We start from the raw sequence: 71720 nt of genomic DNA, 5'->3' as shown, positions 1-71720 counted from the left end.
TATCCAGCAGTGTCCTAGGTTGGCCTTTGCTGTCCTGACTCGGGAAAGGTTCTAGAGAGGGAGAGACACTCCCCACTGCATGGCAGCTGGAGTCTTCCATGCTGGGAGCCCAGCCCGGCTTGGCATGCACAGGGCCATGGGGACACGTGCTTGCAGACCACCAGGGTTGGCATGCATTTGGTTTTGCTTCCCCCTCTTCTCCTGGCAGACAGGGCTCAAGAAAGCGAGGCCATTCTACCCTGGTAGGTTATTGGAGGCGATTCACAAGAGCCAACAACCAAATGATGCCGTGACCATCTCTTTCATCTGTGGCTTTAATTTCATTTTTTTCCCGGCTATTTAGACACAACACAAAATAGATGAGATGATGGAAATCCACAAACATTTGGTTTAGGAGATTGTAGCATCAATGATCCAAAGAGTGCCTCCCGGGTACCAGCCTCTGTTTACTGCACAGGTGGCTGAGAACAGCATAAAACCCTGCTGGAGCCAAACTCAAATTTCAAAATGGTCTAATCATTTTCAATAAAACTTCAACAGCACATTTTTCATTATGTAGGGTCTTCCTGCTTTTGTGAATGCTGAAAACTGTGCCCAGCTCATCTCATCACAGATGCACCATCTCTAGCCCTCAAAGACCGAAGTGGCTTCAGTCCTCTCTGACTCAGAGATTCTCCCTTGCTGCTGGGATGTCACCTGGGCAGGTGAATCCACCCACTTCCAGAGTTCCCTGGACCTCCCCTCCTTCTGGGTGGAGGCCTCTGTGCCAGAACCTCTGGAGTTTCTCACACAGGGAAGGATCCGTGCATGGAAATCTGTGTAAGCATTTCACAAATGAAGTTTGAATGAGCTACTGTCCCCTCTAATTGCCAATTTCACCTGATTACCCCCAGATCCCTGAACTCCCTGCAGAGGGGGAGGAGAGATGGAGTCAAAGAGTGCAGGTCTTGTTAGGGTCCCTTTGTTGTCCATCTTTCAGGGCATTCATCCTCTGTCCCTTGCCACCCTCTTTCTGTCCATCTTGTGCCTACCTAGACCTCACTGAGCTATATGCTTAACTTCTTACTTAAACATGACCATGGGACAAAGCAGCCTGTGTTGGAGGGGAGTGTTTCAAGCTTGGGTGGTTCTGTGGCCCAGAGAGCTGGACCTCCTTCTATGTTGGTAAAGTGTCAACTCTGCTTCAGCTGAGACTGCTGGGGTCCTCCTGTAGGGCAGCTCACATGCCACAGTGTGCCCTTGCCATGTCCCTTCCTCAAGTGTTTTGCCAACAGGATGTGGCCTAAAAATTGGTAAAAGCATGTTATTTTCTCATTAAATGACATACATCCTCTTCCTCTGGGCCAATCCACTTCCTTCCTGGACAGTACTGCCCTATCCTGTCTTCCATTTGTCTCTACTTGTAGCAGTGAGTTGGGGGTGGGGAGGGGGCAAGCGCAAGGTGGTTTTGAATTTGGGAGCCAGCATTGTCATGTACAGGGGTTCAGGGAAACCCTCAAATTCAGTGAAGAGTGTGAAAATTATTTCAATACAATCCACTCTCTGTGTTTTTCAGAAGATCAGTGTCACCTCTGCCTGCTGCTAGCAGTGAATCCCCTTTGCCCAGTGCAACCTGGCAGCTGACCTCCAGTCTTTGAGGCTGACTTAGAGAATTTGGAGAGGGCTGGGGCAGCTGCAAGAATTATGGGGAGTTTGCCTCATTTTATTTTTTTTTACTGAGTCCAGAATTTCAAGGGTCTCCTTGGCAAAGCCATTCAGAGTTGGGCAAGAGGGAGCAGAATTTAGACTTGGTATAGAAGGGGACATTGTCATTAAGGTTGATTTTGTGACTTCTCTGTAATTGCTTTTACCCAGAAACAAACAAACAAAAAGACCCATCAGGACTAGGAACCCTATCATCCTTCTCTTCCTGGTGTTCAGTACAAAACCTGACATGTACAAGATGTTCATCAGCCACTGCTGAATTAAAAGCTGTTTTTCAGAGTTAAGTGTAGTTTGAGTGTGTTTCAGTGTTTTATGGCTTGCGACACATTCCATCTTTTTTCTGTTGCTGTAATATCTCTTTGTATAAAGTAGTCGATTGGCTTTGAACATGACTCAGAATATATTGCTCATTAAAGCGAGTTCCAGACAAGATGCCAAAGAGATTAGCCCCAATGCTCCAAAGTAGCACTAACTCTCAAGTGCATAGTGTAATTATTCATTTGCTAAATAACACAGACACACAATGGCTTAATTACAGTGTTTTGCTACTACATAGGATTGCAGTGATTTCCACATCAGAGTATCTCATTAATGAGATTTGTTAACTGTTATTGGCAATATTGTGAAATTCTCTCTTCTTTTAAATCATCTTCTAAATTGCTAATGTCATTTGTGGGAGAGGAAAGTTCCCACACACTCTCTGTGGAGGTAAAATGCGTGTGCTTCAGAAAACATTCCATGTTCATTTCTTCCTGGGTGGCAAGATGCAGCATAGGGACAAGTGTTTGCATTTTTTGGTATTTCTCTCTATCTTTACATCATTGACATTCAAGTGATTACCAAGCAGCCAGAACCCAAACCATCAAGTGTCACATGTTTGCCTCCTAGGTCTGCCCCCAGCTGTCTCTGTGGCCAGGTTGAGATAATTAACATTTCTGGGCTCCAGCCCTCAAGTGTAACCTTCAACCAAGGACCCAGAGGCACCTTCTAAGTGTTCTGGGCTCTTTCCCAGGCAGCAGGAATACAGTAGCAGGCAGGGTCATTGCCTTCCAGAAGAAAGACAAAAAATGCTTGTATAGAGCTTTACATGACAACTTTCAGGCTAGGTGTGATTGCATTAGGCTAAAGAAAGTGGGCAATTGAGTGCAGAAATGCTTGAGAGTGGCTGCTGTAGGGAGATTGGCAGGAAAGTACCTCCAGGCTACAGACATATTAGCAGAAATTTGAATAATAATTTAAGAAATTTGGAAGGAGAACACGCCAGGAAGAGGGCAACTATGAACCCTGGAGATCACTGATCTCTTCTCTCCCACCCCACCTCTGTACTAAGGATTAAATCCAGGAGCTACATCCCCAGATCTTTTGAATTTTTATTTTTAGAAAGGGTCTCTCTAGGTTGCTTAGGACCTTGCTAAATTGCTGAGGCTGACCTTGAACTTGCAAGTCTCCTGCCTCAGCCTCCTGAGCCACTGGGATTATAGGCATGCCCCACCATGCCTGGGTACGATCTCATTAACCTCTTGAAGTGCCCCCCCCCAGCAATGGAACTCCATAACTTCCATACGTGGCATCTCAACAGAGTGTCCATGTTTCTCCAGGATAGCCAGTGATGTCCCAGGAAATCCACTCTAGGGGTTTTATTACGAGCTTTGCTCCTAAATGCTTTGCCTTTAACTAAGGGTGCATGTATTTTTAATGGCAGTGTCTTGGTCTCTATTTATAATATTCCTTATCTGGAATTTCCCCACTCTTCTCCCTCATTCAGTGAATCTGGCCAGCTGACCATACATAGGACAACATGAAAATCCTCCCAATCAGAACTTCCATATCCTTGGATTTTTGCTCTTAATAACTAGAGCTCACCAAGGAGGTGGATGAGATTTAGGAAGTATATTGCCCTGTTAAAGTACTCAGGCCTGAGGAGGAAAGGTACCTGAATTTGGACTGTGGTGTTCATCACTTCAGACTCTGCTGCTGACTGAGGAGTCCTTCCTGCTTGTCCATCACTGTTCTGTGAAGTGGTGGTGGACCCACTGGGACAACTGTGGTAGCTCATTCCATTGGTTCATCCTGGACCATGCTGGCCTGGTCTGAGGAAAACCGGAAAGAGCATCAGGAAGGAGGCTCATCCTAGCTGTGCGCCCACTCGCCCCCTCATGGCGGGCAGCTCTGGGTTGACTGGTGGATTCCTTCACTCATTTCTGCATGTATACTTTCATATCTTCATTCTAAGCACCTTGTCCATGAGGGAAAGTGGTGCAAGGTCAACCTCAGGAATGCACGATGCTATCATCACATAATTGCACCCACACTATGCACAGAAGGTTGCACTCATGACTGGTCTGAGATTTCTTCATGCAGAAATGCACAGGATATGTGTTTTTGCACAATTAGCAAAAGCCAAATGTTTCACCTACAGCTACTTGAGCTCTCTTCTCACTTTCCCCGTGGTCACATCTGCTTTCCTGTTGGGAGACACTGAGGTGGCTATAATCACTTTGGAGAACTGATCCAGTGTGGTTAATTGAGAGATCCATTTAACTCTGATTTGGCAGGAGGCAGCTTCGGAGGGCTGATACCGATGTGCACACAGTAGAGTTACAGGTGGCCCTGGGGGTGTGGCTTCCCAGGTACACATGTTGCTGACTCTGCAGGTTTGTCCAGTGTTGGGACATAAATATGTGGGGCAGAGGGCATGTCAAAACATTACTGTGGTTCATGTCACCCTGCTCTGGAGCAGGGCAGGGAGGACAATATTGTAAGATAGAAAATGAGTGGAGCAGAAGCTCATCCATGGAAAATTCTTGAATATCTTCCAAATCTACAAATCTTTCAAGTCTTGAAGAGACTCAAGATAATATAGGACAATCCTAGAATTTGCATGATTGGGAAAATTATGGGTTTTAAGATGAGACTAGTCTAAACTAAAACATTTCCAAAACAAACAAAAACATACGTTTCCATGAGCCACACCAGAGAGTAAAACAAATTATTTTTCTTTACTCTTTATAGGAAATTGCATTACAAACTTGCTTGTGTGGAAGAGACCATCGGAGCAAGCATTGAATAAGGCAGACAATATGGGGAAGCAGGAATATTATGGGGGTGTGTCCGGTAATCAGTTAATAAGAGTATTTGTGCTATTTTTAAAATTTTGTGGCACTTGCAATGTTAATTGAGCTTTTAAATTTTTATACTTTGTTGTGATTTTTTTCTAAATATGAATGTTGTTTCATGCCTAATGTTATATTTTTAATGTTATCATATTTATTCATAGAGAACATCACCTTCCAATAAGTAATTACATGAGTTTCAGTCCCAGTAAGACCTGGGTTTGCCGTGCCTGTGACTGATAGCTCTCTGGGTTGGCCATGCTCAACAGACAACCGATTGATGGGCAGGGAGCATCAGAGGAGGCTGGTGGCGGTCACCCGGGCCTTGTGGTTGTCAGGGTCTGTGAAGCCCAGTGGGGGCTCCCCCTTCCTCGGATCTCAGGAAGGCATTCATCTTCCCTCGCCGTCCAGAAGGAAGAACCACCTCTGCTTCAGCTGTCTCCAGAGGCTAGTGTGGCCATGTGAGAGAAGCAGCAACTGCCTGCCCAAGGGCTCCAGGTCACCTCCAACAGGGACAGCTTCCAGAGAGGAGCCTGATCATGATCCGCTTCTTGTTTAGAGCTCTGCTCTGTCCCTGACAGCAGGGAAGGCCCCAAGCCGAGTCTGGAGCCGTGTGTGTACAGAATGGGGACTCAATGCTTGCAGAATGTGGGAGTCATGTTGTCAAACCCTGTGACATTTCACTGTGACATTGCTGGGGTAGGCCACGTGGCCAGCCTGTGCAGGAAAAGTAATTCAAAGCCATAATTCAGAGTGACATCTCATAGATAATGCTTACATTCAGTTTTTTTAAAAAATAAGAGACTGGTGACATACAAAGTCCTGTCCATTCTGTCTTCATGTTTATCTGCCACCTCTGTCTGATCTAGCTCACCATACTGATGTGTGCAAGTACATATAATATGCACACATGTGCACATACAGACTCACACACTGAAGTGTCCATGCACATACCCACACATACATACTGCCATGGTTAGGATCTGGAATGTCACTCAGAGGCTCATGTGTTGAAGGTGTGGTCCCCAATGCATCCACGTTTTACATGGGGCTTCTGGGAAGTGATTGGCTCCTGAGAGCTCTGACCTCACCAGTGGGTTAACGATCTGATGGCATTATTGAGAGGAAAACATTGTAAACTGTTGGAGGTGGGACCTAGCTGAAGGAGCAGGTCCTTGGCAGCATGCCCTTGGGGACAGTGTCTTGTTCCTGGTCCCTTCTTTTCCTTCTCTGTTCCTGGCTGCCATGAGTGGGGAGCTTCTGCCATGATGGTCAGCTCAGACAGAGTCATGGAGCTGCCAGCCTTGAACTGAATCCTCTGAAGCTGTGGCCCAAACAAATCTTTCTTCCTCTTAAGTTGCTTCTGTCTGGTGTTTGGGCCACAATAACAGAGAGCTAACACATGTGTCCATGTCTGTGTCCACATCCAGAGCCATCGCTTTGCCCGTTCCAGCTGAGGTTGACTGTCACCTCCAAACTCACAGTGCAGTGGGTGTGTGGGCTCATGGTGACCCTCTCCTGTGTCACATGGACCCATCAAGATGTTTGTATCTGGATCCACTGAACGTCCAATGAATAGGACTGGGAGGCAAAGGAAGGAGCAGGTGACCATTTCATTAGCAAGAATTAAGGGTGTGTTAGGGATGTGCTTGTGGAGAGGTGTTGGTCAACACTCTTGTTGTTTGAAAATATGGATTTGCTAAATTCAAAGACAAGCTGGCCAAGAACTTCAGCTTGGAGGTCTCTGTGGCCACTGTCTCTTATAGTGAGCTTGGCTGATGAAGTCGGTCAGATGTGAGACATGGGGTAGTAACTCCTTAGGTTATTTCATGAGTATGATGGACCATTGTACCTTAAGAGAGTCAAATTTCTGATAAATGGGTTTATTAATAACTTCCATAAAAACAAATGAGCTTAATCACTTCAACTTAGGAAGTGGTAATTTGAGGAAGTAAGATCTCACACATCTGTACTAATTTATTTATGCTCTATGAATTAAGAGCAAAAAGCAACTAACCTGATAGTCCCTTGGCAGACTAATAAATGAGAAACAGATTTTTTTAAATGGGAAATTGATATAATTAGAAAGCTATTAACTTTTTCCCCTATTCCAGCATCATGGAATAAGTGAGCCACAGGGGACCTATCCCCTATCCTTCAAAATAATTAAATTCCAAAGATGTTTTCTGGTTTAAGAACTATCTGATTTTTCTAAGTTGTCATATCGAACAGTGTGTATTTGGAGATCTGTGTGTGTGTGTGTGTGTGTGTGTGTGTGTGTGTGTGTGTGTGTTCTTGCCCCTCTGTGTTTGGGGAGCTCCAGCATTGTGCAGCCAGGTCCTGGTACGTGCTGAGCCCAGTGCTACTGCTGTGTGGGGTATCTGGTCTGCCAACCGCAGTGGGGTAGCCAGTGGCCACCACCTTCAACAGTGGGGAAACTGAGGCACCCAGAGTTGAGGCTGACTATAGGCTCAGGGTGTGAAACCGTGCTCTTAGATTCTTTAGTCTTCTGCTCTGATGGATAAAGACCTAATAAATGGTGAGCACACTGAAAGGGAGAATTAGGTTAAATCTCTGGCAGTACAAGCCATGCCTGTTGAGGGAGATTCATCCTTGATTGAATCTCAGGTCACCCACTGAGAAAGCTGGCTTGAGCACCAACTGGGTTCTGGGTGGCTTCTTCTCAAAGCTCATTTTTGGGAAAGCTTCGTATGTGCCTTACCTTGCTCAGCTCAAAGAACAGCTCTGCGAGAGGACTGGTGGCCCCGGCAGAGGAGGCCAGGTAGTGTGCGCTCCAAGCAGAAGGCTTATGTCTCAGTAAATGTATAAATCCATTACAGTATTACTATGAGGTTCTGTTTAGATTCTTATTGTCTACAGCAGGAGACCAGTGAGACTGAACCCACTGACTCTATCATGGCCAAAACAGCAATCCAAATATGTCCACAAACCCTGCCAGGTGATGCTGTCTTATTGTGATGGCATATGTCTCAGGTGATGGTGACAGGGAGCCAATGATAAGGTTTTAACAATAAAAGAAATACAGACAGAAAGATCAAAGATAGGGAGAGAGAGAGGGAGGGAGGGAGGGAGGGAGAGAGAGAGGGAGGGAGGAAGGGAGGTAGGGAGGAAGGGAGGAAGGAAGGAAGGAAAAAAGAAAGGGAGGAAGGAAGAAGGAAGGAAGGAAGGAAGGAAGAAGGAAGGAAGGAAGGGAGGGAGGGAGGAAGGAAGGAAGGCCAATAATTACCCTGGTTGGGGACTAGGTGACTCAGGTGGCTGGGAAATGTTTGTAGGATTTTCACTCCATCTTTTCACCCAACTTCTTTTTATGTTGGCTTCAACTGAGTCTCCTCGTGTGTTGGAAGATGGGAACTTCACCATAGGGGCATCTGGGGGTTATGTTCCACCTACCCAGCAGTCCAGGAGAGAGACATACCAGACTAGTGAATATCCAGTGGATGTCCTTGATTTTGACAGATGGTGTGGGGGCGGTCTGCCTCCTCCTGAGCTGGCCTATAACAGGGCCTGCAGGACAGTTGCTGACCATCCTGCGTCTTTGCTTTTTGGAGTCAGGAGCTGGTGTCATTCAGCATCCCTGCAGCTGGGTGCACCCATCCCTACTTCCCATAGGATTTGGTGGTCGATGTTGCTCTAAGAAACATTTTCCAACAGTAATCCGTAGCAAAGATGGGGATGGCTCTGTAAGTCCCAGCATTAAGTACAATTTACTTCATCTTTCACTCACCATTTCTGTAAGCCACACATTCATTAAACATCCCAATTTGTGGGTTGGAGTTGAGGAGGCCCCATTGTGGAGTGAGACTCCTACGGAACGCATTGTATAAATGGATCCCAAGTGCAAATTTCTTAGTTTTTTCTCTCTTATCTGGACACCAGGGTTCTTCATGATCTGTATCTTCAGAGCATCTTGAATTGTTACTAACATTAGGGGAACAAGAGAGAGCAGAGAGAAGTTGTAAACAAGGGAGACTAATGTCTTTTCAAAAATGCACTAGGAGGGTGGGTCTTATTGGTGGTTTAGTTCCATCTCTAGATGAACTGATTGTTCATAAGATGAAGAAATAAAATGGTTTGCCTCCTGTGACAACTGTCAAGTATATGTTTTACTCTGAGATTTGCTTTTCCCTTTTTGTTTCATAGGTCGATCTCCCCATGGTTGTGGCCATGTCTGGAACTGCTGGTCCTCATGGCGAATACGTGGAGGGAGGACAGGATCCTGCCCAGCTTGCGTGCCAATGCCTGGCAAGTCCCCCTCCATCCACCCCACTGGCTGTCACCCTTACTATTTTCACACAGGTCTGCTTGGACGGAGAAAGCCACAGCTGGTGAGCCTTGGTTGGCTGAGCCATGTTGAAGACTTTGATTCTGTTTGTACATAAAAATGAGGTTTGATTGACATGGAAATGTCTGAGGGTGACAGTCATTGTCACTTCTTCCCTCCCCTTCCTTGGTTCTTTTGAAACTGGGAAACTTTTTCAAATGGAGCCTCTCTCGGAGGCAAATGGATGTCTTCTTTCCATATGGAGTAGACGTGGCTATTGTCATCCCTGGAGAAGGAACTGAGTGTGAAGCCCTCTCTATACTGGACTGAATGTGACATCTAGGGGTGGATTTGAGTCATTCACATGTATAACTGTTTTGAGATCTTTCCCCCAGACAAGTTGTGCCTTTGTCCGCTGGTTCCAGTATATTTTGACTTGAAGCTCCCCCATGCCCTCTCTGCCAACAGAGATGAAGTGAGAGTTGCAATGGTCTCTGCATCTGCTGTTGCTTAGCTGAGCCATGGAGAGTTCTGTAGGCAGAGGACATCAAGTGAGCAGCATCTCCGAGGTCCAACATGGTCTTCTTGGAAAGGCAGCTGAGTGGCTGCGTCCACAGCTCTTCCCTTGAGTGGAGGGTGACCCTGTGGGCCTCCTCGTCTTCTGCTGGGCAACTGAACACCTGCTTCCAGGAGTGTGCCAGGGGAGCCACCCCCTAGACTCCTGGGCTGGTCAGCTCTGGGTCCTCCTGCATGCTCAGTGTGTTGCTGACACCTCTGGCCATTCTGTATCGTGGGAAGCTCAGGGACTCTTGGAGAGGCCCTCCCACTCTCAGGTTGTGTATCTAGACAAAGGTCAAAGGTCAGTTCTCTACCTTCCGCGTGCTCAGCTGGTGAGCACTGGCTATGGCAGCCAGCAGTGCCCACGGCAGGTGGTGGTGCTGCTGTGAGTCTCACAATTCCGAGCCCCCAGATTTCTACTGCCTGGAAGGACCAGCTGGTCTCAGGGGTCCTTGGAGTCTACCTCACCCATCCTCTTCATATTTATAGATGGGAAAACTGAGATCCAAAGGGCGGAAGTGGGTTGTTCAATCTTCTCAGACTCTTCATGGCAGGAAGACCCAAAGTTGAACCCCACTGCAGCCCAGCACCAGGGATTTAGGATGGCTGTTTCTTTCCTCATTCATCCCAACAAAGGATGCCAAATGGGCCTGTTCAGGCTGAGCACCTGAGGAAGGCAGGTTTGCATGATCCAGGTGAGCGCCCACCCCACCCCAACCCTGGGACCTGCAGATCTGTGTCATCCTCACTCTGGGGAGTGTGAACCATAGCCCAGTTCATGTGATATCCCCCTGAATCTGTCCCCAAGCAGCCTAAATTCTTCTCACGCATCTCAATCATTGGAGCAGCTGTGGATGTTTTCATTTTGTGTTTAATAAAGTTTGTTGATTTACAAATGACACATGGAAAAATTTGGTATCCAATTAATTTTGACAAACAGATATAGTCACACAAATAACACCAAAATCAAAGTAACGAAGGTTTCCCATCCTTTAAAATATCCCCTTGTCCCTTCAGACAGTCTCCCCCAACCTGTGACCTCGGACAAACACCCCTCTTCTTTTTTTCCCAGTAGCATGGACTTGACTCGAGAGACACACAGGTGAAGTCATTCAGCTTGAAGCCTTTCATCGCTGGCTTTTCCACTTGGCACAATGCCTTTTCTCCAACATTTTTATTAAGGTATAATTAAAAGTACAATTTGGTAATATATATATATATGTATCTCCGTATCTGTGAAACCACAGTCAATGTAGTGATCATATCTTCACGCCCCCCAAACTCCCCACATTCCTTTGTAAATCTGACCCTCACCCATCGGCCCATTTCTCACTATCCCAAACAGCCCCATATATGCTTCCTGTCTATAGATAAGTTTTCACTTTACAGAATTTTCAGTCAAGAAGTGAATCACCAAGCATAGACTACTTTCTTGCAGTACAACTTATCCATGCGGAGAACTGCCATTTAAAGAGCAAAACTTTTAATTTTAATAAAATCATTATTACCCAGATTTTGTTAAGTATTTTTTATACTGTATCTAAGACAGGATCTAAACTGTATCTAGAGTGTATCTAATTAAGGATTACAAAGATTCTCATACATTTTTTTTTTCATGAAGTGTTATTGTTTGTAGTTTTACACTAGTGTTTCAGATTCATTTTGAGTTAGTATTTGTCTACGGCACAGAACATGGAACAAAGCTCATTTTTCTGGATGTGAATATTAAGTCACCCTGTGCCTATTTGTGGGAAGGGATATCGTCCACTGACCTGCCATTGCAGCTGTTCACAGGCCAGCTGTGAAGGGCCGATGGTTTTAAATTATAGCCTAAGTCAAATATTGCAGAAAATATCCACTAATGACTTGAAGAAAACACTGGCATGATGGGTTTGTACCCCCCCAGAGCCCACCACCAACCAAAGGCCTCGACGTAGTTTTCCCCGCTCCATTCTCTCCACCAGCCATCCCTTAGGGAGGTCTTGGTAGCAATACTCCTAAAACAGAAGCAAAGGGGGAAGTCCAAGTCTGGAAAAGATCTAGAAATAACATAAGTGACTTGTGTCCAGAGTGCCTGAAAAACTCTCCCAAGTTCAACTAAACATGGGGAAATTATGTGAAGAGACATTTCACTGAAGGAGATAAACAGATGGCAAATAAGCACAGAGCCAAGACACTCAGCACCGCAAGTTCTGGGAAATGTGGGCCAGAGCCAAGTGTGAGGCTCCGAGCACTCTCAGAAGGCCTGATATTTGAGACAGGCTTCCCCAGCACTGGCCATGGTGCAGGCACTGCCCACCCTGCACTGCTGGTGGGAAGAGGAGGCGGCACCACACTTTGGGCCAGTGTCTGGCAGGGTGCAAGGCAGCTTCTTCCCTGCTGTGACAAAAAGATCTGACAAGAACAACATACGGGAAGAAAAGTTCACTTTGGCTCATTGTTTCAGAGGTCAGTCCGTGGTTGGCCAACTCCATTGCCCTGGGCCGGGATGAAGCAGAACATCAGGGCAGAGGTGCCCAGAGGAAGGACGCCCAGGCATGAGACCCGGAGACAGAGCTCCATTCATCAGGAACACCCCATCAGCCACCCCCTCCAGTCCCACCCTACCCACCCACACTCATCACCCCAAGAAAGCACGTCAGCGGGTGATCCACCCATTAGGCTACAGCGCTTACAATCCAGTCTGGCACTTCTGAACATTCTCACATTGTCTCACATGTGATCTTTTGGGGACACCTCTCTGCTAAACCATAACGAGTAGATTGTTAGAGCCAAACATAATGGCACCCAGTAACATCGAGGACAGGCTTCTTATTACAAAGATCTGTGGGAGAAAATTTAAAGCTAAGTAACTATTTTAAGGAACTTCAATTGAAAGAATAAAGGAACCAAAGAATAGGAATGTGTCCACACAGAAGAGAAACAGGCACAGAGGGAGGAGTGCTTGAGGGAACGCAGCAGGTGTGAAGAGGAATCTGAATGCACCAAGAGGGAGTTACTGTCTCCAGGGCTTGTTCAGTAGCTCAGAGAACCAAGGGGCCCTGAGAACCAATCTGCCTCCTAACCTGATTTGAGGGGGTCTCTGGCCCATAGGTCCCACCTCTGTGTGTGACTCTTGTGGGAGAATCTGTTACAAAGCCCTGTGTTAATATTGCAATCCATCCAGGCACAGACTGTGACCCAGGTCTAGCAACAGAGTTTCAAGCGGCTTGACCCATCCTTCCAGCCCCTCCAGGGTCCTCAGAAGGCCACAATTCCATCCAAAGGTAGGAGACAGGGGAAAAGTCACTCTTATTGCACCAGACTGCAGGTGCATGAGGTTCCCTGTCTGCAAGGTGTGGAATGAAATTCAGAGGGCACCATAAGATGCTCACGAAGGTTTAAGAAGCAGCCATGGATCAACACAATGCAGCTGTCATTCATTTCAACTGTCCAGTAAGCATGTCATAGAAAACCACCCTGTTCCCAGTTCTCTGGTGGAAGGAGGAGGAGGTGCAGAGACCAGAGACACCAGGAGGCTGCTTTCCTTTAAAGCACCATCACTCCTCCGAGAGGCACAGTCACCCTCCTGCAACCTCCTCGTGCTGGGAAGAGTTGGCCTGGCTCACTGTCCCTCCAAGGTCTGCTTTTAAACTTTTCCTTTAGTTCAATGGTTTCCCTGGGAAAGAACCTTGCTGTTTAGGAGCCTAAAAGTGCTCTATTTCAGATATTTGCTTTATCTGAAATGGCCTTGTGGGGGGAAGTCTCTTTCCAGACTTTGATGAGGGGCGTTCAGGCTGTAGTGAGAACCAGACACTGAGTCAGAAAGAGCAGTTTCCACTTTGGCCCCAGCAATTCCTCCCCTTGGGCTCTGGGGCCAGACGTGGGGCCTCATTTCTACCACTGGGTCTTCACCCATGGATCTGTGTGTTACAGTAGCCCCTGTAGTTGGGACTGGGGGCTCTCCTCCTCAAGATCCCAGCTCCCACCTAGGTCAGAGAGGAAACCACACTCAGACCCACAATCCGCATACCATACAGTAGGTTGTGTTTAAGTTTTACCAAACGCCTCCAGAGCTGTTTGATCTTAACAAAAATAATTTACGTTTTTCCAAAGTCAAGTGAAAATCAAATCCAGAAGGAACTATAATTAGCCCCCACCAAAATGAAATGTTTTACTAAAAAAGAAAAGGGGGAATGAGAGGTGATCTCCCCCAGCTGAGGAACCGGGTCCTTGTCTCTCTCCTGAGGCAGAGGAGGGTTAAAGAAGACAGATATCTATCCCATAAGTCAGGATCATTTCACCACTCTGCAGCTGGAAGGCTCTGCTTTTTTTTTTTGTCTGATAAACTTTAAAAATTAAGATATGATTGCTTTTGAGCTTGAGACACTTTATAATTCACACAGCCACCTCTAAGTGAAAGTGAAACATATAGTATTCTAAAAAGAGGGATATGGGCTTGAATGTGATTTAAAAAACAGTGGGAGGTAAAGTGTTCATGCCATTAAGACATAAATTATCTTTTGCATGGAGAAGATGAGAGCTTGATTCTGACAGAGCTGACATTAAATCAGAATTACAGCAATGTTCCCCGAGTCTGGATTTAAGTACCCAGGCGTCCTCTCCTCTTGCTCCCTCCACCCTCCATATACGGCATGTTCCCATCAACCCACAAATAAAAATGCGAGTGGCGAGGGAGATGGTTTTATGATGTTGCACACAAATTTTTTCTCCCTATTTTGACCAAGTCTCAACACGACATTTAAAATCAGAGTAAGTTTGCAGACTTGGTTCTATGGAGTCACCTGCCTTAGAAAACCATGCTGCACAGAGTCCTGGAGGAAGACGTCCCAGCCTGCTCCCAGCCTTCTGTATGAAGCCTTTTCCTCACTATTTTAAAAAGCTATTTCTTTCGTACTTTCACATGACACATTGTTTTTTCTCATTTTTGGACACCTCTGGTTTTCATGATCTCTCCCCACATATTGACTTAAACCTCAGCATTCGAACCGCACTACCAGGTTACGTTAGCATCTGATGCCAACATGCCAACCCCAAACCAGCACTGCGTGTTATGACAACCTGTGTCCCCACAGGGCACAGAGGTGACATAAGGAAGCTCCCTGTTGCAGATTGGAGCTGTCCAACAAAGAGCCTCCTGGGTGGCCAGACCTTCCTCTGTGTTGTTTTCCTCGGCAGCCGCGTGGGGCTGTCCAGCAAGGGAAATGTGGCTGGAGCCGCCAGGGAGCTGGATTTTTATTTTACTTTATTTCATAATTTCAATTTCAGTGTCTACAAGTCACTTGTGGGTGCCAGTTGGACAGCAGGGCTCTGGAGTCATTTACATCTACCCACTCGCCTGGTGCAGAAGGAAAAAAATGGAAAATTCTTACCATCCCAAGAACGGCGTACACAGCACACCTCCATGTCTCTTCTGGGAATGCCCACCATAGGGTGGGAACATGTTACCCTGGGTGACGTTACCTCTCTATAATGGTACAAATGACAGTGGCCACATTGTGGTGGGAACTTTGAGCTCATTCCTCAATATTCCCTTTCTTTCTCATGGAAGAGTAGTTTTTCCTCTTTTTTGGGGAGCTACCAGGGGTTGAACTCAGGGGCACTGGACCACTGAGCCACACCCCCATCCCTATTTTGTATTTTATTTAGAGACAGAAAATCACTGAGTTGCCTAGTGTATCACTTTTGCTGAGGCTGGCTTTGAACTCACGATCCTCCTTTCTCAGTGTCCCAAGCCACTGGAATTACAGGAGTGTGCCACTGCACCTTGCTGACCTTTCTTTCTAAATCAGACTTTCCTATATGCATATACTGTAGGGGTCCACCCATTGTCTGTCCACCTATCTAAGCCTGGTGGTTTGATTTCAGAACTGTGGTAGAGGGAGGTGTTGATTCCCTTGTCCTCTGACTCATCTGCTTCTCCGTGAAAAGCCAGGTGTACATCCAAGCCCCTTGTCTCCAGGGACACCTCTGCTCCTTGCTTTGCCAACAGAACAGGAACGGGTGTTGCTTTGCCTGCGTGGAGCCCAGGTTGGGAAGTCCTGCATGTTCTGAACTGCCATCCACTCTCTTAGAGGCACAATGGACCACTCCTGTGATGGCCCATTAGAAGCCTAAGAGCCGCACTGAGCAGAATGGCCCCAGGGTCCGCCCAGCCCAAGGCAGCTCAGCTTCATCAGCATCTGCCCCCCAGACACATGACCACAGTGGTTTTTGTCACTGATAGTCTTAAGCAGTCCAAATTAGGCAACACCCAAACAAATAACAAAATAGTAATCCTAAATGTGACCTTGTCAACATGTGGGATCTAATGGTCTCACTCATCCCTCAGAACACAGAGCTCACAGGATGCATTAACAACTTTGCATCTTCTGTAAGAAACCACTTTAAAATAAGGACAAACTCCATGACTCCAACTCTGTGTTGTCCTGAAGAAGCCAGAGAGACAGGGACATCGAAAAGACCTGTGGGATTTATGGGGGCGCAGGGAGGAGTGAGGAGATGCAGGATTTTGAGGGTCTTAGGACCCTGTGAGTGATGCCACCTGTCCTCATGCATTTGGCAAGACCTGCAAAGCACTCAGTGCTGAGAAGCCCCCTGTAAACCCTGGAGTCTGTGAGGGCTGCATCTGAGCAGGCTCCCTGTTTACCCAAAGTGCCACAGGTGCCATCGCTGCTGTGGGGTTGCACTGCACCTAAAGGTGGGTGAGCAGGGCACAGCGAGGGAACTCGGTTCCTTCCATGCAGCTCTTCTGTGAGCCACAAGGTGTCCCGAGAGGTCCTGTGTGAGAAGATGCAAGAGGGTTCAGAAGTGGAGGAATGGGTTAGAGATTCATTAGTCCCTGCAGGGATTAGCTGGGCACCACTGTAGGCAGGTGGGGTGTGGCTGGAGGAGGTGGTCATTTGATACGTGGCTTTGGGGTTCATATTTTGTCCATGGTGAGGGGAGCTCAATACTCCTTCTCTCTCTCTCTCTCTCTCTCTCTCTCTCTCTCTCTCTCTCTCTCTCTCTCTCTCTCTCTCACCTGGTTCCATGTCCTGAGATGCTCTCCTCCTCTGATGTTCTGCTTCATTAAGGCCCAGAGCAATGGAGCTGGCCCTCTACGGACTGAGACCTCTGAAACTATGAGCCCCAGATAGACTCTTCCTGCTCTAATTGTTCTCATCAGGTCTTTTGTTACAGCAACGAAAAATCTGACTAAAACATACTCTACAAAATAAAGTCTGTGTTAAAATGAACAAACAGCTAATGTAACTGAATCCAGAGGCTGCGGTGTCTGTGTCTGGGCCAGCCTCTCACTCTCCACTCTGCCTGCCCCTGGCTGGGCTTTCCTCCCAGGCAGACTCTCTTCTCATACAAACTCTGGCCCTTCTAGCACCCCTAACGCTCTAAATCCCAGGAGAGAGAGGTATACTGTTTTTGCATCAGGGGTTGAACCTGGGGGTGCTTACTCACTGAACCACATCCCCAGCCCTTTTTATTATTATTATTTTTTTTTACTTTGAGACAAGGTCTTCCTAAGGTGCTTAATGCCTGGCTAAGTGGCTGAGGCTGGCTTTGAACTTGGGATCTTCATACACAAGCCTCCTGAGCCACTGGGATTATAGGCATGGGCCACTGACCCTGGCTGAGAGTTGTACTTGTAACCTGTGGTTCCTAAAGGAGATATTCTACCCCTGAGAATCTCCTAGGCATGTCTGTCCAGGTGGGTGAAATGCTCCAAAGAGACCCTGGGCCCCTGCTGTCCCTGAGTGTGCACAGAGGGCGGCGTTGGCTTAGGAGTTAGCTCATGTGGCCATCCTAACTGCCGTGCCTGGCCAGTTTATAAATGGACAGGCTTCTAGCATAGGGCATATTTGTGCAAAGTACCTGACTCCAGGCTGGGAAATCTGTCTCCAGGTGCCCAGGGACCGCTTGCTGAATGTGAATGAGCTAATCAGAGTGTCTTCAAGCTCTCTGCATACCTCACAGCATGGAGCGCTTACATGAGTCAGGACTGACATGTAGCGGGAGACCTCCTCCATGCCACCCATTGGAGACTGTTCTTATGATAGCAAATGTAGTCTGAGGGTCTGGCCTTAAATTTCTACAATATTTTCCAGATGAGATTTTAGAAAGAAAGACCAGAGGCTTCAGCTACAAGTCTTTTTCAGATTCACTTTAGCAGGCCTTTCAACTTCTCCAGAATTGGTGCATCTTACAGAGCCCTGGGGCAGGGAAAGGACTTCCACCACAGTGGAGGAAAGTGCCCTGGTTGGAGGCTGGGAAAAATAATTAGAAGGACAATCAATACAAATTTAATTTAAATGAGGCTATTAAGATTTGAATCTTGACATTCTACTCTTTAGCATTATTAGTTATGTGTGTTCCCAGCCATTTCACTAACAACAAAATGCAGACAGACCAACAGTGTCATTTAGAAGATCCATTTACCCTGTGCACCATGTGCGCCAGCCTCCCTTGCTAATCAGCTGCAAAGCATAACAGCCTTCCTTGGCTGGTGGTGTTTAATCACATTTTGAATGTGATTCTCAGCGTGTATTAGGAATAAGTGGCATGACTTTCCAACATAGAGACGCGTGAGGTTAGGCCATCTGTATGCAATGCCTTCTTACCCTATGATTTAGAAGGCAGCCTGTCTGTTCCCAGGTGAAGGAGGGCCGTGGCTATCGCTCAGGGTTCGGCTGAGTTCAGATGGATGCCAGTGTCTCAGGGGTGATTTCCTCAGGAGAGAGGTCCCAGGCAGTCCCTTGCCACTGCTGCCAGGGGCCAGTTGACTGTGAGGTCCAGTCCTGGTGCTGTGCGTCCTTCTTGCTGAGAAGATATTTCAGCAACATGGGCCTGCCGGCCAAGGTCCTGGGAAGGTGAATTGTCCCTGGCTTGGAGCTCAGCAAAATGTGTTGTTAATTTCTAGAGACAAGAACACGTACCTCTCCACCCACCGGCTATTTGGGGATGTGATTTTTTGTGGTTGCATGAGCGAAGGCAAATAAGCACATTAAGCCTGGAGTTAGGTCACTGGGCCCCTCCATCTGTCTGTGTCCATCCATCCACAAGAGGATCAGGGATCGATCATGAGAATATGGGTTGCCACCAAGACTGCTGGTCACAGAGACTCGGATTTTGTTTCACTCAATCTAAAACATTCTGTTTCAGGACCATGGCAGAATCATAAAGCAAACCCGATGGGGAAGCCTACACATCACTCTCTCTTGACTTCTGCTTTCCAACAAGTTAAGCCATAAAGTGCATTTTTATTTTAATACAGGCTAATGGTGAGTCAGATGGGGTTAAATTTCTGCAGATTTCTCTCTGGAAAATGCTCCCCAGTGGACCTCAGAAGCTCTGCAGCACCTCATGAACCCAGCATGGATGCAGTCACACCAGCTCAGCTACCAGAAGAAACATCACCTTCCATTCTGAACCCATCTGTTGTCTCCATCCTTTAGGCACCAACTCCCACGCAAACCTCAACATTACTGGGAACCCCCATCATGCCAAAAACTGCAGTGTGGCACACACTGCTCTGCTGTGTCCTGAACATGGTAAACTCACTTCCCCTCCAGAAATACAGCTACTCAGGCATTGAGTAACTTCCCTTCCCTATCCTGAGCAGCCTTTCCCAACTCTCCAAACTGAGCAAGTCTTAGGAATGATGGGAAGCAACTTTCTTATTATTTGCTACCATGTCATATAAGCATCTCAGCTTGTAATTGCTCAGAAGAAATCAACCTTTCCTAACCAAACCCCTGCAGGTGCGGGCATGGGCAGAGCCTCACACTGTGATTCAGGACTTTCAAACTGGGCAGCATCAGCCAGCAGTGGGGAAGTTAGAAACTACATCCACACAAATACACATGCAGCTAGAGCAAGTTACCTTAGACTAATTATCCTGCAATGATAGTTTCAACTGGGAGCATCCTGTCTCCAAGGGGACATGGAGCAGTGTCACCCTGGGATGTTACCGGTATCTAGCAGGGAAGCCAGAAAAGGTGCTTCAACATCAGATATGCATCCATCAGCCCTTGACAAAAAGAACAAGCTGATCTACAATGTCAGTGCCCAGACTGACAGCCCTGGTCCTATAAGAAGGAGTTGGAGGCTTTTGTAATTAACATGATGAACCAACCAGGTGATAGGACCAAATTATTGGATTCCCATTAGTGGGAGATGGAGCATTTAATTTCTGTGGCAGAAGAGTGCCTCACTCCAAGATATTTACACACTTCAGGTTTATGAGAGTCCACAAATCCCCTCCATTGAACTGTTGCCCAGATGAAAAGTGTTGGAGAGACCTTGGGTTAATTGAACATTATAAGAATTCTGATTTGGTTTTTGACCTAAATGGCATACAGGGTAGCCTTCTACTCGGGAGCTAATTGTTGGTTCCACACTGGATTCTCCAGCTTCTGGGGCTGGAGTTTTGTCTGTGTGTCTGTGCAACCCAGTGCCCTTGCATTTGGAGGATGCTGGGAATATATACCATTAACCTCGGTTTCTGTTTCCTTCGTTGTATCCTCTCAGACACACCCAGGCACATGTGCAAGTGTGTGTGTGTGTGTGTGTGTGTGTGTGTGTGTGTGTGTGTCTGTGTGTGTGTGGTATGTAATTTTGGACTAGCTTTAACTTCTTTGTTGTACTGGCATTTAAATAATCACTGGTGATTACCAGAGTCCCCAGGTCACTGGGAGCTGTGATTTTGCTTGGAGAGAGATGGTAATCCCTGTCACTATCCACACTCCGTGGGGAAGGTCACCTTGACTGTCCCTGTCAGTACTGAGTCAGTTGTAACAAGAGCTCCTTTAGAAATCTCAGCATTTCTTTGCCTGCCTTGCTGAGGGACATTGCCCTGAGCCATTTTCCCTCAGCCGTGATCATCTTTCCCTTGTTATCTGAATGGATTGCTCCCATTTTGAAATTAACAAATATTTATTAAGCTCTGGTTCCCTCACAAAGCACTGGGGGATTCAGCAATAAACTAGATGTGGTTTTCGTATCCAAGAAGTGGAACACACAGTCTCCAAAGACTTGGGTCTCACCATGGTTCAGACCTCGGGACGGGGGAAGCTGATGCAAGGGCAGGGACGATAGCTGCGCACTCTGAGGCGCTCACCCAGCGCCCCAGAAGATACGTGGGGACTGCCCAAGTGCAGAGCCCAACCTACACTCAAGGGTCCAGGTTGGCCTGGATTTGCTAATTTCCTCTGAGGCAAAGGAAGATCTGCCTCTGTTGTGGAGGGAGTGGGATTTGAAAGGGATGTACTTGGCTGCCAAGATCCTAAAATTCAAACAGCAAAATATTGGAAGGCAGTTGATGGGCAATGAGAGCAAGAGAGAGGAGTGTGAAGTTGGGGTTTGTAGAATAGAACCCGAAATATGTCTCCTGGAAGACGAAAGTACCCAAGTGATTTTAGTCTGCTGCAGACTTACAGTGGTGCTATCTGTCAATCCTTCCATCCATCCATCTGTCAACCTGTCTAACCATCCATCCGTCATTCTCTCCTCCACGTGTCCATCTGTCCGTCCACCCATCAGTGCATCCTTCCATGGCATATTTGCAGAATGCCTACCACGTGCCAATCACTACTAGAACAGCAGTGCTGAACATGGACAATGTCCCGGCCCTCGTGAAACTGTCCCCACAGCGGGGAGGCACACGCTAAAATGAGTGGAATACCTAGCGTGTTAGGTGCTTGGTTCTCTGGTGAAAAACAAGGCACGGCGGAGGACAGTGAGACCAGGCTGGGTGGAGGAGTCTTAGTAGAGCCATCAGCAAGTCCTGACCCAGGAAGGGGGGTTGGCCAGGAGACCTGGAGGAGGGAAGGCAGTCCGTGGGCACAAGTGAGCTTGGGCCAAGGCCTGGCACAGAAACCAGTGGGTGCTGGTAGTGGGGGACACAGTAAGGAGGCCAGAGTGGCTGGGGCAGTGTGAACAGAGGAAGGCCCACAGCAAACTGCAGATAGGCTTGGGCAGTGCAGGCAAGGGGGCTCAGGGTGTCAAGGCTGGACAGGCAGGAGGGGCCTCAATTCAGCTGGGCCAGGTGTGAGTGGGTGGAGGGTTCTGGGTTGAGGAGCAGCAGGCAGACGGTAACAGGGTCACTAGGCTCTGCACAGGGAGAAGGGGGTGGTGGAGGCAAAGGCAGAAGCAGGAGACCTTTTGGAAAGATGTGTCAATAACCCAGGTGGACAGTGACAGTGCTTGGGCCAGAGAAGAAGGTGGACAGATGAGTGACCCCAGGCTCTTCCTAGAAGCAGACAGTTGATGTCTGGGTCACATCCCGTAAGAGTCATACCTGGGTCTTCTCAGATCCCGGTGGCTATTAGAACTCTTGCCACCCCAGTCTACCTAAGGCTAGGAACATTCTAGAACACACTGCTGACTTGATTGCCATCCAGGAAGCAGGCCAGGCTGGGTGCTCGTTTGCTTTACTGTGCTTCTTGGTTTACCTTGGAAACTAACTGGCTCTGAAGCTATTTTCAGGCACTGATTACGGGAGATGAAGGTTGACAGGTGACAATGTTGTTTTGTGAGTTTTTTTTTTAATCAATTCTTTCATCTCCCTCTAAACCCCACACACTGCCCTGTTTCTTTCTGAAGGAAAAAAAAAGTCTGTTCTCAAAGGAAGATGTCACATGTCCTACACTCACATAGGGCTTCCAAGGCACCTCTTTCTTATAAATCAAGAACCAGGAGATCAGTAGTTGAGCCACATATTTTTTTGTCTTTAAACAGAGTTATTCATTCAGAACAGGGCAGCACACATCATCCTCTGGAATATCCCTGTTCTCCATCAATGCACTAGTGGCATCTTTTGTAATATCTCTATTTTCAAATCTCAAAATTAGTGGATTGTGATCATACACACAGTAGGTGGGACCACTCTGCCAAATCTGCACATGCACAGAACATAGTTTTCCAATCTTATTCCCCCACACCTTCCCTTCCTGTCCCCCGCTCTTGCCTCCAACTGATCTGCTTGCTCTACTCTGTTGATTTCCTATTACTATTATTATTACTATTATTATTATTATTATTGTTATTATTATTGCATTATAATAAATAAACACGCAGGTGTGCTCATTGCAAGCTGACTTGCAGGTGGACATGGCATAATTTGGCAGATTCCATTCCCTGCTGCTTCCCCATGGCCCTCCTTCTTTCCTCCCTCTCAGTCCCCTGCTCTACTCCATTTCCCTCCTATTTTTCATGAGCTCTCCCTTTCATGTTCCATTCTCTCTCTCGAACTTTCACAGATGAGAGAAAACACTCGACCTTTGACTTTCTGAGTCTGGCTTATTTCACTTACCAGGTTGTTCTTCTGTCCCATCCATTTAGCCACAAATGATGGGACTCTGCTGCTCCAGAGAGCCAACTCCATCAGGGACATGGCCCACAATTTCTTTACCCCCTCATCTGCTGATGGGCACCTACCTGGACTGGCTCCATAAGTGAGCAATTGTGAATTGTGCTGGGATATCTTTTTAAAAATCTTGCAGATTTACTCACGTCCTGAATTAAAAGCACAGCACAGAGAACAGCAGCTGGAGATTGGGCTAGTCCCTGTGTCCCCAGACTGCCCTTCTGTATTTGGGGGCCAGCACTGTTGGGGGCAGAGTTGAGAAGGGAATGCTGGGAATAGGAACCAGGAGGAAACTGCTGTCCCCCAACCCCCATGTGGAGAGGAGCAGGAGAGAAGCTGGCACCCTCTCCTGGCACCCACCATCCTCAGGGCATTTTCCCTTGACCTCACACTTAACACCTCATGATACAAGATGGTGGTCAGCAGTCCAGGTACCATGACTGCACTCAGGTGTGGCCGGCAACCGGAAGGGAAGAGGTGGTGGTGGTCCTCAGCATGTGTCCCTCACTCAGGTGACAGAGGACCTTCTGGGGGCTGCCAGGGAGTGGCCCTGGCATCTCATTGGCCAGCACTGGGTGACATCATGGTAATCTGCCAGGCTCTTTGCTCTCATCTGGTGTCTCTGCTCCCAGGAGGCTGCGAGGTGAGCTCTTGGAGAAGAAAGAGAGGGAGAGAATCGCAGCAGAGGGTCAGCCAGCTCTGCCTAAAATTGTTTACTCTCCTCTTTCAGAGCTGACAGCATCTCCTGAATTCGCACACTATGGCTTCCCATGGGGATGCTGGGGCACAGGGAGCTGCAGAGCTTGGCCAGGTCCATGCAGCCCGGGTGTGGTCAAGCTGACTGGAAACGTGGCTTTGGTGACCTCAGGAGCCCAGACGCCCCACTCTGCTGCCAGAGCAGGGGACCTCCGGCCTTGCTGGACACTGACCACAGCACTGGGGCAAGGTGGCAATTCCCGTCTTGGGAACACGTGCACCATCATGGAGCTGAAGGGTGGGCGTGAGGAGATCCACAGCCAGCAGCCAGGGGTGGCTGTGGGTCGGGGCTAGCCCCAGCTGTCCACACGGCACTGGTCTCGCTGAGCGGAAGCAGCGGGACAGTCAGTCCACAGAGGGAGAGTGGCTGGGCCACTGCCAGGGAGCAGGGCAGCGGGGAGTGAGGACCCCAGGTACGGGGTTTCCTTTGGGGCAATGAAACTCTTCTGGAACTAGATGGTTGGGTGTCTTCCATGATACCTCGTTACCCCTGTAAACGGTTAAGAGGGTGAATTTTGTGTTATGTGTATTTTAGCCCAATTAAAAAAATAAATAAGACAAAAGAGGAAAGCCCTCAAGTACTCACCAGTCAGTCCTTGAGTGGTTCTTCCTTCATGTCCAGGTGTGGCATCTATTTAGTGTCCATGGGTACCAGCCCCTGCTCTGAGGTAAATGGAGAGTGATAAATTGATTTAATGGCGACAGGAGGGGTGAAATAACCAGCACTTCTGTAACCCACGGGGCCTGGTATTTCTGTTCTGTGCATCACTATAACTAGCTGTGAGCCCCAAAATCCTGCGCAGCTAATCCAGGGTAAAAGTGTGTTTTTCTCTAGAACCTGTAAACCCCTGCAGGCGTCTTTCTGTGACTCTGCCCACTGTTGGCAAGTTATCAGATGCTGTCCTCATATCTAACTCCTCCTCCTCCTCCTTCCCTCTCTACTTGGCTTTTCTTCAATTATTCGAGGTTACCCAGAACACAGAACCATGGGACCTTCCAAGTAGCCAAGCCTCTTTATGTAGGCTCTAGGGAAATCTGCCAATCAACCTAAACCTAGGTGCTGTTTGTACCCTGATGTTATAGCTTGGGAACCTGAGGTACAGAGAGGATGGGCAGCGTGCCCAAAGTTATGCCTGAAATTCCATGTGGGGACCTAAGTCCGTGCCAGAGAGTCCACATCAGTTCCCTCAGCCTGACCAGCATCTCTGAGCATGAGTGCCATGGCAGTCTGGGGAGGCCTGTAGAAACTTCTCTGAGTAAAGTAAAATTATAGCCTTGCTAAAATTATAGTCTTGCCAAGAAAACCAATTATAATGACATCAGAATATTCCATAAAAGCAGCCTGTGGTACAGTAGTGCTTGCAGCTTTAAAGGGCAAGACTCAGTGCAGATCTGGTGCCCCCACCACTGCCCCAGGCTCGGGACCTGTGGTGCCTGCAAATGGCTTTCCAGGGTGTCTGCATCACCAGGAATGGGCATGGGGACTATTATTACTCTGTGTGTGTTTGTGTGTGTGCTTGTCTCTATTCATTACTAAAGAACAATGCTAAATCACAGTTAGAGGTTAGTAAAATCAAGATACAAATGTTCTCACTGGGCGTGGTGGCACATTCCTGTCATCCCAGTGGCTCAGGAGGCTGAGGCAAGAAGATTCAGAGTTCAAAGCCAGCCTCAGCAACAGCAAGGTCCTAAGCAACTCAGTGAGACTCTGTCTCTAAATAAAATACAAAATAGGGCTTGAGATGTGGCTCAGTGGTTGAGTGCCTCTGAACTCAATCCCAGGTACGAAAAAATAAATAAATAAATAAATACAGATGTTCTTCTTGACCAGGTTCACAGAATCCTCAGACTCCATGATGCTCACCTTCTGCAGACCCAAGGTAGGAGCATCTGGATGCTCGGTACCTGGGGCTCGAGGGTTTTAATTAAGGAGAAAATGGATCAAATTCACCTCAAAACACAGTTGAAGTTCACACTTAGCTCAGACCCATGGCATCCCCTTCAGTAATTGTTCCCTGGTTACCAACTCTTTCCAAGCTTCAGGGTCTACAGTGACAGGGCTGGAACCACCGGGGTCTATACTCTCACAGGACCAAGGTCCAGAGGGAGACAGAGGCCTGAGGGAGTGGAGGCCTGAGAGAGTGGAGGCCTGAGGGAGTGGAGGCCTGAGGGAGTGAAGGCCTGAGAGAGTGGATGCCTGAGGGAGTGGAGGCCAGAGGGAGAGGGAGGCCTGAGGGAGTGAAAGCCTGAGGGAGTGGAGGCCTGAGGGAGTGGAGGCCTGAGGGAGTGGAGGCAGGTGCAGACTGTTTAAATATAATGCAGGGAGAGCAGTGCTTGAGCTCTGCAGAACCAGGCCAGGCCAGCTCTCCGGTCCCGGGAGGCTGCAGTTGTCTCTGGCTTCCTCCCTGGACAGCCTAAAGCATACTCTCTGAGGAACAGAAGGGGTGCTCTTCTTCAAACACACATCAGATGGTGTCCTCGCCTGCTTGAACTTTCTAGTGGCTTCTTTTATCTCTTGGAAGTTTCCCTCTTCTTAATAATGGCCAAAAAGTTACCTGAGGGTTCACCCCCATCCCTCCCCATCCCTCCTCCCACCTCCTCCACCCCCTGCCTCTGCCACCGAGCTTTCCCCGCCCTAGGACCATTGCACCCCCTTGACAGTCCACCCTGGGTCCCCATCCTTGGGAAGTAAGCTCAGGCTGCCTGCCCAGCATGAACTTAAGGACAGTGCTGGCTCAGGTGGCATTACCACAGTGATCAGGGGGTCAAGGAGAGTTTCATTGTTACTTAACATCTCTGTGCCTCAGTTTCCCCATTTATACAATTGAGTCAATAAGTCACCTTTTCAGGATTGCAGTGAATGGAAAATGTGTATAAGTCAGCTTTCCCGGTCTCTACTCAGCATTAGACTCCCAAAAAACATCAGTGACCATCATGGTGAGGGGGGTTTAGAGTGTAACACTTATAGGACAAAACACAGGGCAGTGCACAGAGACAGCCTCACACACCTGGTGCTTGCAGAGCTCAGGTGGACATTGAAAGGGAGACCTCCCGTGTTTGGATTCTGGGTGAGATTTCCTGCACACAGCACAGATTGCTGAGGGTCAAGGTTCCTTTTTCTGCTATCCAGCTAGTGGAGGAGAGGGAGCACGTGAACCCAGCAAGGTGCTCAGCACAAGATTCAGGAGCGAGAACCAGGTGTGTAGACCAGTGGACAGGGTCAGGTGGAAGGGAACTCAGGACAACTGCAGAACCCATCCTGCATGGTGGATGCAGGCTCCAGCCCTGGCTCCAGCTCTGTTTCCCTGTGGGACTGAGCATCTGAATGGCCAGAACCCCCAATTATTTCAAAACAACCTCAGATCTATTGGGTATGTTTTGTGATATTTTAGAAATTCATTCATGTGGATCCAACCAAGCATCAGTGACAATGTGGATAAAGGGAAGTAAGCCTGGCATGGAGGGGAAATCATGCCTCGTCCCATTACGTGAGGGACCTGGAAGAGTCAACCTCATAGAAATAGAAGGGAAAGGTGGCCGCCAGTAGCTGCGGGCAGGTGTGATGGGGGAATGGCGCTATAGAGGCTCAGTCCCACAAGGAGGAGGGAATCTGGAGTCGCCCAGTGGCTGTGGTGGACAACATGCAGTATACAATGGAGATGCCTGGAGACTGGGTTATTCTGCCTGGAGACTGGGCATCTGTCTCACAGGTACACTCCATGCTGTTTGCACATTGAAAAAAAAAAAAACACCTAATAGTGCATTTTTCGAAAAGTTTTCTGTAGCTAAGCACCACTGGGATGCACTAGAAAAAGTGGTAAGAGGGTCCAGCATATGTCCTCATCACAATAGATACAGAAGTCTGGCAGGAAAGGGATTTTGGGGGCGGTGGGTATGCTCCGGACATTGCTGTGCTGGTAGTGTTGTAACCAGTGAAGCTAAACTACAGGTTCCAGCAAGGAACGATGGGAGATTGGAAGAAATAAAGAGTCAACACACGCAGGTCTTGAAGACAAAACAGCTGAGGTCCAGTGGAGCACTGCTCTCTAGTGGAGAAGCAGGTCTGAAGAATTACACCAGCAATCTTTATTATATATGTTCCTCAATCAGATTAAAGATTGTGCAAGCATTATTCTTTGTATTCATGACAGTTTCAGAGTTAGCCACAGTATGCAGCTATTTTCCCAGTTACATCCTAGAGTTGCACTGTGCAGTGTTAGAAGCCTTGTGCAGCTCATGAAAGTCCATTGTTTAAAGTTACTAATTCACAGGTAGATTCAGGAGCAGCAGAGCTGGTCAAAATTATGGCTATCTTAGCAAGAAAGTTCCTTCAGTCCCAGGAGCTGCCCTGCCTGAGAATAAATAAGGTCGAGGCTGATAAGACTCTATCATGGAGGACATCTCCATAGCAACTGGGCATCCTGTGCCTTTGCACAGAAACTTTCCCAGCACCAAGCATGCCACAGCCATAAAGTCATCAGGGACCCCAATCTCAGACTCTTGTCTCCCAGTCACTGTCACGGATCTCCACACTGTAGCAGCAGTTTTATGGGTGTGCACCTCATTTCCACAGCCACCAATGTGTACATTCTATATTACAGTTTTTATATGCCAATCATATGTCAGTGACATGGTCTCAAAAATAACATAAAACTAGTTCAAAGGAGCAAGCAAACAAAAATGAAGATCTGCAGCCTTCATGGGGGGGCCTTGGTCAATGGTGACCCCCATGTCAAGATCAGAGCAGGCTCCAATGCAGTCATAGTAACACCTAGGTGAGGGGTCAGGTGAGAGGTGGTGAAGTGTCCCCACAGGAGGAGGCAGAGCTCTTGCAGCGTTACTGTTTGGGTTGCCTGATCCTGTCATTTTGATTTGGGAATCTAATGCTGGTGGGACCCGAATCCATCTTCCTCACCAACTGAGACATTAAACAGGACAGCTGGGCTGACCCACATTCTCCTGGCAGGAAGTATAAACCAATTTCTGAATCTAAGGAATGGACAGGCGTGAATTCCAGAATGTCCTTCAGGAGATACTGACAAGGTTGGTGGACGGGGCTGCCTCTTTCCTGCCCATCAGTCGTGTGGCTCGGCATTGCTGGTTATGGAAAATCACAAGAGGGACCCAAGGTGTGGAGAGGGGTCCCTGGTTTCAGATTTTAACAATTCCTTCAGTTGTAAATCTTCAGTTTGATAAACTTAGATAACCTTAATCAGTGATTCTCAATAGGGTGACAGGCACCCAGGAGACACAAGGCAATGACTGGAGACATTTTTGCTTTCTCAATTGAGGGTGGAGGTGTTGCTACTGGTTTTCAGTGAAGACACCAGGCTGCATGACATCCTGCAGTGCAGAGGATGACCTCCACAGAGACAGTGTGGAGAGAGCCTGCTTCGTGTGACTCATGGCCACAGGATATTGTGGACACTCTGGATTACTCCTGTTCTCCAGGAAGGTGGCCCAGGTGTCTGGTGGTGGCCTCAGTGGTTCTGCTGGATTTCATCTGCCAACACCATCACCACACGTCCTTCATCCACCTGGTGAAGATCAAACCTTTTCTTTTTTGAGCAGAAGTTTCATACAAACCCTGAAATCAGACTCAGAGACCAGCTCTTCCACTGTTCAATGTGAATGGCATGCTGTAGAATCCCGTGTACCATATGGCACCGCTATGTAAAAGGGTGGGTTGACAAGTGTGTTCTGTGGCATCTCCTCATCTGTGAGCAGACAAAGAAGCCCGAGAAATGGGTTCAAGTGTGAAAATGGAATTCAAAGCAGGAGTGCTTCACATTTGTGTTTTGCTTCCGAATCTATGTTGAAGGGACACAGATGGTCTGTTATTATCCCTCCCGCACACATGAGCTTAATCATGCTTGATATTTTTAAGTACACTTTGAACTTATTTATCATGTGCATGGTTTACTGGAAAAAAAACTGAAGTTTAAAAGAAATCTGCAGGTGGAAATTTAGCAGTCAAATCCCTTAAATCAAAACAAAAGCAGGAATCTAAATCCATATGATTAAACCCCCCAAATCACATCATGGCAGAAATGTCATCGGGACCTGCACCTCTGTCTCAGAATCCATTCCATCTCCACTGCTTATCCTGCCTCTCTGAAGATCCTAGTGCCCCAGTGCAGCCCTGGCTACCACCCAGACATCATGCCTTTGTCATGAGCTTGGGAATGGAGACCTGCATTGGGGACCTTGAGTCTTATGATGCTCATGATCACAGATTGTGTTGGAATCTCGATGAAGGACAGAGAAGGGGAGGTGGTGCCCTGGTACCTTCCAAATTTAACCGCATCTTTGGATGAGCTGAGTACGATCTTCCCCAGAAAGCACTTTCCTGGTAAGTTCCCACAGGAGGACAGGAGATGATGAGGACTGTCACACCACATCTCCTGGGAGGCTTGCAGCCAGCTCACTGGGTACTTACAGGTGAGCCCTTTAGGCCACACGTGGATGTCTACAAACCCAGATGTCCTGGGAGGACCAGTGGCTTCTCCTGGTTGCTGAGTGAGTGCATGGCCAGCGCCAGTAGTTGCAGGGTCAGTGGTTTCTTCCCTGGCTTTCCTCATGCTGAAGGCCGAGGGAGGCATGTTGGGGAGCCCTCACTCCTGCCTGGAGATGGGCAGAACTGGATGGAGGCATCTGGTCTAGTTGCCGCAGTGGCCAGCCACTGCCTTTGAGAAGGAGAAGGTTGGAAATGTGTGATGGAGGAGAGCAGAAGTCAGGGGAACAGCAGCTCAGAACACTGTCTGTGGATCCTGGGGACACTAGCCTTGGGTCCCTGATGTGCCTCTGACAGGCTGTGAGGACCAGGCAAGTCCATCTTTCCCCCGGAGCCTCTGTGTCCTCTTCTGTGATGAGGCAGGGCACTGTCTCTGGGGGTCTGTCACAGTGCCTGGTGTTCAGTTAGCACAGTGGTAGGAGAAGGACACATCTGCTGCCTCCCTGAGCTCTGAGACCACATGCCTGCCCCACCCAGGTGAAGTGGTGCAGGTGCAGCCTGCAGGATGTGCCCAGCAGAGGTGCTTATTTGGTTCGCCCAACATCTCTGGATCCAGCCAATTCATTCTCAAGATTAAAACTTGCGGATTTCACTTGACCTGAAAATTTCCAACTTGAGGGTTTAGAAGCTGTGCAGCCTCATCAGGTAGAGCCTCTGCCACAGCCAACTGGAGCAGAGATGCTGCTCTGTGTGCCCTTTGCTCTCAGTGACAGTGACGCCAACAAGGACACATGTTGAACATTAATTATGGACCACAGCAACCTCCTGAGCAGAGGGAGGCAGGTTAGGGAGCAGGAGCCTCTTAGGACAGGATGGTGGCATCTGGGCCTCTGAGGGTACCCCCCTTTAAGGCTCAGGCCATCTGTTCTCCAGCACCTCTTGGAAGCCACAAGGAGACCTGATGTCCTCACGAGGTGGCTTGGCTCTTGCTGGCACTGTGCCTTGGCCTCTGGCTGCAGCAGTTGTGCCTTGCATACTGCCATCTTGCAGACTGTGCTCATTTTGGTGGCATCTGGAGCTCCTCTTTCTGGAAATGCTTGGCTGTGGGGAGCCATGTTTCTGGGGTCACTTAGCCTGCTCCGTCTCCCCTGGTTCAGGAAGAGAGAGATTTCTTGGATGGAGCTGACCTGAGTGCCCGCATCTTCCGAGTTTTGCTCTTGCCTGGGTATTGTCTTCTCCGAGCGGAGGACATGAACTTGGTTCAGAAGGCCTTGCTGGCTTCAAATGGCCGATGGCTGCCCAGGCTCAGGCAGGACCCGCAGCCCATCCTTAGTGAAGGACCAGGAAGTCAATTGCAATTGATTAACAATTAGGGAGTCATTTCCATGGAACCTGCTTTGTCGCCACCAGGGCTCGTTCTCATTTCACTGCCAATTGATTCAGCCCTTCTGCCCCCAAACTGCAGTGATGACCCCGTCCTTGTCTGTTACTGTAAGAATGAACCTCTGTGCAACGAGACTCCAGCCACCTGACCCCGGGGAAGTGCAGGGAATAGTTTATCTTGTAGTGGGGGCCACGCTTCACCTTAGCGGGTCTGCTTTGTGGCCTCCAGAGGACGTCCAGGAGGTCCCCTCCCTGGGTGGACAGGGCTCCTCCTTCATCTCCCCCATGATTGCAAATGGCACCACCATTCATGCAAATGCCTTGGAAACACAGACCAGGGCTTCTCTCAGGCTCTCCTCTCACCTCCCACCATGTTTGGCCCATCCACAGGTCCTGGAGTCTTCACTCCATGTAGTACAGGCAGGACTCAGCTCCTTTGCCTTCCCTAGCCACCTCACCTCCCCAGGTGGCCCGTCTCAACTCCAGGACCTTTCAACTCCTGCCACCTTCCAGCTTCCTGATGATCTGGTCCCCAGAGGTGGCCACAGTCACTCTTTTAAGCCAGACGCCAGATGTTTTGAGTCTCCTGCTGAAGATTCTCCTTTGACTTCCCCAGCAGTTAGAAGTAAGCAACATTTGTTTTCTGTTCCTCTAGATCTCTACTGATGTGCCGCTGCTACCTGCTGCCCTCATTTTTCACTGCTCTCTCTCTACCTTGAGGTGCTCCAGCCTCCTTTTTGTTTTTTTTTTTTTTTCCAGGAACAGCCCAGTTTTGCTCCCACCTCAGGGCCTTTGTACTTTCCAGAAAAGCCCTTCTCCCCAGGCCTGGCTTCGGCTTGCAGTCATCCTGGGGTCAAAACACATCATTAATTCCTCACCAATAGCCTGTTAGCTATTCTGCCTTTTAGTTATTCTCTGTTTCTCGGAACCCTATTCTGTCTTTTACTCAACAGTTTAAAAATGATCCTATTACCTGTTTATTTGCTTACATACATCTGTCTTTCTCCAGCTGTATCCTCCATTAAGTTGTGGATCTTGCATGAATTTAACACTGTCTCTTCACAGACTCTGGGTGCAAATTTGTCCGATGGTAGACATTCTGCGTTTGGGGGGAAACATCTGTGCACAGAGGGAGGAAGCCACCTTAGAGCATCTTGGGTCTCCCTTGACTCTTGAGGCTCTCAGCTTTGGCAAGTCTTTGGCTTGCTGGGTTCTAGGGGAGGTGGCCTTGGTGTCCTGACATCATGCTTCTCTGAGGGGACCAGTGCTCTCCCTGGGGAGGTCCTTGTGTCTCCTGGAAAAGGCTGTAATCCCCTGGGGGCAGGTGGCCATGGTGACCAGGTACAGGTGCCTCCCTTGAGGCGAGGCCATTCAGGAAAGCAAGCTGGACAGGTTGTTCCTGGCTAGAGTCTCCAGGGCAGTTGCAGGCAGGAGCTTAAAAAGTGACGGTTTCAATCCAGGATTAGAAACGCTGGCACGAAGGAGGAGTCAAGCTCTGTGGGAAGAACACAGAGAAGTCTTGGTGACTGTGCAAGGAGGAGTCCTTATGGGGTCTTAGGAGAGGAGCAGGGGGGTGGCAAGTGGAAGAACAAGGAGGAGATGAGCACACAGAGAAGTCAGGTGTGGTGCTCAGGACCCACCTGAGCGTCCAGGCAATGAAGTTTGTGCAAGTGTGTGTGTGTGTATCTGTGTGTGTGTGCACGTGTGTGTGTGTGCATGCACATGTGTTTGTGTACAAGTGTGTGTCTTTGTGTGTGCACGTGTATGTGTGTGTGCACATGTGTTTGTTTACAAGTGTGTGTGTCTGTATGTATGCACGTTTCTGTGTGCGTGTGTGCGTGCGTGGGTGTGTATGCCCATGCAATGATGCTGTACCCACTGTTTAATTTTCAGGTGCAGGTGTGGGCAAGTATTTGGAGATATGATATATCAGGAAGAAGGGGAGAAATTGTATCTCAGATTGTCTTACAGATTTAGTTTCAATTCATAGCTTTCTAAATAAGGGTGATCTTTCTTTCCTTATTTTTTCTTCCCTGCTACACACACATGCACACACACACACACACACACACACGCACACACACACTGTGTTTTGAATTTTGTGGTTGTTTAATTGCCCATCTCCTCTTCCTCTAACTATGGCACACACATTGGGGGTTGCTGGTTTAGGGACAGGGAATGGAGATCAGCCCTGTGCCAAGAGTCCTTCAAGCAGAATATTAGAGATCACAGAAGGTTAAGCTGAACAGAATTGGGTTCAAATTCTGGCTCCGCTGTGTGACCTGGACAGGCTCACTGTATATGCACTGGTTTTCTCTTCTGAAAATTTCAGCAAACTGCAGTCCTACGCAAGGTGTTGGTGAGGACTCGGTGGATCATGGACGTGGTGATTTTCAAACAGAACCATGGACAGGGGTTGGGTTTATGTGATGAAAGGAGTGATGATAAGGACTCTGACAAAGACAATGTTGTGATGTGACAATGGTGATGACGGTCACAAGGTGATGATGGTGAGGGTGGTTCGGTTGTGATGACCATAGCGTTGGTGATGGTGGGGTTGGTGCTGATGATGGTGGTGATGGGACTCCTATGGACTTTTCCCAGTGATTCCTTTTAAGGTCAGCTGCTCATTTCTTTTTTCCAGCCTGTGATAATGGCACATGTTGAAGGTCCCCTGATATTGCTTCATGTGAACCAGCAGCCCATCCATTACCCTGGTAGGTGGCAATCTCTGTGCCCTTTTTAGTTTGTCCAACATAGCTGGCTCCTGTAGTTCTGACCAATGTCTTTGCCTTCCACTTTAGATTCATCTGCCTGATTGTTAGGAAGTTATTTAACCTCACCTCGTTACTCTTTTTTTGTTTGTTTTTCTTTTGGAACCAGAGACTGAACCCAGAGGTGCTTAACCACTGTGCTACTGAGCCACATTTCTAGCCCTTTGTATTTTTTCTTTTTGAGACAGGGTCTTTTAAGTTGCTGAGGCTGGTCACAAACTTGTGATCCTTCTGCCTCAACCTCCTGAGAAGCTGGAATTAGAAGCCTGCACCACCACACCTGGCTCACCTCATTAGTTTAAAATGCGCAAAGTTAGATTCATAGCATTACAAAGGTGACAAGGTGTGCTGAGATGTAATCACCACAATCTGTAAAATAACAACATGCAAAGTTCTTTATTACTGCATTGGTGAGGAGATGTCCTGACAGTCAGATGCTCCTATGTTATGGACTGGAGGAGCCCTTGAGATTCACTTTAGCCTTCAGATATCAGCATAAATTCCAATCCTATTATGATTTATTTATTTATGACCTTGCAAAGGACATTTTACTTCCTTGACATTTACATCCTTAATGGTAAAAATGAGAGAGAGAAAGAGGCCAAGAAAAGTCTGAATCAGAGACTCGGTATTTAGAAAGAACCTGTTCAAGGAATCTAAAGGTCAGTGAGTCATCCAATGTGGGTGACTCCTTTTGCTTTTGCAAATGGAACCAGAGCTCAGCCAGCTGCAAGCTGAGTTTTCCTTTCAACAATAATAGTGATGTGACATCTTTTTGTGCTTTCCTAAAGAAGTCAAGTCCAGTGTTGTTCTGAATAGCCTAGGGGATGAACTCCTCACGTGAAGCTGGACTGTGCAAGGACATCATTGCTGGCCACAAGTGGGACTTCAGATGTTCACAATTTAAATTTCTTCCCCTCACTTATACTGGCAAAGTGTCAAGTCCTCACCAGCCCAGGTGGGCTGAGTGGATCAGCACAGATTCCAGAATGTTCCCGTCATTGCAGAAAGTTCCAGTGCACAGTGCTGCTCTAACACCCAGGTGGATAAATTACGGAGCTGGGCTTGATGTAATGCAGGAAAACAAGAAGAGTTTTGCAGCAAGTGGTTCCATTAATACATATTCATGGCCTGAAATATTATGCATAAATGCTAAAAAGGCCCATCAAGACTGCTTTGGATTATAATAATTTAGCAAAGCATCAGATTTATACATTTTACTAGGCTAATACATTAATATTGCTTTATAATTTTTTCTATCTGAACATAAAAATGGTGAATAATTTGTCAAATGAAAAAGTAATCTTGTCCTAATGGCCTCATAATTTTTATTTTGTAAGTGAGACCTTGGAAGAATTCACTCAGTTCCTTCTGATGTAAACTCTACCAAATTTCTCTGGATATCATGCTTCTTTTTGATGAATCTAATGTGGAATAAATAGACATAAAATCTATAATATAGAAATACATGTAATTGTATATGCAAATACACTTTTAAAAAATTCTGATGCTTATTATTTTCTCATCCAAAATAAATTAAAATTGATTTGGGAGGTTTGGAGGCGGGGGTCATAGGTCTCTGGGAATTTTGCCTGGACATTTTTTCTTTTCCTTTCTTAACTGTAGGAAATTTCTTCAATATGTCTTAACTAGATGTGCTCCGTAAGATGCATCTCAGACCACAGGGTTAAAGAAGGGGTTCCAGCCTGCACTGTCCTTCCCTATGTCATCTTCTCCTCGCACCACATGGGCTGATTCTGTGAGAGAGGAGAGCTCACTGTATTATTTCAGGTTTTGTTTTGACAAACACTCTGTTTCAGGCTCTGTTGCAGTTTGGATCTAGGGAATTATTCTAGACCAGCTCAGTGCCTTGAAGGAACTCCCAGGCCAGTCAAGAGGCAGGCAGAATCAGGACCTGTGTGAGGGACAGAAGATTCAACCCAAGACTGCAGCTCTTGGATCCTGTGTGGCTGGAACGGCTGGGACTGCAGTTTCTGTAACTGAGGTTCACTTGATGTTTTGACTATGTCCCTTGTGGCTTTGAAACTTGCATGTTTCTTTTTTTCCTTTTCCCAACCTTCTTCTCCTCCCTGATCCTCTCCTTCCAGCTCTCTTCTCCCCAATCTCATCTTCTCTGAATCACCTCTATAAAAGCCCCCTGTTCCTGCTGGTGGGCAGAATCCCAGCTTCTGGGACAGGAGTCTCAATGTCTCTCCTTTGCTAGCAAAGCAATAGACCGTCTTTTTCCTTCCTCTCAAAACCCTGTCCTCGTTATTGGACTGGCATCAGGAACAAGGACTGAGCTTTGGGCAGCATTTCCATTGTGCAGGAGGGTTTGCTACTCTTCACGAGAAGCCTTTCCAGCAGGCTGGATGGTTAACAGCTCCACGACTTCCTCTGAAGTCTCTCAGGAGTGCCATCGGGCCAAGTCTGAGTCTTAGTGGAACAGCTGCCACTTGCTTGTTGATCTAGTGGAAACCCGAGGTTTCATTAGACCTTCATCTAGTCCAAATTGCAGGAGATTTCTCCAGAAAATAAAGGGGAGCTGTTGATGAGGTTCCAGGAAGACAGGTACAGTGCTGAGTGGGAGCTGAGAGCACCCCGTCATGGTCATCAAGCAAGGAGCTGCGAGGAGCACAGACAGGCCATCACAGGGTCCCAGCCAGGTCTGAGCCTGCAGCACCCACCTCTGCCGCAGCCCCACACTGGGCCTCCGCCTTGAGCCTTCTGGCCCCTCACTCCTGTTTCCTTCTCTCCATCCCTTCGTCTCCTCCCTCCTGCTCCCCGGGAGCTGTCTGCCTGTTTATGAGGATCTTGTCTTTCTCTCTTTCTGCCTGTTTTTATCAAATCCTGCATGTTCCTTGGCTTGCTCAGTGCCTCTGTCTCTCCTTCCCATTCCTGTCTCTGCTCCCATCCCTGTCCTGAGCTGTGCTTCCTTGACCTCCAGCTCCCTGAACGTCTCTGGGGAAGATGATCTTCTTTCCTCTCTTTCCCACTCTGCTGCCTAACTCTGCCCACTGGCTCTGTGTCATGAGGTCTGTGTGTCCTCTCCTGTGCTCATGGGTCTTTCTGACTTACCTCAGTCTCTCCCTCTCCTTTTTATCTCCCTTTCTAACTCAGCCAAGGGACCCTTATCTATCCCTCTTAATCTTGAACAAAGCTGCCATTTCTATCTCTAATGGGTGGACAGGAACTTCAGATAGTGTGTTTCAATCAGATTTTTTTTTTTATCACCATGACCAAAATAGCTGACAAGAACAACTTAGAGAAGGAAAAGTTTATTTCAACTCATGGTTTAATAGATGGAAAAATTCATTTCGAGGGCCCAACACGAGGCAGAACATCATGGTGGAAAGTTGTGGCAGAGAAAAGTAGCTCAAAATACAATTATCAGAGAGGAGAGAGAGAAAGAGAGAGAGAGAGAGAGAGAGAGAGAGAGAGAGAGAGAGAGAGAGAGAGAGAGAGAGCTCTGCTCACTAAGGAAAATTCCTCAACACACTAGGAATGGAACCACCATTAGACCTGGTTATCCTGCTCCTCAGCATATATTCAAAGGATTTAAAACAGCATGCTACAATGACATAATCACATCAATGTTTACAGCAGCACCAGACTGCAGCTCTCATCATCTAATCCTTTCACCTCTGAAATTTCTTGCACCTTTGCACACATGAGCTTTGGGAGACACCCCACACCTAAACAGCTTCTACTCAAGATCCTCGACTCGGTCTCAAAAGATGGAGACCAGAGTGCTGAGACCATTGCTGGTCCTTCCCCTGGTCCTCGACTTTATCAAAGACTGAGATGGGGCCATGAATGTGGTTTGTGTGTTTCCTTGTCTTCTCTCTCCACCTGCAAACAAGAAGGTTCTGTTCAGAGGCCACACATCAAGAGATCTCAGTTCACACCTGAGCTCATGGCTGTAGCTCACGTCCCCTCTGAAAACATCCCCCCCCAACCCAGGTTTTATGGTCATCCCCTGGGAAAGTTTTCTTCAGATCTGGCATCTGTGACTGTGCGGGTGTCTTGCTCAGGGAGTGATCTTGGGCATATGACTGTTCCTTGGTGCCCTCCTCTTAAAATATGGCTTCCCCAATGTCAGTTCTACCTCAAGGTCTCCACTCTGGCTTCTTCCACCTGTCTCATCCTTTTCTCCACCTGCTTGGCTCATGTGAAAACTATATTAGTGGCCGTTCTTCCTCGAACCTTCAAACTGGCCTTCCCCTCCCTTGAGCACAGAATGGACGCCGTGTTTTTTCTATTAATCACGGTATTTCCACGATATCATTTTGAGGAGCTGGTGGACTTCGTGTTACTGTTTCTACTTTAATGGATGAGAAATAGAACTAATGGTTTGTTGGTCCCTTGTCACCAGAAAGTTGATGGCATAACTAGGACTCGAGCCTCCCGACTGCCTTCACAGCCAGTCCTTGTATCCTGCAGGTGGTGGGGTAAGGGCCAAAAGCTGTCTGTCACCAAAAGAGTGAAGGCTGTGTGTAGGTTAGGACCCGCTGGCATTTGGGGTGACTGTGAAGAACATACTACCTTTGGGCCAGTAAATCTCTCAGCTCAGATTGCAAAAGACTTTTTTTTTTTTTTTTAGTCCTTTGGTTAGTACTTTTACTGGCTACAAATAAGTGGAACTGACTGGCCAGCTGGAGCACAGGGAGTTGGTATGATAAACCCAAGGCCTCATGGAACTGAGGACAGAGAAGCAGCTGCTGCAGGTCCTCAGGTGTTGTGTCCACCTCTCATGCTGTTTCTGCATGCCCAACTGCATCTCTTTCCCTGCCGTCCAGACTTCCCTGCCCATGTGGGAGACAAAGGCCATCCACCATTCCTGAGTGACTTCTCTTTCTGTCAATAGCAGAGCCATGGCTGGAATCCATTGCTTTCCTTCCAAACTCTCCAAGAAAAGGGCTCATAGGCCTGCCTCCTGTAAGGGCTCAGCTATGAGCAGGTCACTAGCATCAAGGTGAGCAGGGCCCTTAGCTCACTATGGCTGCCAGGCAACCATTGGGCATTTCCATGAGAGCAAGTGGATTACCTCACAGGGCAACACTGAATTCTTCACTACAGCCACTTCATTACCTTCACCCTCAGTGTTGCTGGAGGTCACATCTCAGGACCCTGGTGTTCATAAAGGAGGATATCGATTGCTTCCTTGGTAAAATTTGAGTGGGTCATAGATGTCGCTCAAGTCATTCTGCCAAATAGCTCTGATCATTTTAATTCTGAAAAATCCCTTCATTTTATCCCATTGCCATGTTGTTTGCTCCCTGTCTGCTCTGTACAGACCTGAACTCATGGTTTAAACCAAGGAGTCGCTTTCCTGCTACCCTCTGCCTGGGGCTGCACAGGCCGTGGAGAACCAAAGGTGCATCTGGTGCCACTTTGAAAAGAAAGCTTGGTGGCAACTGGTCTCCATAAATAAACATAAACATGTTTGAGAGCATCAAACTCAGACTGGTGCAAATAAAGTCTTGCATGAACAACATCCGTGGATGCAGGACAGGTCTCAGGCACAACAGCTGATGTAGATGGAAACCAATTTGGAGAAATGACTCTGTTGGTGCCCAAGGTACACATGAACTGTCCTTGGGATCTGGGGGAGGTTTGGGTGGAAGATGCAAAAAGGCAGGTGGACATAGAGTGCAGAAGATCAAGATCACTGTCTCGGTGGGAAAGAAAAACGTCAGGAAAGAACAACTTGGACCAGATTTTTTAATATTCACAACATAAAGTCTCCCTCCTTCTAGTCTACATTTGATACTGGGGTGAACCTTAGTGTCAGGGTGATTGCCTGCATGCCAGAGGCCCTGGGTTCAACACCAGCACAGGAGGAAAACGAATCCTTTGGGGAAATCAACCCAGGGTTTCCATCACAGCACTTGAGGGTCTTCAGTGTATTGCTGTCTGTGGCCTGTTCTCTGGGTGACCTCATCCCTGGACTATGCTGGTGCAGGGTCTAGAAATCTTATTTGGGACTTTTCCACACCTTCGTTATTTCCCAGGGCCTATCCCCATAAAATAGGAGTCTATTCAACATTTTTAAATTGACCGATTTTAATGAGGTTTGCCATGTGGACATGGTCTCATTCTTACTTAAATAATGATGTCAAAGTGTTCTTTTCCCCAGCAAATACTAATGAGCCCAGCACCAGCAGTAATAAGGTATCCTCAGTGATATTTTAAGTCTATTGCTGGGAGTTGCCAGAGCTAAAACTTTGGTAAATTGACTCTTGCATTTTCTATTCAATCTTGCTTTTTCCAATTTAATCAAGGAGATTAAATTTAGAAATATTTTTAACCAGAAAAAAAAGAACTCCCAAAGTTAATTAAAACCCAGTGAATTGTGCTTGAAATATAGATGGATAGGGAGAGATAGTTAGGGATATTTAGCTGGAAGGCAAAATGTTAAAAAGAACATTTCCTAGGTCAATAACTTTCTGCTGAAATACAAAGCAAGGAGCCTGGGTGTTACTGGGATGAGTGAGGTCCAAGGACCACTGTTGCAGAGGTGAGTCACACCTGAGCAGAACAGCTCACCCACCGATGACATCAAGAACAGTGCTACATACCTTACAGAGGGGCAAGCTGGTGGGAAACTGGGTGCTAGAGAGGCCTGGCATTGTTTGGTGACAAATTCTGGCATCAGTTAACATTTTGATGTTAGTCTATCCTAGGCAAATGAGAGCCATCATGTTTAAACTTTCATAAGATTACTCTGGAATTCTTTTGGTTGTGTGTAAAACCTTAAAATTGTACAACACAGGACGGAGTAGGCATAGTGCCCACTTAGATATACAGAATTTTAGTCTGAAAGCTGTCTGGAACCAGTGGTCTGATCATTAAGAGACTTTGTAATTGTTGCTTTTACAGTTAGAGCAGGCCATGTCCTGTCTGAGCATCTAACACTGCAAAGGGGTGGCACTGCACTAGGGAGGCCATGACAGAGCAGGGTCACCTGGAGCAGCCAGGGTCTGAGCAGGTGATGCCAATTCCCTCTCCTTAGAGGAGGCATCTTGCTGCTAATCTTCAGCAAAAATAACCTGTTCATGGGGCATTTTCTAACATTTACACACTCACACCCCTTTGGCATTTTTTAGCAAAAGGAACATAAAAATTGTGCCTTTATAAATTTTTTTATTTTTCTTTTAATTAATTCATCTCTCAGACTTAAAAAAATAAAATTTCACTCTGTTTGGTTATAGTCTTTACACTCAAAGTCTATAATCCAGGAAATTTAGAGTTTCATGTGTATTACATTTCTTAATATGCATCAAAACATTTTCGTTTATAAAAATAAAACCCATCTGTATACCAACAGCAATCACCTATTGCTGGTGCTACATATTGCACATTTGGAAAAACCTTTTAAAGCGTTTTTTGGTTATTTTTCTTGTTTTTTTTTTTGATTTTTGTTTATTTCCTCTAATTCTATTTGAGTCTATAAGCTCAGCAGAACCTGTCCCCCTCTGTCGCCTTCTCTGTGGGGCTCCAAGTCCTCTAGTTCTGCATGATTGTCACCCTCTCTGTGGGGCTCCAATTCCTCTAGTTCTGCATGTTTAACTAATAATTTGAGCTGTGTTTTGTTGCAGAACTCTTGAGCGACGTGGGAGACAGAGCTCAATCTCGAACATCCTCTGTCCTCCTCTGAGTCACTCAGAGAATCTCAAAAGTGCAATTATCAATTCATTTTAGGGAAAGGAGTGATGGGGCTCGTTCAGTCACCACAGCTGTTTCCCCAGCAACAAGGCCAAGCTGAGGTCTGTGTCAGTCACAGGGTCTTTAAGGTGGAAGCCAAAGTCCCTGTTTCTCCGGTGGCAGATGAAGCTAGGCAGAGTACTCCCTTCTTGTTTCAGCCTACTGTTCAAGGTGGAGATTTTTGACTATAGTCATAATCCCAAGATGGCTTTGATATAAAGGAAATTACAGTTTTGTGAAGCCTCACTTTAAAATAGAAAAGTTTTTGAGAAAACCCAAATTGATGAGGGTTTATTGTCTAGGCTTTGGAAATTAAATTTTGCTAAAGACCAAAGGATAGTTAGCATGTAACCTGCATAGCATCAAGGTGTGGAGGCAGCTTCCTACCAACTAAGATCTCCAGGAAAAGCACAGGGCACCGGGGGCCAGGTTAAGTTTGAATTTCAAGAAACAATGTTGTTGTCGGTGGTGGTGTTTATTTCTTGTTTTATTCATTTTTTTCCTTTTCATTACCAATACTGCATGAGATATACTTACACTAAAATACCATTTGTTGTTTTTTTTTGCAAGTCACATTTAACCGGGACCTTCTGTGTTTTCTTTCCTATCTCAGGCCAACCTACTTGAAATTCATATATTCTTTAAATAAATCAATCAAATTTTAAATAAATCAAAATTTAAATAAATCAAGTTCTTTAAATAAATCAAAATTTCTTAAGTATTCACTCTTCAGAAAGATGTGAACCCAAATGTGGAAGCTCATTTGCAAAGAAACCAGAACCTGTGACAATATCTTGTAGGGCCTGGCTGTCTGGCAATTGATGTAACTTGTCACTCCCATGTCATGGGTATGGATGGGTACCCATGGTTTCTACTGCTGGAGCCGCAGTGCCCCAAGGAACCACTCACCTCTGCGGTGCCCTGTGCCCTTTGTTTCCCTTCCCCGCAACTGGAGTGGAGCCCAACTGACCGGAACCGCCCACCATGTGCCCTGGAGAAGCCACCGGTACAAGCAGGTGCATACCCACAGAGGGACGCAATCCATGACAGAAATGTGCTGAAGCTCTCCTGGGCCCATCTCCAGAGCTAGATCACTCTACGAGGTGACACTTAGATGTGCCCTGGTTACTCTTGTGAGTGAAGGTAGAGCATTTTCTCTAGGAAAGCCAAGGTCAGGTGCAGGCAAACCCAGCTCACCAAGCTTACAGCAGTTATAACCCTTTTCTAGGGAGAGCCGGACTGCGCAGCCAGCCCAGGGACCTGTGTCAAGTGAGAGCCATCACCAAGGTCACAGTTCAGTTTCCACATTAGTGTCCCACATCCTGACAGCCTGAGATGAGTGGTTCTCTGCATGACTGTTCTCACCCCTTACCACAAGGAGTGTCACCTTGGATCTCCAAAGGTGCAAAAGTCTCATGAGTGCCCAGCAGACAGACCACAGCCTGTGAAGACCCTGCTCCCACAGGGACACGGAAAGCCATGTGATCCATAGAGAGGGATGTGCATGGGGGCAGTCAAGACTCTCACAGGGCCTCTGCGAAGTGGGTATCCCATGAGGATACTTGTGTGTCAGGGACCCTCACTTACCTGGGAAGGTGTGAACTGGAGGAAACTGTGAACTATGATCATCCCACCATAACACGGGCTCCCTTCTTTGTGTCCTGGGTTTGCGCGCACTGTGGGGGATGACCATGGCATCTGGAGGGGGAAAGTGAGTTAGTGGGCTGGAACTTTGGAGCTCATCCAACAAAAGTAGAAGAAATAAGTGCAAAATTCTATATTTCGTTCTCAACGAATAAAAAATGCAGTCACAGGAATAAACAAGTAAACAGACAAATCCCCTTTACAAAGGCAAGGCCTGGTAAACACAAGTGTGTCGCTACCCCTTGCCCGCAAGGAAGACGCAACTCGGGAATCTTCTTTCAGCGGTTTATTCAGGCCCTTGATATTTCTTCTACCACTCTCTCGGATGCCCCTCCCAGCCTTAATAAAGCATCTCAAGCCCCAATGCGAAGCTGCCACTTGGAACTTTCTCATAGGGTGCTGAAAAACCATGCGCCAACTCTCGCAAATAAGGAGTTGTTTGTCACAAACCACAGCGGAGCCAGCGCCATCTTGTAATGGCGACCATAGTCTGCATAAGCGGCAGATGCGGCTCACCATAGTTCCCCCTTTCTGTTTTCTTAAAACAATACAGGCGAGAATAGAGGTCTTATCCCACTGTGCAGAAGTGGCTGCGTAGTATGGCTCAGTCCTAAGGAGGGCCCTTCCCTAGACCTGACTCCATATCAGCCGACACCTTTTTTCGTGGGGCGGGGTGTGGACACGTCAAACCCGCATGCAATAGGACATGTTCTCCTTGAGGTCCGTGTCCACTGCAGGATCACTCAAGTGCAGTGCCTTGCCTCGCATCCTGTATAGTGACGATGGTGAACATAAGGGGGTAGCTGGGACTACCTCTGTAGGACAACCACAATTAAGTTGGCGACACCCTGAGAGAAAGGCACGGGATTTAAAGCCATAGCTAAAGACCAGTGTGGAAACCCTTCTGCGTGCAATGGCAATAAGACCTGCAGAGTGCAAGGGCTTTCCAGCACTAGAAGAAAGACAAAAGAAGGACATGTCGAACCCAGTGCAATGTTAGAATAACTTGGGGTGCAATGACCATGTCAAAGGCACTAGTGTGGAAACCCATCTGCGTGCAATGGCAGCAAGGCCTGCAGAGTGCAAGGGCTTTCCAACACTAAGAGAATAACGAGGAAAGACATGTCAATCCCAGTGCAATGTTATAATAACTTGGGGTGCAATGACCATGTCAAAGATTTACTGTTTAAGATGCGCAAGCCAGACTTGAGGCGAGTTGCCATTTTCTAAAGCAGCAAGAGCTTGGATGAGCATTGCCTTGTCCTGAGCATTGTGGGCCTTGAGATGACAGAGAAGCCACAAACAGAGGAACATACCAAAGCAACACATAGTACCAAAAATGCCTACTCCCACCCACTCTTTAAAAAAGGAAAAAGCAGAAGATATACAATCGGTGAATTGACCCAAAGTCACGGGATCAACACGGGTACTATTCAAGACAGCTATCTGAGTCGGTTGAGACTGGATCATGTCTTCCGCCGCCATGGACCAATTCCTGGCCAAATATTCGCCGATGATGCGGGAAGCATTCCTGGAATCATTAAATCTGACAGAGGTTATACACAAATGCGCACGTTGGTCAACGCAACCCAAAAGTACCAGGTCAGACAATTCTTCTATCTGAGCTTGAAGTATATCTATTCTTTGGTTAGCATCCAAAATCCCTGACAAAATATGTTGATTAATTTTATTTTGAGATTCGAGTATGGTGGAAGTTTGTTGAATAACATTATTAATAGTGGCAGCAGTTTGTACATGACTGGCCATGGCTACTCCAGCTGTAACTGCTGCAGCAGCAGACACTGCTATGGCTGTCACTATAGCTGCTGTGATTTTGAGCAGCCTGTTCTACTGCACCCTCTAACATGAGTGCTCTCCAATCTAGATATTTTCCCAGGGAGACACAGGCTCGGAATAAGCCAGCCCAATCTAAGGGGGTCATGCAGAATCTAGTCAGTCCTTTCACCTGAGAACGGACGGATTCTGCCAAGGTTTTAATTATTTTAAAATATAAAGGCTCATGGTACCTTCCCCTATTATTGTCCTGAAAAACTGGGTATGCTAGTCCCATGTCTGTATTAACTGTTCTCCAAACTTGAGAATGAAAGAATGAAAAGTCCTCCCGGAGCCTTGGACTCCACCCACATACGAAGGCGGAACTACTGAAAGGGGGGGGGAGGGTGGAGCAGCATCAAGTACTGGCTCCTCCTCTAGATTCTCAACTTCCTCCCCAGAACTGGATTTATAACCCTTCTCACAGCAGGCTTTTACATCTGTTGTTTCCCGTTTTTTCTTTTTTATCTTAGTCTTACGTAATTGTTGTAATAACTTGTCCAATTCTTCAGAACTGTCCGAGCTACTTGTGTCCTTGGGAGTTTTTAACTCAGTCAAGTCCGGATAGAGCCTTCTCCTCTGTTTAACTTCAGACTCCCTTGTCTTTTCACCACTCTTACTCCTAATACTTTCTGCTACCTCGCTATGTGACCCCTCCGATTTTTCTTCATGCAATTGCTCAAGAACAGCCTGACCCTCGCTCACAGCTTTCTGGCATATACCATCTATTATACACCCCCTCACTAATTTCGAAAGCGGAATGGTACCACCCTTTAAAGTTCCTTGTTTGTAAGCTAAATCCAGATCTTTCCCTAATTTGTCCCAACTGGGAATCGTGAGACTCCCTGAAAAAGCAAACCAAGGAGCTACAGAGTCAGTCTCTTCCAAAAACCTCTGTAATGTACTCCATTTCACTTTAAGTCCCTTAGAACGCAGTAACCCATCCAAGGCCAGCAAAATTGGGCTTGAGGAAGTAGCACCCATACTGTTCCAAGCAGTGTAAATAAAGTGAAAGTACAAAACCCCGCTCTCTCCTTATTTACAGAGGAGCGTCTTATTTTATTATTTTTCCCCCGCTCTCTCTTTATCTACAGAGGAGTGTCTTATTTATTATTTTTCCCCCGCTCTCTCTTTATCTACAGAGGAGCATCTTATTTTATTATTTTTTCCCCGCTCTCTCTTTATCTACAGAGGAGCTGCCCCGCTTTGATCGCGAATTCCACTTACCTGGGACTAACCGGTGCACCACCCCTGACTGCTGAAAGTTCTGGTTCCCGGGTCTCCGCACCACTTGGCACGACCCCTTGCCCACAAGGAAGATGCAACTCGGGAATCTTCTTTCAGCGGTTTATTCAGGCCCTTGATATTTCTTCTACTAATCCCTCGGATGCCCCTCCCAGCCTTAATATAGCATCTCAAGGCCCAATGCGAAGCTGCCACATGGAACTTTCTCATAGGGTGCTGAAAAGCCATGCGCCAACTCTCCCAAATAAGGAGTTGTTTGTCACAAACCACAACGGAGCAAGCACCATCTTGTAATGGTGACCATAGTCTGCATAAGCGGCAGAGGCGGCTCACCACACAAGTGGACGGTGTGTCTAGGTGAAGGGCCCTGGCCATCTTCACCAAGAGCCACTCCACCTGTGCCTTAGTCATTTTTTAGTCCCTGGGACAAAATATCTGAGAAAAAAAGACTTAGGAAGAAAGATTAATTTTGGCTTATGCTTCTAGAAGTTTCAGTCCAGGGTCAGCTGACTCCAAGTGGAAGTGTGTGGAGAGGGAAGCTTCTGACTTCATAGGAGTCAGGAAGCACAGAGGGAGGAGCTGGCCAGGGACAGGATAGAGTCCCCCAGCACACCCTAAGGACCTACTCCTTCAAGGAGATCCCACCTCCAAATACTGCCATCAAATCTCCAATGCACCGATGAGGTAAGAGCCCTCATGATCCACTCACTTCTCCAACCTCTGGACACAGATGCTTCATGAATCAAGCCTTCAGCACCAGGTCTTCAGGATACGTTCCATATCTAACCCATAACAGCCTATGTCCACTGTTCAAGGGGGCCTCCATGGGGCTTATACAACACTCATCTGCATCCAGTGGGGCGTGTTTTCCAGAAAGATGTCAAAATACAGCAGGCAGTTTGATTGATGGTAATGTTGGCCGATACTTTGATTTAATTTGATGTTGGGAACTGAATATCAAAATTAAATGAGAGGCTGGCATAAAGTATTTTTAAATGCATCATTTCAAGTAGGAAATTGGGTTTCTCTTTCTCCTGAAGAGAGAGCCAGGCTCCTGCCTGAGAATATCACCTGGGCCCGAGAAGCTACTGATTTTCGTAAACCTGGATGCATCTGGGATCTCCAATCAGCCTGGGTCCCCTCCTCTCCTGAGTGTGGGGCATGGGCTGGTTCTCACCCCATTATGTCACTGCTTTCTACTAGCGTTCACTTAAGAAGTAGAAGATTAGTGTCTGCTGGTCTCCATGAATATCAGGCAATAAATGATAGACCTGACCCTGTCACCGTGTCCCCAAATTCTGTTGCACTCAAGGCCAAGGGGTAACACTGGGAACAGGCACATGTTCTGCCAGAGAAAGTGTTCAGGGTGTGGGGGGCCCTTGAAATCACATTACAGAAGGAACAATTGAAGAAAATGTGAGGGCTCAGCCGCAGGATGAGACAAAAAGAGCGCCTGGGCTTGATGTGAGGGCTGGGGGCAGGGATGGCGGCTTTTCTTAAAGTACCAAAAGGGTCACTGCGAGGATCCATGAATGGATTTGTTTCTTATATCTCAAACTCTAAAGTGGAAACTGCAGCTCACATTAAGAGAGCAAGATTTCAGAGTCAGTGCCAAGTTCTTCAGATTTTAATGCAAATGTGGCTGCATCCATTTTTAGCTCTTTGAACTTGGGTGAGTTATGGCAACCTGTTGTTATAATTTAGATACGAGGTGTATCCCAAAAGCTCATGTATGAGATGATGCAAAAATGCTCAGAAGTGACATGATTAGGTTACAAGAGCCTCAACCTAATCGGCAGATTCACCCAGAGGTGTGGATTCAGTGGGTGGTTACTGTGGGCAGGTAGGGAGTGGCTGGAGGAGGTGGGTCACTGGGGACTTGCCTCTGATGTTTATATTCTGTCCCTGGCGAGCAGAGCGCTCTTTCTTTCCTGGTTGCAATGTCCTGAGCTGCTTTCCTCAGCAATACTCTTGCAGCAGGATGTCCTGCCTCAACTTGGGCCCAGAGCAATGAAGTCGGCCGACTGAACCTCTGAAACCATGAGTCAAGACACACGTCTCCTCTTCTAGGTTTCTCTTGTCAGGTCCTTTGGTCACAGGGACTGAAAAGATGACTGAGTCACCTTCTTTTCCCTGTTTCTCTAATGTGGAATATGGAGATGGTAAGACTCTGGGAGATTTACCTTATGCAAAGGCTATGTCTAAATCAGAGAGTCTAAGGCAAAAATTGTCAATGATAAAAAGGACCCTTTGAAATTCTTTCACTTAATCTTAAATTGTAAGAATGTGAGTTCTTAATCTCAAAATTCAACAATTAATTAGTTTTTTTTTTTCCTCCTGGAATTTGGTCCTTGCTAAATTCTCTGGGTCTTTATAGGTCAGAGTCTAGTTTGAAAGAGATATCAAGCCAATATAGAGTGGTTTTGTCTTTTTCTCACTATTTTACTATAACAAAGTTAGCATTTCTATGTACCTCTCTATGCACATTTGATTGACAGCTTCGTGGGCCCTAGGACTTCCTCAGTAGACAATGGGTTTCCCATTGCCTAGGGGAGCATCTGGAATGCTGTAGGGGTGCAGTGGGATATGTGGCTTCACAGTGGGTCCCTGCTTGATGTCTTCTGGAAACTCTTCTGTAGACTCCCTTACACAGGAGGTAATCAAAGACAGAGGGACCTTCTACAGTTAAAGGGGGTTTCATTAGGTGGAGACTTTGACTTAAGTACTCTGACACTATTATCTAAGTTCCTTTCTGTTCTCAAATGTATTTTTTTTTACACACATATTTGCTGACATTGACTTTTGTCCAGGGTAATGCTGATAAAGTTATAAAGGGGTATACAAAAATGGAATATCTGTGACTTCTGCCCTTCATGGTTTTATGATAGCGATAAAGGATACGAGTAGATAACGTTTTGGTATATTAGCATGACGGACTGGTTTATGCCTGTACAAACCTTAGATATGCAATGTCATTACCTCATTTCTATAGGAGAAGCATGAGAGGTGTGAAGAGGGTAAGGACCTGCAATCTCACCCACCTAATAGGCATAGGAGGAGGGTGCCTGCCCAGCAGGTGGCTCTGAGCCCCACTTTCCACCCCAAGTCCAACTTCTCAGCTGTGTTTGGAGGCTGTGCAGAAGGGGGTGGTGGGTCTCATGAGCAGCCACAAGTGGCCATGCTACCGACTCAAATGGGGGTGGGCAGCTGATTGACAAGGAGCCTGTCCAAAGTCCATCGCATGCTACTGTTTTCCTCCACATCCCCTGAAGGCAGGTGTCTTCTCTTTGCTGAGTTTCTTTGAGGGTCTTCATTCATAGGAGGTATGACAGAGCCAATTTCCGGATCGGTGACCTTTTCATCTGGATGGAGGGATGGGTTGATAGTTTTATGAGTGTTTGTCTGTGAATTGTGGCCTCCAGGGCCCAGAAGCCTGTTTCACATCATTAGCAGGTACTTTTTTTTCTTTGAAAAAAATATATAAATAAATTTATGCTGGCCTGGAGGAGTGCCCACTGACTTCTCTCGGCAGTAATTAAATGTCCAGACTTCTGGCAGAAGCTGGAGTGGGCATCTTTTTATTAGCTCTTTAGCATCTTGTCAGATGCTAAAGAGCTAATAAAAAGATGCTAGTATGTTTAAGTCTGTCCTGCCCCAGGGAAGCACTTTGTTTTGGAACCTGACTAGGAGTGCTCAGGGCCCTGTGTCTCCTGATGGATAAGCGGTCATGTGACATTTTAAAGCTGCCTTGCTGCTTGCTTAGAAGAGAAAAACACTGGCTTTGAAACAGCTTCTGCAGGGCCCCCAGCGCTCAACTGACCATGATCTCCTAAAGGGTCACCCTGGAAGAGAGGGAGAGAAGGAAGTTGGTGTGTTTCCTTAAGGGGAGTCCTCTGGAGAGGACACTGAGTTACACCAGCCAAGCCAAATTCAGCTGGGAAGATCCAGACAGAGACGATGTGAGGGGTCGGGTAGGAAGCAAGGTCAGGCTGGTCTAACAAGCCTTTCTGCCGCAAGTAGGCTTCCCTGTTAACAAGTGATAAAAACTCAAAGGCCAAATAGAGCAGCAACTGGGGCATGTACTTGAGAAGGGCATTTAAAGTTTATTGCAAGGTTGGATTGAGGACTTCTCTGGGACTCTGGGACCTTGGCAGTTCTCAGACCCGAGCCCTTGGTGTCACCTGCACTCCCAGTCAGCCTCTGTCAGTGTGGTGTCCAGCAGGCTCAGAGATCACAGGCCAGTGGGAAGCTGATATTTGCTTTTGCTCCCTTCCCCAGGGATCCTTGAGGAAACAGACCTCGGTCAAGTGCCCATTTTTGAGAACATAAAGAGGCACATGCCAGGGGCCAATGCTCCTCATTCTTGGGAGAACTGAAAAAACAAGGTCCCCACGTTCTTTTAGGAAGAGCATGATCAGTCCCTGAGTATTCAAAGAAAACCTACCACACAGGGGCCACCAGGGCAAATCTCAAGGAGCTTGTATGACACCAGGTATCTACTGAGGATCTAAATGTCTTAGTTACCCACAGTGTAGCAACTGTGAAAAGTAAGCATTTATGAAAAGAGAGTTTCCCTGAGTCAGGAATTGAAGGAAGGTCCGACCGCCGGCTCTGGCTTGGATAGCTCACGAGGGTTCAGTTAAGATGCTCCGGAGGCTGCGGCTGTCACAACTTGTCTGGGGCTGGAAAAATCCACTTTCCATGTAGCTCAGTCCCAGAGGTAAGTTTACACCATCTGCAGGCCACAGCTCCTCACAAATGGGCCTCCACAGGGCTACTTGGGAGTGTGAATGACATGGGAGCTTGTGTTCCCTAAAGAAGTGGAAAGAGAAAGGGTGGGGGGCAAGAGAGAGAGAGAGCGTGAGAGCTATGCAATGACTTTATATCCTATTTCAAGGGTGCTACAATTTCTGACATATTCTACTTCTGGTCAGCTGGTTGTATGTCCACCACGCCCTCCTGGGGGTCACAGAGTGTGCCTGTTCTATCCATATATAAAACATACTGACCCTGTCCCCAGATCTCCTGAAGACCTCCTTCTGTTATAGCATCAGAAAGTTGGGGTCTGAATCAGGTCCAGGTACAGATCAGGTCCCTGTCCTGAAGAGTCAATGTTATACTCTGGGGAAGAATGTTTATCCCCGGGATGTGAGCCCTTAGGCACGGAAAGAGGGTGAGGTTTTGAGTTAGGTTGACATCAGCTCTGGAGCTGGCTCTGTGATCCCTCTCTGAGGGACCTTGTGTGATGTTCTGAGCCTGGTGAGCTACAGGTCAAACTTTGTGCTTGATGTGCCCGTGCTGGCTTGCATGGATTGGGGATTCGTTGGCCAGTGTGCCAGGCCCTACCTGCCATGCTTCATCCTCATGAAAATACCTGAAGGTTAATCCTGAAGTGATCCCAACAGGGAAGTTATTTGTCCCTGGGAAGCAGGAGGGTGGGGGGGCAGGGCTGGGGTTTGAACCCCAGAAACTGTGTTTTCTCTGCCAAATGAATAGAGTGCTCCAGTTTTCTACTGAGCATATGCTGTGTGAACAGTGAGCTTGGCTATTTCAAGGACACTTTTATTTATTTATTTTTTATTCTTCTGCTCCTGATCATCCATTGGTTGTGACCTGTTTTAAGACCCAAGAGTTTACAGTTATCGCCTGTCAGAGGTGAAGATGTGTCCTTTTTTTTTTTTTTTTTTTTGCTAACACATTGCAAATGGCTGACTATAAATCTGTTTATATTAAGAATTAAGGATTCCACTTAGAAACACTGAAAAAAAAAAACCTAAAATTCTTTTTATTTTTTTTTTGCCCAAATACATTTGCATCAATAGAGGCAAAGATGAGGGAGAACGCTTCTGAGTAAGTCATGCTATTTGGAAAAATACCCAGGGAAATTAGTGATTTCTTGGCTTCTTAATGATGCTTGTCGCTTAGGTAATGTGGGCACTCAGAAGGTTTTCCTGGCTTTGGAAGCTGGAGGAAATGTAAATCAGAGCTGAGGGAGATATGGTGGGATCATAAAGTGCGCTCATCAAACAGGGAGAAAATTCTGTCAGTTCTATTGTCAAGTGAGCAGGCCACCAGCAGAAAATGATTGCTCTATTCTCTTCCCACCCTTTCTTTTTTTCATTCCTAATTACATCTTCTAAACTGCTATTTGGATTTAATTTGCTATTGAAAAAGCACCACTACTTATGGACAACGGTACCGGTACCGTGATAAGAAAATTACACAGATTCCAGTGAGCGGCTTTAGGTTCTCTGCCTCTTTGAAGTATTATGTTAACCTCCTTAAAGAGCACATCTCAGATAAATAAGTTAACTAGTAAAGTGCCTGTATGTTATTGACTACTTCTAAAGCCAAATGTTCCAAGTCCCATGAGATTTTACTTTTCAAATAAAAGCAGAATAGCCCAAGCACGGGCTAATAAAAATCAACTGGGGAGGCTTCAGTCTGCCAGCTGCCCTTTTTATTAAACCAAAGGCTTCAACCTTCTAATTTCCTGGTGAAAACGTTACCAAACCCAAAAGAACAAACACACATCCTTCCACATCCATGGGGCTGTGTTCCCAGACCCCCTCGTGGGTACTTGGAAATCAGGGCAGTACAGAATGGGTATATATATTAAGTTCTTTCCTACACATGTGTATCTGTGATAAAATTTCTCTTCTTTGTCCTTTTGTGGGTGCATTTTACATGATAGTGGGCTCATTATCCATATTTGCCCATGCACAGAACATAACTGATCCATCTAATTCATCAGGGTCTCACTGATCCACCTAATTCCTCAGGGTCTCCCTTTCTCGTCCCTCCTCCCTCTCTTTGATCTGCTTGCACTTGTCTACTGATTTTCCTCCTATTGCCTTAACTAATGTATTTTTTACTTAAAGGAAGGACTTTGTGGCTTCCCTTTGGATTATCTCAATTGCTGACATCACAATTCTTGCATTTTGGGGTCACTATTAAGTAAAATAAGGTAACTTGAACAGAAGAACTAATACTCTGGAGCAGTAGCTCTAATACCCTGGATTAATGGGCAGGTAGCTTATACAGCGTGGATACAGTGGACAAAGGAATGATTTACATCTCAGCAAGACTTAATGGGACTCACATAACGAATCACTCTGTTCAAAATATAGCACAATTGAAGATTTAAGAATTAGTATTTTTGAAATTTTCCATTTAGAATTCTCAGAAATTGATCAAGGGTAACTGGAACTGCAGAAAGTGAAACCACAGAGAAGGAGAGACCCCTGTCAATCAAATGATACCCAACCTCCTTTGAACTGCATCATTCAACAAATATGTAGCCACAGACTTGATCTCATTTCTTTGGGGTCCATATGTGTAAACACAAATTACATATCCATTGGCTGAGCTTTCTTAAAATTCACTTGTGGGGTTGTGAATTTCCCCGCACTGTTTATTGACAGCCTGAGGGTTGGTGATAACAATGTTTAGAAAACCTGCAGGTCTGGTTCCTCTGTGCTTTTGTCATCTCCCAGCTGGGCCAGATGGCCCATTGGTCCAGAATATGGTCTTTACAGGAGGTTTCTGACTATATAATGGGGTAGTGAAGAGAAAGCAGCCTATATAAACCCGATGACAGGGTCTAGACGGTGGCGAGCCATTAGTAAGTGTTTATCATCGTAATTGTAGTTAAATACAGCTTTTCTTCCTAAAGAGATGAAGGAATGGACAACAGGGTGTCAGGAGCTTTGCCCCTTTGGTGATACATGTGATTAGCAAACCACTTAGAAGCTCTGTCTTCAGTTTGCTGTCGTGAGCTGTGGCAGCTTGTCGTACAACTTCCATGGATTCTGTGACCTGGAATCACATTCAGAACTCCCAGGAGGACTCATGTCACCATGCATGCATAGATGGCTTTGTGTGGTTGCAGAGAGGCCATGACACTGGCACATCCCTGGAGCAGCACTCTCTGACCAGAGGAGAATCTCACCAACTCTCCCACCCCCTGTAGCAAAGAGCAAGGGCCCTGTGTTCCCCTTGAAAACACATGATTCCTGTGGTAATCTGTTTCCTTATTAAGGCTGATTTACTTAAATGTTCCCAATCCTCTCTCTTTCCCCATATTTTACTATTTTACTGAAGTTGAAGTAGCATACAGGCAAAACAAACCCAACAACAAAACCCTTGAGGTTTTTTTCCTTGCTGAAGAAGATAACCCACCAGGCCAATTCTGCTCTGTCCTGTTCACAAGTTCACTGAAATATCAGTGATTTGCACCAATCTATAGCACTCTGGTGCACAAGGCCTCTTAGACCCACACAGATGCAAATTAGATAAAAGTAAACATTGTCTCTAATCGAATGATGTGCTACTTAAGTTAAATCAATGGGCCCACATTTCTAGCCTGAATAAAACATGGATCCTTAATAGAGTTATGTCCTCCAGTCAAGTCTAATGGACCCTGTGGCACTAAGATTGAGCTATAAAGATGTGGCTGCAAGGGCTGTAAGTGTGAGAGCCCAGTGGACCAGTGGACGGCTGCAGGGTGTACATTTGACATCTACTCCAGGGTGGGTGTGGCCAAAGTCAGGACACCTGTAGCACCTCCCCCAGGAAGCATGGACTCCTTTGGTGTCCACATTTTCTGTTCAATGTTTATTTCCCACAGCAGGGAGAGCAGACAGCTCAGCTGCAGTGTGTGTCCTCAGGGTGTGACCTAGAGGCAAAGGGACAAGTGTTGTTTCCAAGCATTAAGTAGCAAGTTTGCCCTAACCCACATTCCTCCCAAATAAGCAGTCATGGGGGAATCAATCCAGGCCAAAGCAAATTCCAAAAGGTGGGGTTCAGTATTACCAGACTAAGCCAGAAGACAAGCCACTGGTTTTATGTTTTGAGTGTTTCCATTCGCCAGGGAAATTCTCCACTAGGCAGGATGCAGCCAGACACACCTGGGCTCACAGAAGGGGACCACACATGCATAGATGGCTCTGTGTTCTGAGATCCCTGGACCTTCCTTGGGAGTTAAGGCAGGGGACACAGGTAAGTCAGTGAGGACAGTACCTCTCACATGTCATAGATTCTGACCTGCACTGGGAGGGAAGAAAGTGGGCGGCCGAGGAAGATACAGTGACGAAGGGCCATTGCGCTGTGTGCAACAGGGAATGTGCAGATTCTGAACCAATTCTAGAGAAGTCATTGTTACTACAAGAATTTGTTTATCAGAAAATAAAGGCTGCAAGTAGCTGATTTCTGAATAAAAATTAAAAAGGGGGTGATAAGATTTTTTTTGTTGTACAGATTATAAATTCAACTAGCATCAGCAAAGGAGAAAGGATTATATTTTGCCCTTTAAATTCAGAAAGAGGGTGTGTGGGTACCTGTGTGTACCTGGAGCTGTGTGCACATAAAGGTTTGTTGGGTTAGTCAGTTTTGCGCTGCTGTGACCAAAAGACCTGACAATGACAACTTAAAAGAGAAAAAGCGTATTTTGGCTCATGGTTTTAGAGGTCTCAGTCCACATTCAGCCAGCTCCATTGCTCTGGGCCTGAGGTAAGGCAGGTCACCGTGGTAGAAGGACATGGTAGAGGAGGCTGCTCCGCTCACACCAGCCAGGACGCAGAGACAGACAGGAGGGGGACAGGGAGAGATATAGCCCCTGAGGCCATGTCCCATGTCTGAGTGACACTCTTCCTCTGCCAGCCCCCATCTGCCTCAGTTACCACCCTGTAGTCCATTCAAAGTATTAACCCATCAAATGGATTAATTCCACTGACAATTCTGCTCTTGAGTTGAAAACCTGCCCAGGTGCCTTTTACCAGTTGCTAGAACTTTTTGTTATTGGCAGTTCCCCCAAAAGCCACATGATTGGAGAATGGAAAAAAATTTTCCCTAGAGAAGAGTCAGGGATTTAGGGCATTAAAGACCAGTTGAAGGTCCATGTTAGAGGTCAGGAGGACTTTAATGTTAGAACTTTGGGAGGAATGTTCTAGCATCTCTAATGATAGTGCTAATGCTGAACTTGGGGGGGAGTTGCTCATTGCCAGAAACAATCCAATCTGATGCCTTCTGCTCTTTCCTATGGCATATAGATTGATTATTTATAAACAGCTTCCTGATCAATAGGTTTGCAGAGAAGTCCTTGTAGTCTTGTAAAGTTGTTGTGAACCTTTTTACCAAATAGAGGACAACCTTGTGTCTTTGAAGATAAAAGATGCTGACCAGTTCCATGGGTTATTTTGTAGACTTTGTTGTTATTGTTAAGGTGTGGTTTTTTCTTCTTGGTGTGTGTCTGTGTGTGCACACATGTTGTGGTCTTAACATTTTGTTCTCCAGTATCCTTATATTGAAACCTAACCATCAAAGCCATGGTCTTAGAGGTGGGGACTTTCAGAGGTGACTTAGCTCATGAGGGTGAAACCCTCATAAATGCCTTAGTGCCCTTACAAAAAGGCCCCATGGAACTTTCTTTTACCATGTGACCAGCATGACCACTTCATGTAGGACCCAGGAAGCACCCTCACCAGATGCTCGATCTGTCTGCACCTTCATCTCCAACTTCCCAGCTTCTAGGAAAGTGAGGAAATTTTTGTTGTTTATAAGCCACTCATTTAACAGTATTTTATTATAGCATCTGCATCGATTAAGACAGATGTGCTTCTATGTGCGTTTTGGTCTTTATTTTATTTTGGCTCCATGTTTATTTTACAAAAGAATGAGTTGGTATTTCACACAAGAATTTCAGATGCAAGTTATTAAAATACTTCAGTCAAATGGCTTAAACAATAAATGTAATTATTAAATGAGTTCTCTGAAGATTCTCCAACTAGTGCAACGAGGTGGGTTCGATCAGGACTAAATCTTCGTATTAGGCACTTTCCCTGCAGAGGTGGCTCTTTTCTTCCCTTGGACTTATACAGCTTGCTGCAGGCCTCAGGACAGGTCAGCAGGGACATCCCACGGTCCTCCCCCATAGAAGGACGCAGAGGGAGCTGCCTTTCCTGATGCCCTCGGAGATATCTCCGGAGCTGACTCCTGGACAAGAGCTCACATGCTTGCTTTCTGGCCTGATCACAGGCAACTTCAGAGCTCTGTATGCTGGACCCATCGGGAACAGCTGTCTGCCCCTGGTAGCTGTGGTCACAGCCAGGGTACTGTGGGCTGTGTACAGGGCTGCCCTTTTGACTTGGTATTTATGTTGTGACCGAGCACATCTACTCTCCTCCCAGGCAGGAGCCTCCTCATCAGGCAGCTCTCCCATGGCCTCCTGGGGAAGGCAGGAGACACTCTTTTTCTTTCAGTGCTCAGAGCTCCACTCACCCCCACCCCTGCTCCACAAGACTCAGAAGCTTTTTGCCCAGGGCCTCCAGTCAGCGAGGTGACTACCGACCTGTGCTGACCACCTTTTCACAGAGTCACAGAGAGTGGTGTGCAGGAGCACTCTGGGGTTTAGCCTCTTGCTTGTTTTCTTGCAGAGAGGGGCCTGCTACTCCTCGCCTTCAGCCTTGTCCTAAACTGCTCCTCAGTACCCAGAGGCTCAGCTCAGCTCAGTCCTTTCGAGTCTCAGCTTCGTATGTTTCACCTCCTGACTGTCTCTGGACTGATCACGTGGTCAGGAGTAGGGATGTGCTGACTGATTGGAGCCACTTGATTACTACCCTGAATCTGGAGTTGGCTTGCAGACACCCAGAGGGTGCAAGAGAGGGGAAGACTCCTGTGGGAACATCAGGGAGCCTTCTGAGCCCTTGGATGGACACTGGGCATCTCTGGCTGAAGGCACCTGGCCCCACCTTCGCATCCCTCCACAGCCAGGCTTACAGTTAATTGTTTCTCCTTGGTGAGCCAGGGTCCCATCAGAAGAGCACAATCACAGGGATTTAAACAGGGAAAGTTCAGCAAGATTATTATCTGCAACAGAGGATTGGAGTCATGAGCGCTTAGTTACTAAGGAGAGCATCAAAGAATATCAGATCAGCAGATACAAGGAGCAGCCAGTGTCTTCAGGGTGAAGACAGATTGCCCTGAGTTTGGACCCTGCATCCTTGCTTGAGAGAAAGTGGCTATAACTCAGTAGATAACAGAGAAGTCACCGTAGAACTGTTATCCAGGATCCACCATGGGAAGACTGCTGGAAATCGTCTACCCTCTCTAGGGCCACAGAAACCTGCTCTTAGGGAAGGTCCCATCAGGGGCCGTCTACTGCAAATGAACCTGTAGGGTTTAGTGGGAGAAGCTGCAGCTGCCAGGTGTTACTGGCCACCATGCGCCCTGCAAGTCTGGGGCTGCAGAAGTTGTCTACCCTGCAGGGGGTTGGGTGCTGGAGAAGCTGCAGGCTGCTCAGGAGCTGAGCTCAGAGGCCTGGAGTCTGCAGATAGGAAACTGAACCAGGGTGTGGAATGCATGGCTCTCTAGTGCCCTCTACTAACGAAGTTCAGTATTGGAAAATCACAAAAAGAACCCATATCCATTTTTTCAATGCAGGTGATAAAGGGTGAATCTGAAGATGAGAGGAAATGAATAACATAAGTGTCAAACATCTCTCTCATAGTTCAATTAGATAATTCAATATTCTCTCAAGTGAGGTGAGATTTAATTTAGAAGGCTCCAAGATAAGCTTTCTTAATTGTAAATCTTTCTTAATTGTAAGTCATATATGTGACTCCAATCCCCTGTTGCAGCTATATATATTCATATATCTTATATGGATATATTTCATATATTTTATATACTCACATACTTTATAATTGCTCTATAGTTTATATATATTCAGATATGTCTGTGCATATATCTATATAAAGTTAATGTATAGTCTATATATCAACTATTATGTATATATCTATATGTGGAAACTATAAAGCAATCATATAAAATGTGCACATTCATAGACTGCATTAATATTTTGTCAAATAGAAAAGAGTAAAGCTAATTTAAAAGAGCTTCCTAAAAGCATTAACTAAGATTAACCCTGGTATGTGGATTTGGCCGCCACCTTGGATATAGTGCCTGAGTGGCCAAGGATTGGGAATCTCCTACATAATTATATAGGAGGAAATGTGACAACTGTGTGGAGGATGGCATTTTCATATTGTCTTAATTACACTCCTTATATAGAGATAAAGAAAAATAAATGAGCAAGGCCACCGAGGTCTCAGTGCCTGGCAGCAGTCTGGGGATTGAGGGGTAATCTCAGGGTTGGGACTGAGAAAGTCTATGAAGTTGCAGAACGTTTGCCTTTCCTGGCTGTGTTTCCTTGGGTGCCTTTTGGAACTGTGACATGCTTTCTGCTGGGCAAATGAAGTGGTCTGTGGTGACCCTTGGAATCTGTGTGCATAAAGTCCAGGCTGAGGACCAGCCCCTGGCTTCCCAGGCACACACTGCCCTGTGTGCTCTTAGGCCTCTTCTGATCTTCAAGTGTCCAGCCCACCTGCCGGCCCGGCACTTAGTTGGGCAACTGGTTACTCTGTGGCAGCAATGTTAGTGTCAGGGAGCACTGGGTATAGCGTCTGTGTGTTGAAAATGATTGTTCTGATTTTCTCTTATACTTCTCTGTCAGAAAGAGAATAATCAATATCTAATTCCATTGTAAATGACACAGGGAGCTTTCTACAGGCTGTGGACTGGTTGAAGTAGACCTGCAGGGGTGGAGTGTTGGTGACAGTGGTTTAGGACACAGCAATGTGTGTCAGGACATCCATCTGAGGGCCTTCATGATGCACTGCTGTGTTCCTCAGGCTCTGTTTGATCATCTGGAAGACAGAAATCCTTGAGTCAACAGCCTCCTCTCAGTGACCAAAGAATCAGCCAGGGAATGTGCCACAAAGCTTTAAATTACAGTTCCTCAAGGGTAGCCCAGGTGCCTCAAGATTTATAGTCCAGTTTCTGGTTGTAGAGAACAAACATTTTAAAAATTGTATGAACACTTATAAATTTGTTGAAGGTGCACTGGAAAATGATGTAAGAATGACAAAAAGCCAGTGAGAGCAGGGATTGTTGTTTGAGTGATAGCTGCATGGTCAGCCATGCCTGGGAATAGAAAGATTTAGCAAGGGAACATTGCCTGGGGGCTAGAAAAATGGAGAGGTCAGATCAGACAAATCACCAAGACCGTTTCTGAGTTTCTGATTTTAAAGTGCCTTGCTAGGCTGTGTTCTTTTTAGTGACTCCTAGAAAATCTCAAGTCATTTTTGAAACGTGGACATGACAGAAACAGTGAAAGTTTCACAGGAGTAACTGATGCTTGGGGAAATGTGACCCAAGAGATACTGCTGATTTAATTTCTGTGTAGTAGAAGGCAAGGGCTCTGTTAACCTGACTTTCATTCATCCAACACAAGATCTGCTCCTGGCCCATTCTGGGGTAGGCACTGATGGGTAAGGCATAATCTGTGACCTGGAACGGCTCCTATGGTGTCAGGGGAGTCAACACAGTTTGAAAATCTTTCCCATTAATGTGGGTACAAAGTCTAAAGGATCATAAAAGATTTGAGGCCTGAGATTCAGGAAAAAACACAGAAGAGGTCATGTTGGAGATGGATGTTGGATTTAGTGAGAGTTAACTAGCCAGAAGACAGCAAGGATGGCAGGTCGGGGAGTGGGACTTGTGGAGAGATTGGAGATGCAAGAACATGATGTGCAAGAGGTGCCTCCTTGCAGATTTACTCAGGGAAGGGGGTCTTATAAAGGGCCTACTGGAGAAAAGGAGGTGGCCGTGAATGAGGCTGTAAGTATGAGGAGGGTCTGCAGAAACTTTGACATGTATACTGGAATATGGACTCCAGATGGTAGAGATGAGAAACACGCATTACCACCCAGCTGCATGTGACCATGGCAGACATCACTAGCCGATCCCAGGACTTCTTTCTGCTCAAGCCTCTTTCTTCTCGACTCTCTCTTGCTGCCTAGTTGGACTGCTAAGAAATAGTCATTGAGGCAACATTTCCTACTTCTAGCAGAGTCGGGGGAACTGGAAGAGGTTTTAGTGAGGATCAGAACATGATGCTAATGAGGCCAAGATCTGTTTCACAATGCTCTTTACATTTAAACAAAATATAGCCACTTTTGTCTTTCCAGAGAGACCAGAATCATGTGATCAGGGTGCCTCAGGCTGGAGGTGAAAGGTTAATAAAATAGGTATTTGTTACTTTGTTTTTTTATATGTTTAACAAAACACTGTTGAAATCTTGTTCCCAGACATCTGTTGACCATTTTATGAAAATATAAATAATGTTTAAGTATATAGAATTATACTGTTGTAGGGATGGATAAGGCAAGGCACCTAAGATAGCACTGAAGACAGGGAAACAGTTCTATTTGGCTGCAACCGGATTCAGAGGGCATTGTTTCCGCTGTAATCAATTAATCCCCTGAACCCCAGGTTTAGGCAGCTTTAGAACTCCATACTCAGCATGTAAGGGAAAGGGCTCAGAAGTTTACAGTCTGCAGAAGTTTACAAAAAGCAGTTTTTGTTTTTGTTATTTTTTTTTCTCTGTTCTGGGCAAGTTAACTTTTTAAGGACACCTGGGAGGGGGAGAATTTTTTTTTTTTTTGTCAGCTATTACCATGGAGCCCAGTTGATAACTTTTTTATCTTAGAAATGTAGCCATCTCTGTGAAGCCTCAGCTCAAGGCCAGAGGCCCTGTTCACATATTTTGTGAAAAACTAGTAAGGGGGTGTCTAGCTTAGGAGTGCTGATTTTTTTAGCCAGTGGCCAAGTAGAACAGGGCAACATGAAAAGAGGAAGTTTATCTATACTGAACTTTTTTATAGGGACTTTTTTGTTGAAAGTCCTAAAGTCAGTCATAGTGAAGACTTCTGGAGAAGGTCAGTTAAGACTTTTCTGTGGGCCTGGTACAGAGGGGGAGGACAGGGAAGGCGGTGCTGAGAGCAGCTCCGTGGATCTGAGAATGAGGAAGGAGAGATGTAGAAGAATAATGGGAAAGGGGTTTGGGATTTTATTAGCAATAAAAACTTGAGTAGTAGAACAGGTAGAGCAGAGGGGAAGACTGGAGTGAGTATCCCAAAAAGCCTGTGAGGGACTTTAAATTTTTAGTAACCTGTTTTTAGTAATGATAAAGTAACTTTAAAGGCCATTTTTATTATATTTTGGATAGTTCTGGTGGGTCCTGGTGTGGGCACTGAGAGGAGAGGAGTGAATGGGTGGAGAGATACCTCAGTACCTGTTACTTCAGCAAGGGGGCAATGGTCTGAGAACTGGCGGAGGTTTGGGTTCCATCAGGTAGCCCCTGTATGTTTACATCCTTATGACTTACAGAAGAAGTCGGATTTTCCCCCACACAGCCATGACTGTTTGTGGCTTTGATAGTCTGCCAAGCAAACATAGTAATCTAGATTAGCCAACCTGCATCTGGCTCTCGTGTCCCTACATCCATAATGTTTGTTTTTATTATCTATGGTATGGAAGGGATTTAATGGAATTTTAGTGGGATTTTTTTTATCAGGGATACCCAGTAGAAAAGACCTATAGCCAACTGACAAATGTTTGGGTGGAGAGATGACCATCAGGTCCCTAAGGGGGCTGTATGTGAGATAGATCATACTTTCTGTCCAGTAGGATTTATGATCAACCATCGCTGCTGAATGGGCTGATGAGGATTAGGACTACTGGTGGTAAGGGGGAGAGTCCTTAGCCCTATCCACATGGCGAATATGTAATTTGTGCAGGCTTGAGATGAGAGGCATGGATCCAGGAAGTGATTCCATCTACCTTTACTGCTGTAGGTGTTATAAGTAGCACCTGGTATGGTCTTTTCCAGCAGGGTTCTAGGGATGACACCTGATGTCGTCTTACATAGATGAAGTTTCCCACTTGATATCGGTGTGGAGTCCCTTCGTCCCCAGGTTGGTAGGCAGTGGTTAGCTGTTTCCACGGGTATCACTGAGTTTTTTTAAAAGCTTTAAGTCTGTCAAGCAAGAGGGTGTGAAAGGAATTGTTAGGTCTTAGAGTTAGGGTCAGGTCCCTTATTGGAGGAGGGACATCATAGAGAATCATAGAGGGTTAGGTTACACAAAGAAACAGAGGGAGTATTTTTTGCACGAAACAATGTATAAGGCAGGAGCATAGTCAAATTTTTTATGCCGGTCTCTAAGCTTAATTTTGTCAAGGTCTCTTTAATGGTTTTATTTATTTTTTTTATCTGTCCTGAGCTCTGGGGTCTATAAGCGCAATGTAACTTTCAATTAATCCCCAGGGTCCTGGCTAACCCCTGACTTACCTGGGCCATGAACGCCCGTCCATTATCGGACCCTATTACCTTAGGCAGGCCATATCTTGGAAAAATATTTAAATAGGGGGGCATACAACCCGGTTTCGCCGGGAACCTATATCCCTCACTTTAGCCATCTTATTAGGAATGGGAATTGCTGCAGGGGTGGGCACAGGGACCACTGCCCTGGTCCATGGGACACGACAAATGACCCAATTAAAAACAGCAATGGACCAAAACTTAAAGATATTAAAAACCTCTATCACAGCTTTGCAGGAATCTTTAACCTCTCTCTCTAAAGTTGTTTTACAGAACAGGCGAGGGTTGGACCTCCTCTTCATAAAAAAAAAAGGGCCTTTGTGCTACATTAAAAAAAATGTTATTTTTATGCCAACCATACTAAAGTTATAAAAAAATCTATAAGTAAACTAAAAAACGCCTTAAAAAGCGTCAGAGAAAAAAAGAGGCCCAAAAAGGGTGGTATGAGTCTTGGTTCACACAGTCCCCCTGGTTAACTACACTTTTATCAGCCCTGGCCGGCCCTCTAATAATTCTTATATTGTTGCTAACTCTAGGACCCTGTTTGCTCAATCGTGTAGTTTCCTTTCTCCAATCCCAAATTGGACAAGTCAAACTTATGGTAATCAGACAACAATATACCCCACTAGCAGACACAAAATGTGACACCCCGCAATGATCACTTTTATAATTAAAAGTAGCCAAAAAAAATAATAAAAGGTTAATAAAATAGGTACTTGTCACTCTGTTTTTCTATATGCTTAACAAAACACTGTTGAAATCTTGTTCCCAGGATGTGTTGTCCCCAACTGTGAACTCTTTGCTAATCTTGTTCCCAGAATGTGCTGTCCCCAACTGCCAAACTGCAGGATGCACTCCCTCACTCGGTTGCAGACAAACTGCCCACTCACCCTGACCCATCAATAAACTTCCCTCCATGCCCTCTCCAAAAAAATATATAAGCTCTGCTCAAGCGGTTCTCAGGGCTCTCTCTCTCTTTGCTATACAGGGAGCCCTAGCATGCTGGTCTCCAAATAAACCCACCCTTCTGCTGTTACATAAGAGAGTCTCTTGTGGTCTCTACTCCGATGTTTCGCTGTACCCTTACATTGGTTAAAAAGTGTTGGCTCTTAGGGCCTAATAAAGCTCTTAGACATGCTTTGTTTGCCTTTAAAATACTTAATTATTTACCCACATTAAAAGAAAAAAAAAACTAAGAGATTCTACATAAGCTTCTTGACAAATCTGGAAACTTCTAAACACTGTGTCGACATTCCCATTGGCAACAGTCAAGCCCACCTGACCAGTGGCTGCTTGTCTGGCTGGGGAACGTTCACTCGGGTTGGCCACAGCTGATGGTATTCCTGACACAGTCCCTCCTTGGTGTCCCTGGGGATAGATCTTGGGAACCCATCTGGAACCAGAGCTCTCAGTGATCAAGCCTGGAATGCAAAAGACTACATTTTCATAGACCTTAGGCACTTCCTCTGAAACTTGAGATCCTCTCTACAGGTCCTGCGACACCGAGCACAGCGTCTGGGCTATGTGTATTCTGTTAGACTGCACTGTCCAGGGAATCACAGCAGGGAAAGGGGCTCCAACATGTTCCGGACACTCTTGGTATTTTCTCCAAATATTGTTGGGTGAGGTTGGTGGCTGGGTGGCCTGTGGACATGGAGGGATGATTGTGTATATGCCATAGCTACTTCAGTCATCCACCATACCTGCCTCCACCTGCAGAATTTCATACATTTAATTTTAAAACTTTGACTCCTGCTCCTTGATTCTGAAAGTAGTTCATGAAATATTCCTAGAAAGTTGTTATGGAAAAAAAATCACATAAAATGGCATTACATAGACTAGATTGTGTTATGGATATATTGGATAAAATTACGATAATTTTTTTCTTATGAAAATCTAGGTTTTTCCATATGGGAACATTTTGAATTAAGGGATGCTTAAGTTTCCTCCTGGGAGGATGACTCCTTGGGCCATGCAGAATGAAAATTTTGAGTCTGAATTCTACTGCAGTCTTTCTCAAGTCCAAAGATGTTCAACATAACATCTTTCAACAAGGCTTTCCATGTCCTTATACATGGAGTCAGAAGAGTTCCAGTGCTGATTCCAATCCTCGTGGTGAGCTGAAACTACAGTGTTTTGAACTGGGAATTCAGGAGCTCAAGCAGACAGAGACACGTGGTAGAGAATAAGAATCAGAGCCCTCTTGGAACAGAGCAAGCTGAGAGTGTCTCTTGGGGCTGTAGAAGGGAAAACCAGCAGAAATCGAGGGGAAACAGTGCAGAACCTCGTGGCACATTGTATTTCAGCGTTTGCATGAGCACCCACCTACTTTTTCCACCCGCAGCGAGTGCTGGCTCTAGTCTCACCCTGGCCTCCAGTGAGCTCTTGTTTCAAGAACCCCCTTGGGTAAGGGCTCTGGAGGGGGCTCCAGGACGCAGTGTCCACTGCACCTCTACAGAGGACCCGGGCTGCATCAGACTTTTTATGTAAGAAGGTGGCTCGGGCCCTTCTCTTTTAAGATCTTACCGTGATTCCTGCCTCGGTTTCCCCCTTTAGGATCCTGGGCAAAGTAATGGGGTTTTAAATCCTTCACCCACGCTGCAAAAGGCAGCCAGGGGCCCTGTTGGTGTGACCTTTTCAGCTCCGTGTGATTTAGGGGCTCGGCCATTTGTCTTCTCCCTTTGTAAATAACAGCCTTCAGAGAGAGGGATGGGGAGCCCTGGTGGCCCTCAGCGCCCACTGGACAGCTGTTAAATGACTAGACGAGGCTCTATGTGGTCGCCACAAGGCTGCAGGGCTGGATCCTGTCCTCCACCTTGGAGCTCTTCTTTCTCGAGAGGGGATTGAGTTCTCCCTTGGGTGGCTGTGGTAGCCGACTTTATGTCACCGTGACCAAAACACCCAATGAGGACAGCTTGGAGAGGTGCAGACTTATTTTGGCTCATGGTTCAGGGGTCTCAGTCCAGGGCCAGCCAGCTCTGAGGCTCTGGGCCTGGGTGAAGCAGAACTTGGAGGCAGGGGTGTGGCAGATGGGTGTGGTGTTGGGGTGTGAGGGGGCGTGGCAGAAGGACTTGGCAGAGGGACTTGGCAGAGGAAGGCTGTCATCTCAATGTAGCTGGGAAGCAGAGAATGAGAGAGAGAGAGATGACACTGAGCCTCCAGAACAGCTCAGTGACCTACCTCCTCTAATTAGGTCCCACCTCCAGGAGTTCATTCAGCTATCAATGGATCAATTCATTCTGGATTATCCACGGAGTAGGTCAGAGCCCTTAGGAGGCACTCATTGGATAAAAGCCCCGCCTTGGAACCTTGCTGTGTTGCAAGGGTCATATTTTATCATCTGAGGCTTTGGGGGGACATTCTGGATCAAAACCTTAACAGTAACCTCTGGTAATATTCAGAGACACTGAATCGCCAAGGAATTGCTTCCATTCATTAAAAACCATCTTATTGAGGTGCCATTAACAAATAAAGAGCCACAGCTGTGTAATGTGTTCTACCTAGTGAGCATGGCAGTCATGAGACCATCATTGCAGTCTTTGCCATGAATCATCCCAGGCTCCCTAAGTTTCCTTCTGCCCTCATTATTATTACTGAGTGATTAGATGCTCTGCATTTTTGGAGAGCCTGGGCTAGAAAGCCAGGGCAGGATAATCACCTCTGTCACATTGGACCACTCCTGGGTGGCCTTCCCAGCACCTGACTGGAGTGGGCTGGACCTGGAGTCTGCAATGGGCTCAGGACCCAGCGGACTTGCTTTAGGAATCCCCCAGCCTCAAGGTGAGGTTCCCCAAGGTAAGGTTGCAGAAGTCTTCCACGTAGGAGGAGGCTGTGAACAGAGTGGACCCAATGACTCCGGTTCTCCATTTAGCTTTGCATTCAACACAGTACCGAGAACCTGCCTTTTCCCAGGGTCTACTGGAGTATGTTGTAGATAAAGCTCTACTTGCAAAACTCTCTTAGGAAAGTAGAACAGTAAACAAAGGAAGCTTCAAAGTGGAAAAGGGCTACCCTGCAAAATACCTCTGGGATCACAGAGGGCTTGGCTACCTGAAGGGTTGGGCAGAGTTCCAGAGGAGAAAACTCTGATTATTTATTATCATTAAGATGATAATAAATAAAGCATCCTGCATTTATAATAAACCTTACCTGGGACCCTGCCTCAAGAGAAACATCATGAATATATTTCTGGGGCTGCGGTTGTAGCTCAGTACAAAAGCACTTGTATAGCATGTGTGAGGCACTGGGTTCGATTCTCAGCACTGCATACAAATAAATAAAATAAAGTTCCATCTACAAATTAAAATATATTTTAATAAAAATATATTTCTGTGACTTAGATTATTTATGGTAAGTCTATTTTAAAATATTATTTAGGTGCTTTCATCAGCTCTCAATATGCTTGACATTTAGGTTGTTTCCAGTTTATTTTTTCTCACTGAAAACAATGCCTTAATAAATGTGCCTGTCGCTCCATCTTGCACAAATCCAATTCTGTTTCCTTAGGCGGCACTCTTTGCGTCTCTGTCAATGTGTTTTTATTACATTCTATTTGTAACTGCTAGAATTTTAAGGACATAAAGTGATAAATTATCACAATTTTGATATGCCTGTGGGCACACCCCTTGGCTTGACTGAGTACGTTATTGGCACTGTGAAAGTTGCCCTGTGGCCCCTGTTTATTATAAGTAGATATCCTTCATTTCCAAAGGACATTTTAGGATTGATTTTTATGTGTGGAATTAGGCTAAAAGGATAAGTTTGTCTATCAGGCTTTTGAAATAAGCTGCTAAATTTTCCTCCAAATTATTTTTTTGCCTGTTCATCCAGTTTTTTTCCCCCATTGTCTCTATTCTCTCTTTTATTAAAAAATAATTTTATCATCAATTTGATAAATAGCATGTCAAGAGCTTCCAAAATGCATCCCTTTGGTTATCAAGAGATTAAACATTTTTATTTGGCAAAAAGTGGGATGTCTCAATGCCCACCAAATGTGCGTGTATTTTCCCCTAGGGAGCACATCCTTGTGACTCGAAGATCATTTTTGTGAGGAGTTAGCTGTAAATGTCAATATCCTACATAAATTTTCTGATCAATTTAGTGGGATCTGGTGCAGTGACTGGAGCTGTGCCTGGTATAACTGAAGATAGAAAGAGAGACCTAGAGTAAAATCAAGAGGACTGGAGGGGACTGGGTGTGGGGGAGCAGTGACAGGGAGGGACTGGGAATGCAGCGCTGGTGTCTGGCATGTAAGTCACCAGCTAGATTGGAGATGTTGCAAGGTTGAGAGTGTTGGCCTCTCCCATCAGGAGTCAGGAAAGACTGTTCTCCAAGTATGAATCATGGTGAGTGAGAGCGCGCATCCAGGGGTTTGTGCTTGCAAAATGGGCTGTGTGGTGTATTCCCTAAGATGAGGATCCCTACCTGCAGCCCAGGCCACTGAAGGTGTTGTGTGACCTCAGTTCAGCCCCAGCTGATCTGGTCCTGGTTTCTTCTCTGTGCACAAGGATGTGGGCACCTGCAGTCTGGGGACTGTACACCTAGCTGATGTTGGTCTTGTGTCTCCTGCACATGAAGTTATATGACTTCAGAAAGAGGGCTTCTGTTGTCCAGTCTGAACCTGTTCAACTTTGCTTCTTAGCCCTTCCCTGAGAAGAAGCAAAAGATCACAGTGAGAGCAATATAGTCTCCCTTCTGTTTTGCAAAATCACAATTTGAGGTGATAGCTATAATTACACCCATGTTTTTGTGCATCTCTTAGCACTTTTCCTATCAGGATGTGAATCCCTCTCAAAGCCTGAGAGTTCTGCATATTTTTAAGATTTGTCTGTATGTTTGGAATAAAGCAAATTTTTAGGATTATAGGGTCAACGTTTATGCCACTTTAAATATGATTGAATAAGATGTGATGCACATAAGTTTCTGAACATGGCTATTTGAGCAGGTATGTTAAGGAAAAAACAAGAAATAAGCTGAAGTTTATCTATGTTCACTTGTGGATTTTCTTGGATATATCTCAAGGTATTGCCTCCTCCCTAGAGGTTTGGGAATCCACCTTTGTGATGAGCAAAGTGGGCATGACAGTGAACTTCACCCACCAGCATTTCTCTTTCAAGGTGGGTGTCACTGTTGGCTGCCCAGACTCCCCTACAGACAGAGATCTTGGATATGGGCTGGGCCTCCAAAGACCTTGCATTCCTATTGCCACTTAGAGCTTAGCCTCTGCTGGCCATTCTGCAGGGTGGGTCATGACTCTGGTAGAGAGCTGGTCTCTTCAACCATTCCCTTCCTTATCCATGATTCTAAGAAGAGATGATTGTTATTGGAAAACTGTGCTGCTGTGTTGGGCCATGGGGACGCGACCTGTGCTCCAAGACCTCTTCTGGTCCAATGAGCTTCTGGGACAGATAAGCTAAGCCAACCTCCAAGCTACAACTTAGAACACCTCAAAGGGCCACAACCCCCTGGAGCGCATGGCTGCAAAGCCCTTCCATGTGTACAGAGACTACTGGACACATGTCCTTTAGCTGTCCTTTTTCCTAGAGAGATAGGAAACCAAAAACCAAAAGAAAGTACAGCATGCTCCTGGTGGCCAGGTGTGAGAGTCACCTGCAAACTTCAGGGCCAAGGAGGAGAGGAAGAAAGGGAGGTGCCAGGTAGAGTCTCCAGGGCACTCAGAATTGCCCAGCAGCTCTGCCTCAGGAAAAGTGCTTCAAAGAGCCTCAAGAAAATATGCCTGTTACTTGAACCAGAAATGCATGCATTTTCTCCTTGAAGAGAAACCTTCAGCAGAGTGCTTAGATAAACAGGCTCCATCTCACTAGAAAAGAGTCGTCTTTATTTCCTTTAATCCTAATGAGGTCAGGAGAGTAAATTCTCTCTGCAGTAATTCTCTGCAGTGTGTCCTGACACTGCAATGTTTAAGAACACAATCTGTGGCCTGGAGGAGGAAAGGAAGGGATTAGAAAAATTCTCAAAGATTTTAAGGCTGGACTTAAATTATCATTCAAAATAAAATAAATGCATCAATTTCCAAATGGTCCTTTTGCAAATAAAAATAAATGGGAGAGCTAGGCCCAGTTGAGCAGACCTGTAATGCCTGCAGCTTGGGAGGTAGAGGCAGGAGGATTACCACTTCCAAGCCAGGCCCCGCAACTTAGCAAGGCCCTGAGCAACATAGTGAGACCCTGTCTCAAAATAAAAAATATTTTAAAAAACTGGCGATGTGGCTCAGTGATTAAGTACCCCAGGGTTTAATCCCAGCACCCAAAAATAATAAAATAAATAAACAGGAGTATATATGATCTTAACTCCCAACCCTAGTTATTACATTAGATGTGGCAGCCTGTGCCCTCTTCTCCACTTTTTTGGTTTCATTCCCAGTGTACCCAGGAAGTCTTTGTTCTCACCAAGGCCACAGTGTCTAGGGGTTGGGTGTGGTAGGGATGGCTCCTGGAGTGTTGATACTTTTATGTCAACCCAACCTGATCCTGGTTTCCATGCTCCAAGCAGAATGTGTTGGATGTGTGTTCAACAATTCACCCTTTCCAAGGTCCCCTGCTTGGCAGCTTGCAGCAGCTCTGTAAAGATAAGCACCAATGGCCACGTCCACTCCACCATGTGGCACCCACATGATGGAGACTCCCATGGAGCTGTGCTGTGCCTTGTTCTTGGGGACATGGGGGTTGG

General features: G+C 46.4%; 2 long non-coding RNA genes across 3 annotated transcripts; both read right to left on the bottom strand.

Annotated features, from left to right (window-relative positions):
• Positions 1–14885: 14885 nt before the first annotated feature.
• On the bottom strand, positions 14886–24638 carry LOC144373135 (uncharacterized). Of its 2 annotated transcripts, XR_013432896.1 has the most exons (3): positions 24360–24638; positions 18273–23667; positions 14886–16437 (listed from the first exon to the last, which is right to left on the bottom strand). It is a non-coding gene; the product is annotated as an uncharacterized LOC144373135 (long non-coding RNA). The 2 variants fall into 2 exon arrangements; XR_013432895.1 differs by lacking the exons at positions 14886–16437; positions 18273–23667 and adding an exon at positions 23718–24263.
• Positions 24639–44006: 19368 nt separating this feature from the next.
• Positions 44007–46981, bottom strand: LOC144373134 (uncharacterized). Its single transcript, XR_013432894.1, has 2 exons — positions 46796–46981; positions 44007–45281 (listed from the first exon to the last, which is right to left on the bottom strand). It is a non-coding gene; the product is annotated as an uncharacterized LOC144373134 (long non-coding RNA).
• Positions 46982–71720: the final 24739 nt, after the last annotated feature.

The sequence above is a fragment of the Ictidomys tridecemlineatus genome, unplaced genomic scaffold (assembly GCF_052094955.1).
Source record: "Ictidomys tridecemlineatus isolate mIctTri1 unplaced genomic scaffold, mIctTri1.hap1 Scaffold_254, whole genome shotgun sequence".
Lineage (NCBI taxonomy): Eukaryota > Metazoa > Chordata > Mammalia > Rodentia > Sciuridae > Ictidomys > Ictidomys tridecemlineatus.
This window is presented reverse-complemented; position numbering and strand designations above follow the sequence as displayed.